At 44.4% G+C, this 71,812-nt stretch overlaps 1 protein-coding gene across 3 annotated transcripts; it reads right to left on the reverse strand.

Annotated features, from left to right (window-relative positions):
* Window positions 1-312: 312 nt before the first annotated feature.
* On the reverse strand, window positions 313-30,037 carry MAP7D1 (MAP7 domain containing 1). Of its 3 annotated transcripts, none has more exons than XM_036744489.1 (18): window positions 29,560-30,037; window positions 19,903-20,241; window positions 19,570-19,638; window positions 16,745-16,908; window positions 14,643-14,757; window positions 12,627-12,737; window positions 10,939-11,061; window positions 10,365-10,513; window positions 10,086-10,225; window positions 9,656-9,984; window positions 9,007-9,184; window positions 3,314-3,473; window positions 3,056-3,160; window positions 2,593-2,646; window positions 2,378-2,435; window positions 1,941-2,049; window positions 1,516-1,712; window positions 313-1,000 (listed from the first exon to the last, which is right to left on the reverse strand). In XM_036744489.1, exons 1-18 carry the CDS (start codon window positions 29,603-29,605, stop codon window positions 990-992), a joined length of 2,457 nt encoding a protein of 818 aa, XP_036600384.1. In that variant the 5' UTR covers window positions 29,606-30,037; the 3' UTR covers window positions 313-989. The 3 variants fall into 3 exon arrangements, with proteins under 3 accessions (XP_036600384.1, XP_036600385.1, XP_036600386.1); XM_036744490.1 differs by having other exon boundaries at window positions 10,951-11,061; window positions 29,560-29,952; XM_036744491.1 differs by lacking the exon at window positions 12,627-12,737 and having other exon boundaries at window positions 29,560-30,015.
* Between the last annotated feature and the right edge of the window lie 41,775 nt (window positions 30,038-71,812).

Consider the following 71,812-nt stretch of genomic DNA (forward strand, 5'->3'; position numbering starts at 1 on the left):
TCGTGGACCAGGGTCAGGGCAAGAGGACAGAGGGAGGAAGGCTAGCTGATATTAATGGGTGGGCCTGGAAGCTATCCAGACAATGTACTTCTCAGGGAAGGCTGAGGCAGGTGCTAGTCAGGCAGGAGGGAAAAGGAGGGGAGTTAACCTCTAGAGGACAGATGCTTGTTGAAACTGCAGAGTTCTCTGCCCCACCCCCTATCCCCATCCCAACAGTGCCATTACCCAGGCACCCTGGCCACTGAAGAGTAGTTCCAGAATCCAGGTGTCCCTTCTCCTCCCCGTCCCCACCCCTAGAAAGCTGAAGCAAGGTTGGCAGGAATCTGGCTTTATTTCCGGATAAGTTTGTTCATATGCTGTAACACTGACACCGAGGTGGGGGCGGGTGTGGGTACAGGCTCCCCTGAGTTCCCAATATCCCCATTCCACCCCTCTTGGGGCTACTCCCTCATTGTAAGAGCCTGGGGGAGGCCCTTTGGTTACCCTTAAATAGAGAAAAACCCCTGTGGAGCCCTGGACTGGCTTGGCCCCTGGGGGGTGAGGCCGTGGGCCCAGGGATGAGGGGGGGCATGCTATATACATTATTCACAGACATTGTACCCAGAAGGTCACTTCCAAGAGTAAAAGTGATATACTACAAGTGAGACCCAGTCAGCGGCAGGGGTGTGAGGATGTGTGAGAGAGGGAGGGGTGTGGGAGGCAGGGCCTGGCTCCAGCTGAGGCCAGGAACACCATCAGTCTTATAAGGTGCAGATTAAAAACAACACACAGGACACCCCTGGGAACCCGGGAGACTCATCACCCCTCACATCTTTGCTCCTTGCGCAAGCCCCAGCAGTTTTCTTGTCTTTTGTTCCCTTCTTCCTCTCCTTCCTTTTCCAGGGGGAAAGCCCTGGAGGGTCTGTGGCACTCCTGGGGTGGGGGGCACTGGGATGCCCTGGCTTGAGGACAGAGGCATAGTGCAGTGCTCTGGAACTGGGGGCAGGCTTTTAGAGGACTTCTGGGGACAGAAGAAAGAAAGAGGATGTAAGCCACAGGGACATCTGGCAACATTTGAATCATGCAGAACAAGCTTGGAAGAGCATTTTGGGATAAAGCTGAGGGTGGGGAGGTACTGGGGAATGGAATACTGAGTCTGGGCCAGTGGGGGGAGGGGGGGATCTGGAGGAGCTGGAGGAAGAAGGGAGGGGCCCTTGAGGAGGAAATTGGGGAAGGTGAGGTGGGCCAGGGATACAGAATTATTCAGAGAGGAGAGCTACAGGAAGGATATGGTGAGAAGACAGGAGGGATAGAAAGGATCTGTCAAGGAAGGGTGAGGGTTTCAGGAGGGAAGTCTAAGTAAGATTCAGGGGGAGGCCAGGAAAGATTCTGGAGAGCAGGGCTAGGGAAGGCTTTTTGGGTCAGGGAGAAGGCAAGGATGAATGAAGAGGGGCCTGTCATGGGGACAGGTAGGAATTCATTGGAGAGGGCTAAGAAGGCAATGGGATGGTAGGGGAGCAAGGATGCATCTAGTACCTGTGACCTGGGGAGGCTGCACCACAGTTTTCTTGAGGAAGGCCTCAGCCTCCGCAAAAGGCAGCAGAGACTCCCCAGTCCTACTGAGGGGACTCCCTTTTTCTCCAGGGGTCCCCTTGGGGGTGAAGCCATTCTCTTGGTGCACAGCAGCTGGTTGCAGTCCATTCACCAGTGGCCCTGCCTCTTTCCCCTGCATGCTGTAGGTGCAGAGTGGGAAGCATTCGGACTCCTGATTCCTTGGCCCTCAAGGGTGTCCCTCCAACCCTGAAGTATCCTGAATGCCTCTACCCAAACCTATAACTGACTCTCCCCAAGGTGCCAGTAACCCCAGAGCAGTGAGAAGGAGTCCTGTTCACTTTCCCTCTGCTCCCTTCCCTCTCTAGCGGATGGGAGATGGGGGAAGGGAGCTCTAATTCAAGGGTTACCTCCACTGAGGCTCCTGAGGAGGGTGTCCCTCTCTTGGCAGAATCTCCTTTTCCAGGCCCTTGGCCAGGGGCTCAGACACTTTCTCAGGCTCAGACACCTTCTCAGGCTCTGCAAGGAAGAATCCCCAAAGTGGGGAGGGGCCTCAATGGAAGGTCCCTTCAGCAAAGGAAGGGGAAAGAGTTCAGTGGAGAGGAAAGAAGTTTAATGAGAGGAGGACTCAGCTGGAAAAGGTCATTAATGGAGGGGAGGGAATTTAGTGGGGCAAGAAGAAAAAGGGTCAGATGAGGGGAAGATTCAATTGGGGAAGGACTTCAATGGAGAGGGGGAAGATTCAGTGGGGAGGGAGCCTCAGTATGGGAAGAAGTCCCTGAGCCCTCCCCCACCTCACCTGGTTCCCTGCCCAGCACTCCCCACCCATGGGGAGGGCCCCCAGTACCTGGGCTGGAGTGGTCTGCTTTGGCCTCCTTCCCATTGAGAATCTTCCTATCCACCTTCTAGTTGGGTGGTGGAAAGGGGGGTGGGTCAGAATGGTGAGGGACCCAGACAACACCCTCAGCTCCACAGGAAGCTCCCTCCCTTCAGAAAGTCAGCCCCACCCCCTCCCACAGGCCCTACGGACACCCCACCCCACCCCCATCTGGGGTTCCAGACCTTGGACTCAACAGCCTCAGATTTTCGAGTCCTCTTCATAATTTCCTCTAGCCGCTGCAGCCCCAGGAAACATGGACCAATTAATATGAATAACAGTAACAATAACAAAGAGCAGACATTTACACACCTTTTAAGATTTGAAAAGCCCTCAATACACCTTGTCACATTTGAGCCTTGCACCAACCCCGTGAGGCCAATACCACAGGGATTACTGTATTATTATCCCCATTTTACAGCTCAGAAAACTGAGACTCACAGTGGTCACTGTGACATGACAAGGTCCCACAGCTAGTGAGAGTATCAGAGGCAGGATTTGAACCCTGGGTCTGGGTCCAACACTCCAGTCACAATAAAGGAGCCCTCAGTCAGACACCCCCCCACCCCCGCCCCTGTGGAAGGAGGGGCAGCTCCCCCACCAGCTTCCAGGAACTGACCCTGCTCCTCCTCCCTAACATATCCACACCTTCTTTCTCTCCAGCCGCTCCTGCTCCTCACGTTGAAAGTGTTTCTCCCGTTCCAGACGCTGCCTCTCCGCCTCTTCCCGGGACCTCGCTTCAGCCTCCTCCTTCTGCCAAACGTAGCCCCGGTGAGGGGTGGGCGCAGGGGCTTCCACCCCTGGCCAAGACTTTATCTGCTGCCACGGTTCCAGCAGCTGTTGCCTCCCCCTCCCCTCAACCTTGACCGAGCCCCCAGCCGGACGCCAAGCACACCGCCCTCGCACCTGCTTCTGCAGCCTCTCCTGCTCCTCCAGCTCCGCCTGGGCCTTCTCCCGGGCCTCCTGCTCTTCCCGCTGTTGCCTCTCCTCCTCCCGCCGCCGGGCTGCCGCTTCCCGCTCAGCCCTGGCCTCGGCCTCTCGGGCCAGCTGCTCCTCTCTCAGTCTCCTGTGGGGGGACAGGGCATCTGGGAACTCAGTGCCCAGCTTTCCCCCTCCCGCTTTGGAAGACCTTACTTTATGAAAAGGGAGTGTGGCCCAGAGGTCGATACACCATAAAAGAATCTCAGAATCCCCCACAAATCATCTGCTAGGATCTGCTTGAAGATCTCCAATGATGGGGGTTTCCAGAAACAATCCATGACACTTCGGGACAGCTATTACTGGCTTCTCCCCTCCTCCTCTCATATTGGGCAGAACTGACCTCTCAGCCCCGCCTCCCACTCTGATATCAAGCAGAATCCCTCATTCACATGACAACCCTTCAGCCCCTTGATGACAGCTACTATGTACCCCCTCAGTCCTTTCTTTTCCAAGCTAAGTATCTCTTGTCCCTCTCCCAATAAGACTGGCTCTAAGTCTCTTCAGCATCCTGTGAGTCATTTGATAGGTGAGATTAAAGTTTGTCAATGCGGTGTTAGATATGTGATGTCAGCAGGGAAGGTCAGAGGATCATCGAACAAAGTAGGCATTTTGTTGTTGTTCAGTCATGTCCAACTCTCTGTGACCCCATTTTGGGATTTTCTTGGCAAAGATATTGGAGTGATTTGTCATTTCCTTCTCCAGTTCATTTTTACAGATGAGGAACTGAGGCAAACAGGGTTAAGTGACTTGCCAAGGGTCAGGTAAGTGTCTGAGGCTCTGATTTGAAGCCCAGTGCTCTATTCACTGCACCACCTCATGCATGCATAAAAGACATCCAGCTGGCAGACCATCTTTATGAGATTTTTCTCTATTGAGCCAAATCTTGTTTGTAATCAAATAATGAACATGATGTGATATTATATTCTTTACAATTCAATCAAATCATGTGATTGGGAAGATGTGGCCAGCTGCAGAGAATCATCTCTGAAAGGTTGTCTATTCCCTTCTCATATTTTCATCAAGGATACCTTTCCTTTATACATAGACCCATAAATATTGTTTAAGGATCAGAAAGTATACATATGGATCAAAAGTTACCAATATCTTCTAAGTTGTTTAAAAATTAAAAAAAAAAACTCAACCCTATTAGATTGGCTACAATTCCAAGAGACTATTCAAAACATGGGGATAGTTTTGACAGAGTATGGGTAGAAAAGACCCTTAGGAAGAAGATGAGCAGAAGCATGTGAAAAACAGTGAGAGATATATATATATGTATATATATATGGATAGACAGATGGATAGATAGATATGTGTGTGTATATATGTATGTGTGTGTATATATGTATGTGTGTATGTAGATATATCTCTATATCTTTCTGCATATTTATATATAGCTTTACTTCTCTATATTGATATATCTCTCCATATCACTGAGTCCATCAGAAGCTTTGAGGCAGTTGAGATCTCTCCTGCCCTCTTGCTAAATCCGTATGTTGGGTATTCTACTTTGAAAGGTTTCATTGCTCCTCAACACCTGGCTTAGGACTTGACACAGTCCTATTAACAGTGATGGCAGACCCTGGATCTCTCAGCATTCTGGTAGTTATCAGCAATGGTGACAAATATCACATCAGGACACACTACCTGTGTTCATCTGTGGAAAGTTCTTTGATACTTGCCCCTGGTCCCATAGAGCATGAGTGACTCTAATACAATCGCTTTGCCAAAGATCCCAAGGACTCAAATCCTTAGTCATTTGAAAGGCTGGGAGTTGCAAGCATGGAAGGAGGTGACCATGCTTGATGTATCTTATACTGTTTGTCATTTGAGTCTTCTGGATATCATAATATCTTCTAATTCAAACAAATTGGTATCACTGCAGTATGAGGTCATATATGAGAAATACCGGTCTAAAGAAGTGGGCGGGGGGAGTACAAGATGGTAGGGGCTGGACCTGACATGTGCTGTATTCCCCACCCATAATCCCCCACCTCTTCAGATAGGTGTGTGGGAATGGAAGTTACCTTTTCAAATCTTTTTTGAGCTGTGTTCTGTACCCACAGACCTCCACCTCTGCAGATAGGTGTGTGGAGGTAAAAGATACCTTTTCAAATCTCTTATGATTATAGGATCATAGCTTTAGAGCTGGAAGGGATTTCAGAGGCAACCTACTCCAACCCTCTCGTTGGGGTTGGATGAGAAACTGAGGCACAGAGGTTAAGACTTGCCAAAGGTCAAACAGCTAGTAAGCTTTAGGAACTGAACCTGGATCCTATTGACCGCAAAGCCAACATTCTCTCTACTGTATCATACTGCCTCCCAAACCATCAGCTTTGAGTGGATGCCAACCCTACCCTGCCATGAATCAAATGAAAGCTTTTCAAAGGAGTATGTGTGGTGGGGGGGGCGGGGGTTGAGGGTCTAGGTGCTATATAATACCATCCTAGTGTTTATGCAGTCTTTTTGAATATTCCCCTCTGAAACATCTTGAAAATCAGTCCCTGAGTACCTTCACACTTGTATCATGTTCAGTGCACTTTTCCTCCTTGGCAGCTTCTTTTCCAAACTTAAGTTTCTTGAATGTCATTGCTCCTTCCTCATATGTCACCATGGGTACTGAGTTGTTCAAGTTCAAACTTGTTATTTCTACTGTTACTGATAATTTGAATAGATCCCTCTTGAAATATCATTCTTTTTCATTATCTTCCTTTCAGTTTCTTATAAGTGCTTTCAGTTGGGCTTTATACTGAGAATTTTGCAAGTTTGTCTGATGAGAAGACAATGACTCAAAATCTTCTATCATGCTAAATGTGTGCACGATGTTCCAATACTGTCAGACATGCTTGATATGCTGGCTGGTTGGCTCGTTCTTCTTACCTGTGTTTTGCTGTTGTTATAAAGGAAGGTTCATGGAATGGGAAGAAGGGTCTATCCAGAATTGACTTTTGATGTAAACAGGAAAAAGCATCAATAAGATTCCATTTGTTAAAAGGATAAATCATCTATCCTCTGTAATGCTTTGTGTTTCTAAACAGTTCTCACTGGCTGCCATTTATCCCTACATGCTGAAGGAGGGTTTCCTGGCTGGGGTATTTTCTGGGTTCTTTTACTCTCCACTTTCTGGCAATTAATCTCCATTGGTTAAATTTCACTAAGAGATAGATGGCAATAATCAGAATCAGTATCTTTGATTTTATCCTTTTCCCATTGTTCTGGGTCAAGTGTTTATTTTGAAAAGGTCACATTGGAGGTGTTGTAATTGCAAGCAGCATCTTCTTATTCTTCTAATTCGATATTGATTTTGACATTTGCTCTTTGCATTTAATGATCTGACTTCACAAAGATTCTGAAATAATTTGGGGCAGGAGGTGGGGCAGTGGATAGAGTACTGGGCATGGAGGTGGGAAGACTGGAGTTCAAATTTAATCTCAAGACACCTACTAGCTTAGCTAATGCTAAGTAAGTCATTTAACTTGTTTGCCTCAGTTTCCCTATCTGTAAAGTGGGGATAATAAAAGCATTTATCTCTCAGGGTTGTTGTGAAGATAAATGAGATAATAATTGTAAAACGCTTAGCACAGTGTCTGACACATAATAAGCACTATATAAATGTGAGCTATTATTATTTCCACACTGATAAACAGTAACCTCCTATCTGTTAGGATATAATTAATTTACTGTTTTCTTTCCTTGTTTCTTTTTCTTTTTTCATTAATGCTGTTTGGTATGCACCATGTCCATGTCTTGAGGAAAACATGTATTATTTACAGGCATGTGGCCTCTGAATCATCTACTTCCCTCTGGTCTCTTTCATTCTTATTTAGGAACCATGCTGTTCAATGTATTATTCACTGCCTTCTCCCATTCCATCTCTGCCTTGAAATTATCAAACATTAAGGTCTTGGTTTGGAGGGTCCTGTTAAGGTCTTCCTCGAACTTCTGTATTTCATCCTTGGCAAACTACAGATGTTGACACACAAGTTATAGACATTGACATGTAAGCTTCATGGTGTTCCCTTCGCCTGCGCTCATCATGATTGCTGTAAGGTAAGGTGACCAAACGCCTCATGGGAGGATTTTCTTGTTGACCCTGGGTGCATTGCAGAAACGGTAGCAGCCACATCTCCTTTATTACCCTCTCCTCTCCAAGGAAAGATTGTGAGCTAGCCTGCCATTTAGCTGCAACTTTTGCCTCATGCCTTCATTAGCAGCAAAAATGTCAGTTCGCTTGTGGTTTAATTCTTCTAGCAGGGCATCAGCACCAACAGGTAAATTAACGTTGCGGATCCTTGCTGTCCTTGGTCACTTGTTTTCATCACCGCTGTCAGATTGTGGGAGCAGGACTGATAAGACTGATGGCCACTCTGCATTTTTGCTTCTTGAGTCCCCCATGGCCAAAGAAGTTATCCTCTAGAGGTCAGCCCTGCTGGTGTATTCAGCTGGGCTGGTCATAAGACAATAGGAAGGGATTTCAGAGGCCATCCCATCCAACTCCACCCCTATTTTATGGATGAAGAAACTGATGACCAGGGGGTTTGTGACTTGCCGAAGGTCTTATGGGGGTGATAAGTGACAAATGTCATTGGCTGGGTTTGAACCCAGGTCTTCCGTCTCCAGAACTAGCACTCTTTTCACTGGACCACGCTGTCCTGACGCCCAAACGATAAGCTAGACATAATCTATCCCTGGACCACACTCAAGGCCTCTCCAGATTCACAGGAGCTAAGAGGGCTTTCACCCTGCTGAAATAGCCACGACCACCCAAGGGACAATTCCAAGCCACAAGGATACCCCTGAGCAGCACCTCTGGTGAGTCTTTCAACGTTCTTAAAATGGAGTATTCCTACCAGGCATAGAACAACTGGATTGTCTCTTGTTTCATTGCGGACATGCTGGTGCTATTAAAGCAGCCTGAGATTGCATTAGCCTTTCTGTGTGCGACTACCAACCTATCTTAAGCTTGCAGTCCACTAAAACCCCCCTCCCCCAGTTCATTCACATGAACTAGCTTGAACAGTCCGTGCCTCACTAGTCTGAATGAACACTATTAATTTTTTAAACCCGTATGTTGGACTTTACATTTATTCCTATTAATTTCATCTTAACAGACCTGGTCCATCCTTTTAGCCTGTCACTATTTTTGGGGGGAACCATCACAAGGTATAGTAGCCATCCCTTATATGTTTGGGTTAACATGTTGATCAAATTTTCAGACATTTATACCTTTGTTAAAATCACTGATAAAGATGTTGAGCAAAATGGGGCCGGGGATAGAGCCCTGAAGTCATCACTAGAGACCCAGTTCTCAGTTCAGCCTGAGCTTCCTCTGCACCTCCCCCCACCTTCAGCATTCAGAAGGCCATGAGACCATAAAGTATGTGTGGGCAAATTTTGTCAGACCCTGATAAGGGCAAGTGCCTGTGTTTGAACAGTCTTTAAAGGACTGAGTGGCTGAGGATGAGGGAAGGAAATGTGGTGGTGCCAAAGGTATTCTGCCCTTGTCGGGGAGAGGCTATAAGGGTATCTATGTCCCATCCCAGGCAGTCCTGGGCCTTTGTGCTTCCCATTCCTTCCCCAAGGCAAGCCCTAGCATAAGCCTCTGCTTTCACACTCACTTGTCCCGTTCTGCCTGCTCCCGCCGCTCTTGCTCCTCCCGCTCTCGCTGCTCTCGGGCTTGGCGCCGTTTCTCAGCCAGCAGTCGAGTGGCCTCTTCTGGGTCTGTGGTACCAGCTGTGGGTTTGCCAGAGGCTGGAGGGGGAGTTGGGGCTGAGGGCAAAGCTGGGATGGTAGTACCTGGAGGGAACCCCAGACCCAGCCGTCAGGGGCACATGCCTTGGTACTCACCCTGGTTTCTATTTGTACCGCTCAGGCAAGTCTAGATCCTCCCACTAACTTGGAGCACTCAGGTCGTTTCCTCATCTAAGACATCTTTTCTGCCTCTGCCAACTCCCACCCATCCCCATGCCAGATCCTAAAGCCCCCCAAACCAGATGGAAATATGGTTATCCACCACCTTCCCCACATCCCATTAACATGGAGAACAAGAGACCTGGGGGTAGCATTGGACAGGAACCCAACTGCTGTCCTGTCTCCCTCTCAGACCTTGAATTCTAAGAGCAGGGCCATCAGTATCGCCTACTGGACCCGGCACTCCCTGAAAGCAGAGGTCACAAATCTCCTCCTTAGACCAGAGGCCAGTTCCCCCTAGACAGGGTCTGATCTTCCTCTTCTACCTCAGGGTACCCTGAAGAGCCCTTTGCCCACCTGAGGGTGGCTCCCCAGGAGCCCTTGCTGGCTCTGCTCCGGGCAGCTCCTTGGCTGGCTGCTGGGAGGCTGGTGATGGTGATGCTGCAGCAGCCGGCAGTTTCTCTTCCTCCCTGATTTTTTCTTTATTCTTCTCTTCTCGCCCAGCCTGGCCAGGGCTCTCTGGAGTCTCTTCCTTTCTCCGGACCAGCCCCTTGGAAGCGCCTGTGGTGCCTCGTGGGGAAGGTGGCTTGGGGGGCAGGTTAGGTCCTGGGCCTGGACTGGGGCACGGGGAGGCTGGCCGGTGCCGAGGTGTGGAAGGAGATGAGGGTCGAGTCTTCGATTTGGGGCTGTGGGAAGAAGAGTGACACCTTAGAATGGCTGGTTTTCCTACATCAAGTCCCAGGTCCTTCTTATCCCCTCTGTCCCACCCAGAGCAGGTGCCACACACCTGAGTTCTGTGGCAGGCAAGAGACGGGTTCGAGGAGCAGGCAGAGACTGGCGTTTTTTGAGGCTTCGCTCCCGTGCCAGGGCATTCTTCTCTTTCTCATTCTCTCGGTCTTTATCCTTCTTGTCCTTTTTCTTTTGTGCCTGGAAAGCCCGGGGTGAGAACCCCCATGAAAAAGTCCATCAGTCAGCAATGGCTCCACCCCTTACCCCCACCTCTGGTCACTTGATGACCCCCCAGCCTGCATCCCCTGGGCAGATCAGAAGTCAGAATGGCACTCACTGGGGAGGCTTCAGGCCGACGACGAGGGGTGGCAGGGCTGCCGCCTGCTGTCTTCCTGCGCTCAGCAGCTGCACATCGGTGGAGGCTCCGAGGGGTACTGCAGGGGGTCAGGGGGCTGGCTGAGGCAGAGCGAGGGCACATGGGGACCACTAGGGAGGAACACACTGGATTCAGGAGACAGGATACAGTGACCCTCAAAAAAACTCTGACCTTGAAGTTGAGAGACCCACATTCAAATCCTAGCTCTGATCTTTACTGGCCATGTGTCTTTGGACCAGTCATCCCCTCTCTGGGTCTCAGTTTCATCGGATACAAAATAGTAAGAATCTTACTTGAGACTCCCCCCTTGCCAGGGCTGCTGTAAGACAAGGGCTTGGATATAAAGGCCTGATTGAGAGATGCCAGAGATATATAATGCCCTGTTTGCCCCCAGGATGGGGCTTCCCTAGCACCTATGCCCGCTAACCTCATATCCCTGCCATTTGGATGGCCAGGTCTCTGGTTTGCCCCACCTTGAGTCTTTGTTGCTTCCCAGCTCTCCTCCCTCCCAGGGGGCTACAGCATGCCCCCCTACCCTGGTCCTTGCCATTGCCTGGCAGGGTCACAGCACTTCTGCTCCGAGCCAGGAAGGACAGCGTAGGCGTCATCAGTCGGTCCACTATGCTGCTCTCCCAAGGGCTCAGCTGTAGGCTCCGATCTGGGGTGGGAGGGATCAGGGAAAGAGTACAGAAACAGTTACCTCCTGGCTGGATCTCCAGATAGTTACAACCCTGGGGTAGACTGTGAGACCCAACCAGGCACACAACAACCACACATGGACATGCCCAAGGACCCACACACAGTTCTCCACAGACACACACACACACACATGGACCAGTCCCCCATCTGTTTCCTCCCTCCCCTAGCCTTGCATGCATCATTTCTTCTGCCCTGGCCTGATGGGCAACCACTCCCAAGCCTTGTCCCATTCAATATTGACCTTGGCTCTAATACTAGCCAGGGCTCACACCAATGCTGAGCCCTGGAGAAGGTGAACATAGCTCAGGAATGTCCTCTTGACCTCTCCCCTGACCCAGCCAAAAGAGGGTGTCTGGCCAAAGGAGGGGAAGCCAGGGCCAAACATCCAGGAGCACTGCCAGCTGCTGCCCTGTGCCCCTAGGAAGGGAAGGGCTCATCCTAGGCATGGACACCATCGCCCTACGGAGGTCCCACTCTGAAAAAGTTCTCTCCTTTCAGGTGAAGTGGCTTCTTGCCCTGAGCAAGTCATTGGTTCTAGAGGTGTCCCCACACCCTGCCCTGCCCTGCCCAGCTGCCCCTTCTGCCTCTCCCAGCCCCTCAGCTGTTCTATCTATTTTTACCCCTTCTCAGTCAGGTGGGGCCTAGCAGCAGCTGATTTGGTTGCCAGGCAATTGAACAATCAAATAAAGGCTGAAGGAGCTTATAAATAACTCCCCTACCACCTCCAAAAACCTCCTAAATCCACCACTTCACAGCCTGGCATGTGGGCATGGTGCTAGCTGGGAGTGAGGGCAGTGCCACCCTTCTACATTCTTGTCTCTGAAGACACATCCGGTGCTTCTTGGGGGAGGAGCGACCATGGGACCAAGGGTTGTGTCCTTGGCACCAGCCTATCCCAAATGCCCCTCCAAACCCCTTGGCACAGGAGGGGTGCTGCAAAAGACCAGCAAGAGAACAGACCATACTCCAAGTGATTGTGACTTTGCTTGGGCCCCAAGCCCCCTCTCTATCTCCTTCTTGTTCAGTTTAGACCCTGGAGCCGTGGGAGCAGCGCTTCCCTCTTATTCTTGGCTCAGGCCCTGTCTCCCTGCTGGAGAAGGGGTGTTGGCAGTCTTCCAGGCTCTGGCAGCACCAGCGTGGGTCTTCTGATCTTAGGATTGTATCCTGAAGCTGGGGGCACGGCCTTCTGCCTGTCCTACTCCTCCAGCCCTGGATTACAGCTCAGTCCTCAGTAGCTATGACCTCCCAATGGCCACAGAGCTTTAAATGTTGGGGATGGGGGTAGGCACAAAGGCTTAGGATGCTTCCCTAAATTATAGAACTACAGAACTTCAGAACTAGATAGGACCTTAGGGGTCATCTAGTCTGACCCCTGGCCTAACATGAATCTCTTCTACCACCTTCTTGACAAGTGGCTTGGGTCTCAGACAGGGCCAAGGCCTAGGCTGGGATTGGGAAGCAATCCTATTTCTGGGGTTGCCTCTGGGCAATGACAGACTGGGTTGGGGTGGGTGGGCCTCTTACTTCTACTGGGGGAGTTCCAGAGCGTGGCAGAGGATTTTGAGAGACGCTTGTTGATTATAGAGTCCACGTGTTTAGGCAGGTTTACTGCCGACATGGAGCACCTGCTTCCACCTGGAGGGGAAAAGACACGGGCATTAGAGCCGAGGGCCAGGGGGAGGGGAGGGCCAGGCCTGGGGCCAGGAAGCCAGGGGAAAGGGAGAGCCAGGCCTGGGGCCAGGAAGCCAGGGGCGCCCAATAGGGCCTTCCATGCAGGGTGCTCTTTCAAGCAGGTTCAAGAGGAGGGAGAGGGAAGGAGGACTAGGAGAAGAAGGGAGAGGGAAGGGCAGGGGATAGATTCAGCCCCAGGAGGGGAGACACAATTGCTCTGTCAGGGAAAGGGCCAGGCTAGGGAAAGGGGCACACTTTTAAGAGGGCCAGTGGCCACAGCCTGTGGTCTTCTTTCCCAGGGAGGACTAGTGAGACTGGATCTTGCTCTGGCCAGAGATGGCCTTAATTAATGTCTGACAGCCCCTTCCTCCAGGCTATGCCCACCCCTGCTGCTAAGGCCATCATGACTGCTCAAGCCCCTGACTCAGTACTTTTCAGACTCCATGGTTTCTACATTCTGAATCTTAGCTGATGCCCTCAGTCCTGCTGACCCTTCATCTAAACACCTCCACATATAAAGACACACAGAAACAGAGAGAAAAACACACACATATATAGAACCGGGATTTGGAGTGGTGAGGAACTTGGGGGTCATCTAGTCCAAGAGGTTCTTAACCCTTTTTATGCATCTTGGACTCCTTTGGTGAAGCCTAAGGACCTCTTTCTTTTCAGGATCATGTTTTTAAATAACTGAAGGAAATGCTAAATTTCAGTTAGAAGTTACTGAAAAAGATGTATCTTTTCCCTATCCAAATTCCTAAATTCCTTGAAATTAATCTATGGACCATTAAGGAGTCCATGGACCTCAGGTTAAGAACTCCCAGTTTAGTCCAATCTCCTCATTTCACGGATGAGGAAATTGAGGTCTGAGATGTAGTGTGACTTGCTGGGACCAAAAAAACCTGGGATTTTAACCCAGGTCAAACCTACAATCTTTTGTCACTACCTCCCCATTGCTTCTGATGCACAATGACACACCAGCCCCCACAAATATCCAAAGACGAACAAACACAGAAATACATAGCAACATGCAGACCTACAGCTGTATTATACTGTGATACACCGATATCTACAGACATCATACACATCAGCACATATACACACATATATCCATAGTGAGACACAAAATACACATAGCTGATGACAAATATGCACCAAGACATTCACATACACAACTACACAGATACAAACACATGTTTGCCCTGGATATGGAGGTCAGCTCAAAGCACAACGGGTTCCACTTCATGAAAACTCACATACCTCCCCGCCAAAAATCGAACTTATTTAAGAGATAAATTAGAGGGTAATTATCTTAAATAAGAACTCCTCTGAGTATATTATGGTACTTGTTTACAGATCATTAATTACTTGCAAGAAATCAGGGAAACTTTCAGTTCAAGTGTTAGGAGTCGCTGCTTACTGAATAAAAACTGAAGATGAAGACATCTCTCTGAGACGATAATGGCAAGCAAAGGGAAGGATTCAATTTACAAAATTTCAATTTTCGTACTTTTCAGAAACATATCCGTCATAGAAGATGAGGTATATATACCTTTAACCGATCCCCAGGTCCCTGCATTGCGTCTATCTTCCCCTGTCCCCGCATGCTTCCCTCTAGGCACCCACACCCCCTATTTAGCCCTGGTGCTGCTAGGTGTAGGATGGGCTGGGGAGATTGAAATGGATGAAGCGATTGGTACCAGCAGCGGCCCCCTCACCCCCTCTACATACTACAGTCCTCTCAAGACCCCAAAGCTCCCCCGCTCCCCTTCCCTCACATCGACCTACCTACTCCAGTACTCTGGGACAAGTCCAACATCCCTGCCACCATCCCCAGCCCCTCCCATACCCACCAATCTGCCCACTCACTGTTCTTATGTCCTGGAGAATTCTGCTGCAAGGCTCCTGCCCAGGACCAGCGCTGCTGCCGGATCTCTGCCCACGTCTTCTTCACTGACCTCTGGATGGCAGCTTCATAACGTTCCTGGGGGGTGGGGTGGGGTCAGGGGTTAACTTGGAAAGCCCTCTTCTCCAATGACTCTTTTTTCCTGCAGAACCAGGCTTAAAACCTGCTTCTTCTGGGAACACTACTTAGATTAGCCCTGAGCATAACTGTTACGGTGGTCGTTGTAATTTAGTTCTTTTCAGTTGTGTCCAACTCCTTATGACCTCATTTGGGCTTTCCTTGGCAAAAAATACTTAGAGTGGTTTGCCACTTCCTTCTCCAGCTCATTTTACATTTGAGGAAACTGAGGCAAACGGGGTTGAGTGACTTGCTGAAGGTCACACAGCTAGTAAGTATCTGAGGTCAGACTTGAACTCAGGTCTTCCTGACTCTGATGCTCTATCCACTGAGCTGCCCCTAGCTGATCACAATAACAGCAAACACTTATGTAGTGACTTAAGTTTGCAAAGCACTTTAGCCCTCTGATCCTCACAACAAGCCTGGCATTTCCTGAGTTCTGGCAACTCTCTACCCTCAGCTTCCAAGGTAGCTGGGGGCACAGTGGACAGAACATTAAGCCTGGAATCAGGAAGACCTGAGTTCAGATTTAGCCTCAAACGCTTACTAGCTGTGTGACCCTGGGCTAGTCATTTAACCTTTGTTTGCCTCAGTTTCATCAGCTGTAAAAAATAATGGTACCTACCTTGAAGGGTTGTTGTGAGTCTCAGATGAGATCCTATTTGTAAGGTGCCTGGCTCATAGTAAGTACCATAAAAATTCTTATTCCCTCCTGTCCCTGCCCAGCAGCAGAGACTGCAGCTGTATACCACATCACCACACCTTGCTTGTTCTTATGCTTTTAAAGATAATTTTCAGGTCATTTCTAGGGAATATGATATCTCCCTTCTGAAGAGTGTCCCCTCATTTGGACTTGGGGTTTGCTGAAGGCAGGACCTCACGCTTTTTCTTTCCAGGGCTCAGCTCAGAGCTCCATAGGGAGGGCATAGGAAAGGGCTGCTCACCTATCCCAGAGAAACCCTCCTTCCCTTTCCCCCAGACTGCCCCCACCAACCGCAACCTCCCCACCTATCCTCCCGCAAGACACACACAATCACAGAGACACACTCGTGAGCACAGACTCAGGTGCATATTAAATCAAAGACTGAACAGCAAGGAGATCATAGTTCTAGAGTAAGAAAGGACCACGGGGGCCATCTAGCTCAACCTTCCCATTTGACAGGTGAGGAAAGTGAGGAGAAGTCACTTGGACAAGGTGATCCAGACAGTTAAGTAACAAAAGTAGGATTTGAATCCTGGTCTTTGGCTTCCATGGTCAGTACAGGCTCCCACAGGCATGTGTACAGAGATAAGAACACACATATGTGCATACAAGAACACAGCCTCTAATAGAAATAGCTAACATACAGCAATTTTAAATATTTTAAAAATAATTTTTACTAACTTAAATTTAAAATGATTTCTTAAAAATTTAAAATGTTAGTAATTTTAATAGAAATATAGCTTTTTAATGGTTTGTAAACAGAAGGCTTTGCATATATTTCATCTAAGCCTTAGGACCATCCTGTGACATAAATGCCATTATCATCCTCATTTTACAGATGAGCAAACTGAGGTTCAAAGAGGAGGAGAGACTTGCTCAGGGTCACCACGTTAGTTAATGCCTGAGAGGGAACCTAGATCCTTCTTTTTTTGGGGGGGAGGGGAGAAGGCAGGGTAATTGGGGTTAAGTGACTTGCCCAAGGTCACACAGCTAGTAAGTATGTCAAGTGTCTCAGGCCAAATTTGAACTCAGGTCCTCCTGACTCCGGGGCTGGTGCTCTACTCACTGAGCCATCTAGCTGCCCCAGAACCCATATCCTTCTGATTCCTAGGTCATGGATCCACCCACTCTGCCATCTTGATTCCATCACAACCCTTTCTCTTTTCACCCCTCATTGCAGAAGGAGCTCCCACATGAACCATGTGGGCAGACCCAGAACCAGCACCCTTACGGGCTCGCACACACCTTGTTCTTCTCCAGCTTCTGTCGCTGCCTCTCCTCCAGGGCCGCTCTCCTCTGCTCTGCTTTGAGTCTCTGCTCCTCGAGCCGTCGGCGCCGCTCCTGGAGCTGCTTCTCACGCAGGACTTTGGCCTTCTCCTCTTTCTCCAGCCACATGGCTTTCTTGGCCGCTGCCAAAAAAAACCAGACACTGGGGAAGTTAACGGGGAACTTGGAGCAACCATCTAAGTACAAATTCAATTCTTCCCCAAAGGTGGCCCTGATCGATGCCACTCTTTTGTCTTCACTCTTACTCTGATCTCATCTCTTTGAAGAAAAGCAGGCCTATCTCTCACCTCCTAAACCAATCTGTCCTCCCAATTTCCCTATATTTGCCAGAGGTACTGCCATCTTCCTCATCCCAGGGGGCAGCTAGGTGGCACAGTGAGTCAGGAGGTGGAGTCAGGAGGACCTGAGTTCAAATCTAACCTCAGACACTTGACACACTACCTGTGTGACTTTGGGCAAGTCACTTAGCCCCAATTGCCCTGCCATCCCCCCTCCAAAAACAAACAAAAACAAAACAAAACAAAAAAAAACTTCCTCATTCCTCAGGCTGCCAACCTCAGAGCTGTCTTCTACTCTTCCCTCACTACCACTCCCCTGTATTGGGAATCAAGATGGGCTCTTAGCACTTATTCAACCAAGTGCCCTTGAAGAGTTTGGCCTTTGTTTCCTTGATTAAAGCAGGAGTCTTCAATGACCTCCTTGCCTCAAGGGAAAGCCTAGTTTACATGAGTTTGAGTGACATGTTTGTGACATCAGAGGCTTTTAGACCACATGGGTTTAAGTCGCATTTTTGTGATGATTTTAGGTTGCGTGGGTAAGTCGCATGTGTGACTCACCTTTGACCCTAAACAAGATATATAAAACCAGAGGTTGGCTCTCTTTTTTCGGAGCTCTGAGCTGCAGCAGTAGTGACGCATGACTCTGAGCCAGTCATCGTCGAGCTCCCGGCTGAACTCAGATGTTAGTAACTATGAATTGTATTTGGTCTGTTTATAAATGTATGTTTGGAATTTGTTTGTATTTGCTCTTAAGTTCAGGGTGCTGGCTTTTTCCCCTGAACTAAGTGAATGATATTTGTATGCCGGATTAAAGTGAGATTGTTAACCCCTTAATGTTGCTTTCCTTAGTAAAGCAGATCGAAAGAACCTGGGCTTGCAGCATTCTGTGAGCTGGTTGTTGGTTTTACATGCTCACAGCAGCTGCTAGCTGGATTCTTACAACATCCCCCCACCCCCAACTCAATCAGTGGCTAAGTCTTTATCCATTCTCCCTCAGCAACATCTCTCCCGTCTATCCCCTTCTCTTAACTCATACATTCGTCATATTAGTTCGGGCCTTTATCAGCTATCACTGATACTATTGCAATAATCTCTTAATTGGGCTCTCTGCTTCCAGTCTCTCCCCTAGGATCAGAGATTTAGAAGGGGCCTGGAAGGGGCCTTAGAGACTACGGAGTCCAACCTCTTAATTTTACAGACAAGGAAACTGAGGCCCAGAGAAGAAAATGACTTGCTTGGGGTCCCATAGTTAGCGTCTGACACAGGCTTTGGAACTCAAGTCTTGCTTACTCCAAATCTACCACTGCTCTGTCTACCTGCTAATTCTCCAATCCTTCTCCACCCAACTGCCAAAATGCTATTCTTAAAGTTCAGATCCCATCATGCCACTGTCCTGCTCAAGAAACTTCTTCAGTGACTACTGTACCTGCCGTCTCTAGGATAAAATACAAATGAGTTAACACATGTGAAGATGCTTTGCAAACCTTAAAGGCAATATAAATGCTAGTTGTCATCACCATCACCATCATCATCATCACCATCACCATCATCATTACAAACTCTTCAGTTTATTTAAAGCACCACAATCTAGCTCTAACCTATTTTAATAGACCAATTCCTCGTTATGCCTCCTTGGGCACTCTAAGGTCCAGCCAAACTGCTTCCCATACAAAACACATTTTCTCCCTCCTCCATGCCTTTGCAAAGGCTGTGTCCCCTACCCCAGCTTCTTAGAATGTTCTCTTTCTTCACTTCTGCCTCTGAGAATTAATCCCTCACTCTCTTCAAGGTTCCATTTGAATGTCATAAAAGGCTCTATAAGAGAGACTGCTCCAGATTGCTTCTGCCCTTCTGGTACATTATTCCGCATTCATTTTCTATTGACTTATCTCTGTTGGAGGTGATTATCTCCTTAGAAGATTATAAGCTCCTTGGGGGCAGGAACTTTTTCCTTTTGGTTTTGCATCAGTGCCTAAAACAAAGCCTTGTATGTAGTAGATGCTTTGTTGTTCAAATCAATTGAATAAGACCAGGAGATCAAGGGTAGAGGCACCATGATAATCACAGCTTTTAGAATTGGAAGGAGCTTTAGATACCATCAAGGTCAACTGGCTCTTTAGGAGGAAGTTGAGACTGAGAAAAGGAAGTGATTTGCCCAAGATCAGAGAAGTAATAATAATTGTTAACATTTCTGTAGCACTTTCCAAATATGATCCCCTCTTATCCTCACAACAACCCTGGGAAGGAGGTGCTATCGTTGTCCCCAGTTTGCAGATGAAGTAGATTCGATTTAAGTGGCAGACCTGGGATTTGAACTCAGGTCCTCTGACTTTAGATCCAGAGGTCTTCTGACTATACCAAGGTCTTTAGCTTGACTCATCAGAGCAGGGAGAGAAACTTAGCCCTGATCAAAGTGAGCCAACCCCTTCTGTGGGATTTCACAGTTCAGAGGGTCCTCTAAAGGATTTCTATCCTTCCTCTCTGTCTCCCCAGTGTTCTACTCACCAAGATATTTGGCCCGCTCCTCTCTCCGCTCCTTTGCCAGCTTGTGTCTTTCTCCTGCTTTCTTGGCATCTGGATACCATGTGGGGTGAGACAAGAGTTGGAATTAACTGAAAGTCACTACAAGTTTCCTCCTCCTTTTGGGACAAACCTCTATTTCCCAGATGGGAGAAAGAGGAGTCTCTACCTTAGGTCAAGAGAAGGGAATGGCAACCCAGGCCGCTGGAGTCTGGGTCATGGTAGACAAGCATTTAGGTTCATATCCCTGCTCCCAAGAAGAAGTGGGGCTGGGCCTCTGGGCATGGGAAGGGAGTGCAGCAAGGAGTAGACACCTACCTTGTCTAGCACTGGGGCTGGTGGAGCCTGGAGCAGCAGTCGGGGATGGCTGGCTGCTCCTGGCAGGAGACTTGGAGTCCTGGGGAGTCCCTCTGGGTGGTGGAGCAAGATTCCCACTTTTCTCTTCTGTCAGGAGAGGTTCCTCCTTTTGGGGTACTGTCTGCTCTAGAGAGGTTGCCAACTCCAGGGTGGGGGAGGCTGGGGGCTGAACACTCCCTAGAGGGCTCTTCGTGGCTGGTGGGGTGTCTGGAGGGGTGTCTGGAACCAGAGCAGGCGTTTGTAGGGGGAGGTCACCTGAAGGGGAAATCCTTGGGTCTGCGGAGGTCCCAGCTGCCTCAACTGGAAGACAAAAGCCAAGGACAGAAAGAGAAGTCAATTCCTCAAAACATAGATCCCAGACTCAGGTACCAAGCCTCCAAACAGTCAGTCGCCATAGCAAACAGGATGCTGCCCTGTGAGAGAAGAGACAGAGGGCAGGGAATGTACGAGCTGCAGAGGCGGGGTCTCTGAGGATTGTTTGAAGAAACTGGGGGTGTTCTAAAGGAAGAAGAGAAGACCTAGAGGAAGGGTGGGGACATGATGAATCTCTTCAAATATCTGAAGCCATCATATAGAAGAGGGATTTGATTTATTCCACTTGACCGCAGAGGGCAGAGCAAAGAATACAAAAGTCACAGGGAGACACATTTTAGTCTGATACAAGGAAAAATTGCCTAACAATTAGAACTCTAAGCTTTTTATAGCAAAGGATAGGATGGACAGCGAGAGGCCAATGCCCAGGGAACGAATGAACTGTGGCGTACAAATGCGATGGAACATGACTTCCCTTTTAAGAAATGACAAATATGAGGAATTCAGAGGATCTCAGGGAGGCTCACAAACTGATGAAGAGCTAAGTAAACAGAAGCAAACCAGCCCTTCCAAAAACAACCACAGTAAACAACGTGGAAGGACTTCTGATCATTGCACTGACCAATGGTGATGTCATCTGGTAAAGAGACACAGTGGATTCTGGGTACAAAACCTGGCCTGCATTGTCAGACGTGCTCCATGTATTATGATCATAGCAAGGTGATGCAATGGATAGAATGCTGGGCCTGGAGTCAGAAAGACCTAGGTTCAAATCCCACCTCAGACCCTAGCTAGCTGTGTGACCTGGAACAAGTTGCTTAAACCCCTTGCCTCAGTTTCTTCATCTGGAAAACGGGGATAATAACAGCATTTACCTTCCCGGGGTTCTTATGAGGCTCAAATAAGAATATTTGTAAAGTGCTTTGCAAACCTTTAAGTGCTGCAGAAATGCCACCATTATTACTGTTTGTTTAGCTGTACTTTATTACGAGGGAGGGGGTGTTATTCAGATGCTACACAGGCTGTTCCCCCATGCCTGGAACTCTCTCCCTTATCTTTACCTCCTGGCTTCCTTCAAGTCACCGCTAAATTTCCTTCTTCTGAAAGGAGTTTCCAGTACTCCTTAGCTTAGCAAGAGTAGGGACTGGAAAAGACTTCCCAGACCTCCTTAGCTTTAGTGTCTTGTCTCTGCTAACTGTCTCCATTTATCCTGCTTCCATCTTGTTTGTACACAGCTGTTTGCCTGTTGTCTCTCCCTCACTAGACTGTGAGCTCCTTGAGGGAATGGATTGTGTTTTTGCCTTTCTTTGTACCCTTAGCACTTTGAACAGTGCCTGGCACATAGTAGGTGCTTAATAAATACTAGTTGACTAACAGTTGGAATACTGTTGTTTGCCTGCCCCAAAAAAAAGCACAAATGAAATACTTTTTAAAAATTCCTGAAATCAAAGAAACAAACACTTATCGTTATAATTGTCTGCCAGTGGCACGGGCTGCCTCAGGAGGTGGTGAGGTCCCCATCACTGGGCAATGTCCGGTGGATGCTGAATGATCATTTCTAAGGGATATTGAATCCCTGCTCAGGTACAGATTGGGCTTGAAGTCCACTAAGGTCCCTCTACGAGATCTTACGATACTATGTCCATGACTCGGCTGGGAATGGGCTGAGGTAACTTTGGATTTATAAGAAGGAAGACCTGGGTTTGAATACCACCTCAGATACTTACTAGCTATGTGATCTTGGGAAAGTCACTTAACCTCTGTCTCAGGTTCCTGAGAGGACTAAACTCTAAGTCCACTTCCAGCTCTATTAGTCTATAACCTTATGTCTCAGACTAGGGTGAAGGGTAGGTTCAGAGATGGAGAATGGGAAAGGACTTTAGTGGTCACTTAACCCAATGTTCTTCTATTTGCTGAAATGGAACTCCCCTGAGGGTATAAGAGGTTTGTTCAGTGTCACACAGCTGGGAATTAACACATGCAAGACTCAAACCCAGGATCTCTGAAAGATGGGGTGTCCTTTCCACGATATTAGGTTATGAAGTACACATTGGGGCAGGTTGTCAGGGGCTCAGACCCCTATTTCTCATCCTCCAAGTGACAACCCCGCACAGCACATTGCCTGCTGTTCTTTCACCTCTACTCCTCTAGGAAGTAGGAGTCCTTTCTTCTGAGGGACAACCTTAAGAGAAAGGGGAGAAATCTCTCGCCACGCTCCCCTGCTTCTGTGAGGAAGGACATGGGTGCCTCGGATAGCCTGGCTCTGAGCTCAGGGGATGGGAATGCAGGGCAGGCAGAGTCTCCTGCCTAGGCTGGCCACTCTGACATGGCAGGAAGTGAGGCACCTGGCGGGAAGGGGAGGGGATGACAGACCCAGAGGTAAGGACAGCCCCACCCCAGAGGAAGGCAGAGGAATAGGGATGAGCCCAGGCAGGGACCACAGCCCAGAGGAGGCTGAGGCAGCCCACCCTTTCACTCTATAATTAGTGCAGAGGGTTTTCAGCATCTGTAATTCATGGACATTTTCTGGTCTCCCAAAGGCAGCCACAGGAGCTTGAGCTGAGGGAAGGAGGAGAAGAGCAAATGGCCACCCTTCTCAGCCACTCCCTCCCCCAACCTCATACACACATAGAGCAAGAAAGGGAGACACAAAGAGAGATCCTTATCTCGTCATATTGTGCATTAGAGCTATCTGTATTTGTGTCTTATCTTCCACTAGACAGTAAGCTCCATGCAGGCAGGGTTCATATCTTATTAAAGCTCTGTTTCTCTTCTAGCACCTAGCAAAGAACTCAACACACAGTAAATGTGGGACTTGGGAGTCAGGGAGAGCTGGGTTACAATCTTGCCCCTGGTGCTTATTATCTGTATAACCCTGGGCAAGTCACTTACCTCTCTAGTTCTCAGTTTCCTCATCCATAAAGTGAGGGTGATACTAGCACCGACCCAACAGAGTGGTTGTTGTGAGGATTGAATGTGATAAAGTTTGTAGATAATTTCAAAAACCTTAAAGGACCACAATAAATGCTAGCTATCACCATCATCGCCATCACCACCACCATCATCATCATCAGGGACCTTAGAGCTCAACTGGTCCATGCCCCTCGGTTTACAGATGAACAAACTGTGTTTACACACAAACAAAAATGGAGATTCTATATAAAAATCTATATAAATATATGTGTATGGGTGTGTATTTTTGTCTGTTTCTATATTTTATACACGATATACACATACATACACATATGTGTGCACATATACATATATGCATATATACACAGGTGCATATATGTGTGTATAGTAGATAGTGATTCCCATGATAGGCAGCATGGCACTGGAATAGTGAGGCAGTGTAGATAGAGAACTAGCCTAGGAGCCAGGAAGGCCTGGATTCAAATCCTGCCTCTGACACATACTGGTTGTATGACCTTGGGGAATTCACGTAACCTCTTAGGGTTCTAGACTGTAAAGTTGCAGGGAAGGTGCCAACCTGCATTAGTGAAGGAAGTTTTCTCATCTGGGAGTTCCTCATATCAACAAGATCACAGAACTAGACCTTGTTCCTACCCAGAGATTCCCATAAAGACAGATAAGCAGATAGAAGGACACAGACATATGTCCCAGAGCACATGGACCTCATGCTCAGCCCTGCGTGCACCAAGTACTGCCCTTTGCCCTATCCAAGTGATGGACTTGTTCTCTACTCCCATATCTGGAGCCAGTGACAACCCCCTTTGCCCAATCCTGCCCTCAAAGATACTCAAGCTTAGAACCTCCCCCACTGGGCTATGTGGAACCAAAGGCAAAATTTCAGAAGGACCTGGGGAGCCAGGGTCTCTTCAAAGGGAGTCAGTTATGCCAAAGGCTGGGGGGTGCCATCTCCACTGGGTAGTTCAAGGCCACTCAATAATAATATTGACATGGAGTCAGAGGCACTTTTGAAGTCTGGGTCTCCCAGCATGCTGAGATCAGGAAGGCTTACTACAGAAACTTGTAAAAAATTTAAATGTTTTTCTCGTTTAAACAAATACCTTATTTGCTGTTCTTTTTTCATCTCTTTGTCACTTACCAATGATTACTCCCTCCCCTAATGCTGTACTTTGCTGTTGATACACTTAAGCAAAGCAAATCAAACCATTATCTATGTCTGACAATGTAGGTCTCATCCCACACCTAGAGTTCACCACCTCTTTGCCAAGAGAGGCAGCTCAGCTACTCCAGGTCAGGACTGAAATGACTTAGCTCTTAGGGGGTAGAATGTTGCTTATATGGGAGAGAGTGTAATGACTGATTTGAAGTCTGAAGCTCTGGATTCAAATCCTGACTCTATGATTTAATACCTGTGTGATCTTGGGCAAGTCATGTAAGGTCTACAGGCCTCAGTTTCCCCCTTTGTAAAATTAGGAAGGTTAGATTAAGTGCCCTTCCCACTCTAAATCTATGATCTTTGAATGTTCCCTCACCTAGTTTGACGCATAGCACCATAGACTTGGAGCTGAAAAGGACCTTAGAGGTCAGGTCCAGCCTGTTCATTTTACAGATGAGTGTTATGAGCCTATCATCCCTAAGGTCCCTGGAAGAAAAAGCCGGGCATTCTGTGATGAGGTGCCGGGCTCCTTGATTCCATGTCACTTAGCTCCAAGGTGGGGGGTGGAAGGAGAGGGACCAGGGGGAAAGGAACCTTCCTCTTCCACTGGCCGGGCCCCAGCCCGCCATTGTTCATGGCCTCCAATCAGGAGCACCCACTTCCTGTTATTTCAGGGGCAGGAAATGATGACATCCCGCCTGGGCCCCACCAGACCCTGCAGACCCATCAGCCAGCCCCTTCTAGCTCCCAAACCTTTGGCTTAAACTCCAGCTCTCAGGCTGTTCCTCTGCTCCCTGGTACCCAGCTCTGCTGAGGGAAGTGGAGGGATTTGGAATCAAGAGATGATCTCCCCTGAGAGGAGAAGGCAGTTTTGGGTAATGAGGGCAGAGGTAGGGTTCCAAACACCCTGGCCTCAGCTAATCAGACTCATCCAAGAATCCCAGCTGGCTCAGCTTCAGGGATACTCTGAGACCTGGCCAGTTCAGTCCAGACCCCAGGAGTCTGTGAGTTTTTGAATGGCAAGCAGTTTGGGCCTACCCCGGGAAAGTGAGGGTGGGGGCAGGAGACATAGGCCTAGGGTAAAAGCAGAGGGTCTGGGGACCTGCTAGATACCCTGCTCCTCATAACTCACCATTTCAGAGTCTCCATATGCATCACAGAAGGAAATGAGGTGCTGGCCATTATCCAGATCATTTAATCCATATTGCAAATCTAGGGCTCCTCCAAAATCACAGAATGTCAGAATCGGGGAAGGGGTCTTAGAACACTGAACATAAAATCTTAGCACTGATAGGGGCCAAGGAGACCTTAGTACAACCTCTCTCGTTTTACAGAAAAGGAAACTGAGGGTCAGGAGGGTTAAGTGACCTTGTCCAAGGTCAGATAGCAAATCTGCCTAACAGTCATATTTCTACTTCCTTTGGCACTCAGAAGGCCAAATCTTGATGTCCAAAGGATTGGTAAGGTCCCCTAGAGTGGAGAGGGAATGGGAAGGCGTATGGTGGGGGATTGTGATGATTAGGGCTTGGGGCATCATCCCTCATTTCTACCCCCACCCCACTCCTCTCAGGCAGCCCCAATGATTGGGGGTGGATGAACAGGACCTGCAGCTGACACAGTAACACTGAAGATCGTGCCCAGGGGTGCCAGGCAGGGCTGCCACCCTCAAAACAAAGCTACATTATCTGGGGCTCACCCGGCTGGCTCCCTTTACCCAGAGGCCCAGCTGGTGCCAGTAGGCATGGCTGCCTGGCCCCCTGAGGCCTTAGGCCAGACCAGATCAGAGGTCTCCTTTCCTAAAAGGCTCTCCAACCTTTTAGCTGGCCCCCAGTACGCCTTAGTTGGTGCCCATGGGGGCTTTCTCCCAGAGAAGGAGACAATAAGCAGAACTACTCCAGCCAGGAATTGGGGAAGTGAGCCAAGCTACCCTACCTTTCTAGGCCTGGAGCTAGCACTGAGCAGGAGGGAACTCTCAGTCCCTTTCTCTTCATTTGCATATGCATGACAGCACATTAGGGGCTCATTAATAGCCTCATTACTGGGACCCATCCGGCCCACATGGCAAGGTTGGGAGAGGAGAAGGGAAAGGAGGAGGGGGAGTGGGAGAGGAAGAATGGAGAAGCCCTGCGCCACCAGGAGACTAAGCCTCAGGGCCTCTCCGTCCCTAAGATTCTACCCAGGGCTCTACCTCATTGTAATCATCGACATTTGCACAACTTTCCTAGCTTAAAACTTCACAAAGGCTTTTAGGTGACCCAGGGTAAAAGTGAGGGCTTGCAAGTGCTTTGCTTAAGTCTGGCAACAACCCCGGGAAGAAGATGCTCTAGGTACTGTTTACCTTTTACCAAGAAGGAAACAGACTTTGAAAGGCTTAGTGACTTAGGGGACCCTCTAGTAAGAGTAAGAGACAGAATTTTAACCCAAGTTTTCCCGAGTACATTGTAAGCTCCTTGAGGGCAAGGACCCTCTTCTGCCTCTTTTTGTATCCCCACTGCTTAGCACAGTGCCCAGCACATAGTAGGTGCTTAATAAATGTTTGTTGATTGACTGACTACAAGCCCAACACTCTATATTCTGGACCATGAATAAGCAGGATTTCTGGGTAGAGATCATTCATTCCATCTGGGGTTCTTCTCTGTGTATCCAAACCAGTTACCTCATCTAGGGCATCCCAGCCTATAGACAGATCTGTCTACCCATCCAAGTCCATTCTGTATAGAGACTAGTCTCCTGACCTGGGTATGCACAACAATCGTTCCATCGAAGGTCCCAAATACACATGACCCCATCCAGAATTCTCCTCTACTCTCTGTAATCAGACAAGTTGTCCCATTCCTCATCAGGGGTTTCCTCTGTCTACAGACGAGGGTCTCCCCTCCATGCAAACTCCATCCAAATCACCGTCTCAAGTCAGTATACAGCTTCAGTAACTTCAGTATACAGACCACTTCCCTCTCCAGTTCCTGTTTCCCATCTGCCAATCTGCCAGGGACCTGTGGTGACTCTTGGGTGCAGGGGGGTTGGGAAAAGGGGGATATCAATGACCCTAGAGAGCCTGCCAAGACCCTGAAGCTCTCTCAAGCTTCATCAGAGCAAAGATCAAAATCCAGTCATCTCAACTGTTACACTTGGGTTCTAAGTCCCAACTACATTACCCCATAGCCACAGACCCTACCCTCCCAATATCCCACACTCTTCCACACCCTAGAACAGAACTAAGCACCCATACTTGAACCATTGGCTGTGGTTGGGAGGTTACAGTGAACACCCACTGGGCATCACAGCAACCCCACCTATCCTGGGATCCCCCACACCCACAGACACTGTTTCATCTTGAGCTTGGGGCCCTGAGGGGGCACAGAGGTGACTGGGATTAGATTCTGACTCCTGGAAGCAAAGTGGGGAAGGTGTGGGAAGCGAGCAAGGCTTAGGCCCACATCTCTACCTCAGTCAGTAAGACAGGGACTCAGGCATCCTGAGCTCCCAGTTCTATAGGTTCTGCCCCCCACCCTTAGAGACATGGGGGTTATATCCTAGAAAAGATTGCTTTTCCTTCCCTCCCCTCAACCAAACCTGTCCCCACTTCCTAGTCACATCCCTCCTTGCTGTAGCCTCAGAACTGGTTATTTGTGGGAGGAGTGGGGTTGGAGGATAGGGGATAATGCTTCTTTTTACCCCAAATCCCAAGAACTTCCTTTCTTGGAGATGGACAGAACCCAGAGGACGTAAACTGAAGCCTTTGCCCCATTCTATAGAGTAGAGAAACCGAGGCCTAAGAGAACTCAGCTTAATGATGCCAGGAAATTTAGGGAAACCAGGCCTGGAAGTAAAAGGGAGAAGTCTTTTGGAGTCAGAAGGGGAAGGAGTTTAAGGTTCTGTTCTGGTCCCATACCCTTCCCCGACCTCAAATTCTGAAATGAGCTTGGAGGCTGAGGAATCAGGCCTCCCCAATACCCTGCAAGAGGCCCAGGGGCCCAGGGCCTAGCCTGGCTCTAAGGGAAGTCAGGGCCCCCTCCCAGCCTCCCGCCCTCGCCCCTAACAATGCCGCCTCCCCCTTCACTCCCCTCCCCTCCCCCAACCCTCGCTTTTATTCTGCCAGTTACTTGGCAGCCACAGTGCAGTCAGGGCCTCCCCCCTCCCCCTCGGCCTCTGCTGCCCCAGCCACCCGCACACTTCGTGGCAGCTGGAGCGATGGGGGAATGGAGGAGGGTAGCAATCTGAATGGGAGGTGGGGTATGTGTGGAGTAAGGACCTAGATCTAGATGGGGGCAGGGGTACTCTCCAGGCTTCCCAGAGGGAGCTTGATGGGGAAGGCTGGTTTCTGATCTGCTAAGTCCCAAGGCCTGACAACTAGGGATCGGGGTGTGGGGGGACAGGGGGGGAGGGAAGGACCTTTCTGGCCAGGATAGGTAGACAGGATAATTCCTTCCTCCACACTATTCCCTGATGTACGGGAACTCATCCCTCCCGAAGAAGAGATTGCGGAGAAGGGGCTTTGCGTCTCCTTCCCAGGAGGCAGCGCCACAAGTTGGAAGAGAAGCAACTCGCCCCCACTTCCACTCTCACCCCCGCCGCTCCATACACAAACCCTGGAGAAGGGGAAGCGGAGGCTGGGCTGAGGAGGCATGTGACGGGGCAGGATTGAGAAGGGGGGGGGGGTGGTCAGGGGAGCACAGAAGCCAGAATAGAGTTCGAGCCGGGCAGGCGCGGCGTGGGGGATGAGGAGTGGTCCTCGGGTGCAGAGAGGTGGGGGTGGGGGATACCCAGCAAAGTCCAGGATCCATTTCCAGGGAGGCGAGCTGAGAATATTTGCGGGTAGCCGGGACGGCGGGTCGGGGGAGAGGCTCTGGGAAAACCAGGCCCTAAATCGGGGGAGAGGCCGGTTCCTGGGCGGGCACATCCCGAAGGCTGCAGCGGCCGAGGCTAGAGGAAGGGAAAGCGACGGCTGCGGCGGCGGCCGGGGGAGGGGGGAGAGGGGGCAGCTGTCAGAAGATGCCAGTGTCCTGGAGCCGCGGCCGCAGCTTTTATTTTTAAAACTCCCCACTCCCCAGCAGTCTCTGGCCGAGATGGGGGCGGGAGGAGGGGGGACGGCTCCACGCCCAGGGCGGGCGCCCCCCACCCCCTTCCCAGGCCTCCGAGCTGCGCAGCCCACCCAGGGCCTCCCTCCCTGCCTCAGCTCACTGCTGGAGCCCCAGCCTCTCGGCAAATCCGGCGGGTACCTTGTGGGGAGCTGGGGTCCGGCTCCTGGTGCTGGCCCTGGTCCATGGCTCCTGTGCGGCGGGGTGGGGTCTGCTCCTCTGCGGAACGCCTTGAGATCTCAGCCGCGGAGGCGGCGCCGGTCGGTGCTCGGTGCTTCCCCCACCCCAGTGGCTTCTGGGGGGATCGGACGGCTCATCCCGCCTTGGCTGCTTTCTTCCTCCTCCTCCTCCTTTTCCTTCTCCTCCTTTTCCTCTTCTAGAGCTCAAGGGGATGGGGTTCACCCACACCTCCAAATGCAAGCGATCACGACCCGGGGGCACCGTGCAGCTGGCGAGGCAGAGATCCGCGGGCGCCGGGCTCGCGGGGCGGGGCGGTGGGGGTGGGGGCGGCGACGGCCTCGACAGCTGCCCAGTCCCAGCCCGGCCCCGGCCACGGCCCCAGAGCTATTGTACAGATTCCCGGCTCCGGCCCTGGTCTCTCAGCTGGCCTGTACCAAGTGTGCCACCAAGGGGAGGGCCAGCCCCCCCCCTTGCGACTCTGCGCAGGTGGGTAGAAGGTGCCAACCTCTACTCCTCCGCCTCTAGCAGGGGAGAAAATACTAAAAGCGCGGGGATCCCTCTTTGCTAGAGAAAAAGAGATCCGCAAGAAGGCTTGGGGAGGGGCCTTTTAGGCCGTCTCTCCCCCGCGAACGTAATTTGGTATCGGCCAGCAGAGCGTGGAGACTATGTAGGGAGAGTTGAGGGAGAAGCTGGTGACTCACCACCCCCGGGAAGGGGGGGGGAGGACGTGTGGGCCCCCAATCCTCCAGCAGACGTGTGAGGTTTGCGGGCCTGGGGTTATAGGACACTACTCCCAGCTCTGAGAAAAAATAAAATCCCAATCGAATATGCCCCCCACCCTTGGACCTAAGCCCAATTGGCTATTGGGGGAAGGGGATACTAGGAGCTCTCCTTCCCCGAGGAGCTGCTTCTCTGCCTGTTGCAGGCTCAGAGCGAGGCTCGAGCAGGGCCCAGAGGCTCAGCTTCCTTAGCCTGAAACCATTTGCACACATCGTTCCCCCAACCCTAAATTACTTAAGTAGTTCAAGGGGTGCCGAGTAAACTCAGGCAGATGCCCTGACCCTCTCCCTTCCCCCCTCCTCCTTCAGTAATTATAACTCTGAAACTTGTAGGCCTATTCAGGGCCACATCTGTCTCTACTCCCAATGGTTTTCCCCCTCCCCCTTCTGACCCTACGGTCTCTGCCTTCCCTCTCCATCAGTATCCCCACCCCCTTCTCCCCAGGCCCACTGAGGAAGCTGGGGCCAGGGACAGGAGCCAAGTCCATCGTCCCAGACATCGGACAGAGTGCAGGAGCTTGCTCAGAAAGGTGGATCGATGGGGTTGCAGGGGACTGGTGAGAGATGGAAGCAAGGGAGGGAGGGAATAAGGGAGGGTAGGGCTTGAGTGGAACGGGGGAATGACCGGATCCTGCCCACTCCTGGCTTTGCCCTTTGTCCCGACCCCAGGAGTTTCAAGTTGCTGGCTCTGTCATTGTCCAGGGATTAGCCCGTGGTCCAGATGTGAAGGCCTCTCTGGGGATCAAGTATTCCCCAATTGTTGTTCCCAGAACTCTGAGCATCTTCTCTGAAGGTCAGTTTCTGGAGGGAGTAGGGGAGCTGGGCCACCCCCACACATCAAGACAATGAGGTCCTGCCTTTGGTAACTTGGAAGGAGGATACCCTCTCTTTTGGGTTCTTTGGAGGTGAGGAAGGGAGCAAAGAGGGAGCATCAGTGACCTAGAGGATGGGCTAAGGGAAAGTAGCCCCTAGTTGAGCTGGGATAGTAAATTCATGGGATGAGGGGAGTGTCAGGAACCTAGATTGAAGATCAAGGCTAGGACCAATCCAACATTAAGACAACAGCAATGACACAGACATTCTTCAAATCAGGATGTCAGAGCTGGAAGGGACCTTAGAAACTATAACACTCCATTTATAGATGAGGACACTGATACACAGAAAGGCGAAGTGTTTTGCCCAAGGTGATAGAGCAAGTCCGTGAGAGAATCAGGACTGGAACTCAGTTCTTCTGACTCTCAGTCAAGTCCAGGACTCTGTTCCTTGTTTCACAGAGTATCCCCTTAGTATAATTATGCCAAGAGTTGAGGAAACAAAAATCTGCATAAGACCCGTCCTGGAATTCATGGACAATCTAGCAGAAAGGGAATCAAACATATGGAGAAAAATATAACTACCTCCCCCTCCCCCTTCTGGAGGTTTTGTCTTGTCTGTTCATCCACAGCCTTCATTGATAGTACCATTGGCCAGAGTGGTCAGGGCAGGCTTCCCAAAGGAGATAGCATCTGAGCTAGGCCTTATAGGACTACAATAAAAATGGATTACATTTCCTTAGACCTTTATAGTTTACAAAGTGAGTGCCTTACAGCAACCCTGTGAGATTTGGAGGAAAAGTATTATTACCCCATTTTACAGAGGAGGAAACTATTAAACATCAAATCAACAAGCATTTATTCATCACTTACCAAGAAGTGACTGGCATTGTGCTAGATGCTAGGGCTAGAAGAATGAAACAGCTCTTGCCTTCAAGGAACTTACATTCTATTGAATATGAAAAAGTAGATTATAAACAACAACAACAAAATAAATACAGAGTAATTTCAGGGGAGGCACTAGCAGTTAAGGGGAAGCAGGTAACACTTCATGTATATGAGATGTTACTTTCATTCATATACTATGTTTCTGCTAAACTGACCTAGTGGCTTCTCCCTAACATAGCGCTTTACACATTGTAAGCATTTAATAAATTCTTTTTTCATTCACTCATTCATTCATGGACTCAAGATATTATCTCAAAATGTCTTTGCAGGGGCAGCTAGGTGGTTCAGTGGATAGAGCACTGGCCATAGAGTCAGGAAGACCTGAGTTCAAATCTGGCCTCATGCACTTACTAGCTATGTGACCCTGGGCAAATCACTTAATCCAGATTGCCTAGAAAGAAAGAATGCTATCTTTGAACAGACTGTTCATCATGCCTGGAATACACACTTTATACATGTTCAACTCTAAATCAGTCCCTCATTTCCATCAAGGCTCAGCTCATGGCACATGAACTTCCTGGTCCCCCAGTTCTTACTTTTCTTTCCCTCCTGAAATTACTTTATATTTACTACCTGCCTTCATGTTGCATCATATATCACCCCCACTCCATTTAACAGAAGCTCCACAAGAGCAAAAACTGATTCCTTTTTTGTGTTTTTAGTCCTAGCACCTGGCTCAGTGCCTAGAACACAGTAGGCACTTAATGAATGATTGTCGAATTTAATTACTATTAATATGAGTAGGGGCCCTTTCCCACAATATCACATTATTTACAACAACACTATTTAGGTAACATTCCTACAGTTAGAGATTGGGGAAAGGAATATTTTTTGGCAGAAAGAGAGCATCCCAGTCAGAACATTAACAAAGTTCCAGAAATGGGAAAGGCCAGGATGGGAGGAGGGGACTATTTGGTGAATTTCAGTAATCCCATAGGAATTAGCATAAGAAATAGTGGACGATGAGGTTGGAAAGGTGTGGTGGGGTCAGAATTTGAAGGGCTTTGAATGCCAGGCTAAACATCCTCGGGACTTGGGACTAAACATCCTTTGTCCTATAGGTAGTGGGAGCCATTGAATGCTTTGGAACATCTAGTGATGGATGTGGCATGATCAACACACTGTTTTGTTTAAAAGGGACTCAAAAGCCTTTTAATCAGGTGTTTAATTGTGCTGTGCCAGACCTGGTCTCCACCCTTGGAGGAGTCACAGTCTGAAGCAGCTATCCATGTACAGGATCTCTAAGGAGAAGAAAAGATACATTAAACCAAGACCAAGAGAAGCAGTGTAAAGAGCCCTGGCCTATGAGTCAGGAGACCCCAGTTATAATGCAACCTCTACTACTAACTTACTCTGTGACCATGGGCAAGTTCCTTCCCCTCTCTGGGTCCCTGGTTTTCTTTTCTTTTTTGGAGGCAGTTGGGGTGAAGTGACTTACCCAGGTCACACAGCTAGTAAGTGTCTGAGGCTGGATTTGAACCTAGGTCCTCCTGACTTCAGGGTTGGTGCTCTGTCCACTGTGCCACCTAGCTGCTCCAGTTTCTTTTTTTTCCCTCTACATATCTTTAAATGTTAATCTTTGCACTTTTATATTAATATTTTAATAGGAATCAATTTGTTCATGAATCAGATAACAAAAGTAGAAATCCAGGAGAGACAACTTACAAGTTGAACCAGCACCATCATTAATAGTACTGAAACTCACTTTAACAGATAGTGCTGCCTTTGGCAGTCCGCTGTTCCTCACAGTTTGTTGGTTGGGGTGGAATAGATGATCTCTGAAAGTTCCTTCGTAGTTCTGATGTTCAAGGGCTCTATCGATGACAGGAAGGATCGACATTTTTGTATTCTTTACAGTATATTTTAAGGGATGGCATGGGGATGAGGGAATTACTGAGGATGCTCTATCAGAGAGAAGGGCCAGGTACTTCCATGTCAAGACAAATCAACAAAAAACTGCTAACTCTCCAGGGCTTTACACATAGTAGACTATTGGAGCTAAGCAAAGGTTTTGGAGGAATGGAATCAAAATGATCCATCTGGGAAGTCTTCCAGGAGTAGGTGGTGAGATTTAGGAGCCTTGTGAGTGATGGGCCAGTTTGTTGAGATGGTGAAGAAAGAAAGGCTGGGCATAAGTGTTAAGGTAACATCTAGGAAGACAAGTGAAGGAGGCCTTTGAGTTAGTCTCCTTTCCATTCAAATCCCTGTTGCCTACAAAATTTTGTTTAAATTGAGTCTGATTTCTGATTCTGCCAAGAAAGGAAAAAGAACTGTTGTCTCAGGATCTGGGAGAGTGTCTTTGGGGGATATCTCTCTTGTGCCAAGGAGCTGTATCTGATCTGGTAGGGAAGCTGAGTCACAGAGTGAAGGGATGGGCAATAGAACCTCAAATCCAAGAGTGCTCGCTCTGAGCTCATAGGAGTCCCTTCCCTTTAGGATTCTAGCCAGGGGAAGGGAGTGGAAGGCAAATCTGCTGCCCGACTCCCAACCCTAAGGGAAGCAGGGATGAGTGAACCATGATTTCCTCTACCATGTGATTTCCTGGGTGAGAAGGGGAGTGGGTAAAACATGACACAAGATATAATCCTTCTCCTAATCTCCCCTATGCCAGATCCCTTTGCATCCTCTCTAAAGCAGGGGCATGAGTATCAAAAATCCATAGATTGTTAAATAAAGTACATAGACAGGTAGAATGAGATGGGCAGAGGCTTCTGGGGGAGCAGAGAAGTAAAAGGGCATAGGTTTTAGGGAGTAAGGACCACCCTGAGAGAAAGAACAAGATAGAAACACAAAGAACAGAAGCCCAGTCATCTGGCATACAAAGAGAAGGGGAGTCAGGAAATGGGAAAGGGAGAAGGCCATGGCAGGATTGTAGGATTTTAAGCAGGAAAAGGGGCCCCAAATTCTTAAATTTAGAGGGGCAAACTGAGACCAGAAAGGTTAAATGATTTAGCCAAGGTCACACAGATTGGTTATTGTCCTTTGTTCATGAAGAGGACCAAAATGACATCACCATGCTAGAGTTAAGTTTCAGTGTGTCCAACTGTGGCTGATCAGACCAATATGAGGTCGGAATGCTCTACCACAGGTCAGGCACAAATAGACCATGTGAACATTTGGGATGGATTCTCTAAATTTGCACATCTTGCGTTTCTTTTAAGATAGTAAGTGGCTGAACTGGGAGTTGAATCCAGTGTTTTTCTCTACCTTGATGCCATGCTAACCAATGTGGCCAACGTATGTCAATGTTTGAGTTAGGATTGCTGCTCCAGACTCTTCAGGTGATACTGAAAAGCTAATCTGGTACTTAGAGCGCAGTGGGGACTTGAGGAGATCCAGATTCCTCAACACTAGTAAGGGCATGGTTTTTCTCCTCAACCCCACCTCAAAGTCCCTTTAGACCATAAACTTATTGAGAGCAAGGGCTCAGTGGCATCTCCCTGTATGGTATCCCCAGGGGTACACAGTAGGCCCGTGATCAATGTTTGTTATTAAATAAAGGAGAATAGCTAACATTTATAGAGCTGTTTATGTTTCTTGTTTACAAAGTTTACATGAATGATGTCATTCGACTTTCCCAACAACCCTGTAAGATGGGTAGCGTAATTCTTACTAGCCTGATTTTGTAGATAATGAAACTAACACAGAGATTAAGTGACTTGCCCAAGTACTGAGCAATCAATCAATCAACAGGCCAGATTCATTCTTTGATTCCAAATGACCTTTGAGGTTCCTTCCACCTCTATCCAAGACTCTGCCCTTCCCCCCCTTTATTTGAAAAAAATTTTAATTAATTTTTATTTTCAATGTATTTATTTTTACTTAAAAGGTTTTTGGTGCCTTTCTGTTGTTTTTAGCATCGTTAATATTTCCTATTGACTCTACTCACTCCCCCCAACCTTTGTAAAAAAGAAAAAAGTCAAACAAAACAAATCTAACTGGCTGCATCTGAAAATGTATGCCTCTTTCTGAACCTACACTCTACCACCTCAGAGGAAAGACCAAAAAATGCTTTCTTCCAGCCTTCTGTTCCCTGCTAGGGCTGGTGGTGTTGGATGAGGAAGGGGAGGTACGTCCTCATCTGGCACCTCAGATGATTAAAGTGTATCTCCTGCTGAGGGAAGGGTGGCTGGATGAGTACAGAACAGGTCATTACCGTTCGGGGAAACCCCGGGATGCGGAACTACAGTAAGGTGGAGGGGAAAATGGGGGGAGGGGGAAGGGTGCAGCAAGGAGGGCAGGGGCAGTGAAAGAGGAAAGGGATTCCTTCTAATAAGGCTCTTCCCTTTCTCTTTATCCGCCCCCCTCAGCCACCATATACACCCAGCTCAGGTCGGGACTCTTGGGTAGCTGGGAAAAGCAGCGGTGAGGCAGGTGTCTCTCTCTAGGGGGGCCGCTCCCCACCAATCACCGTCCCTCCCAGTGACGTCGACATCCACCCAGAGGGAGGGGGGTGCTTTGTGTCAGCGCGCTGGCATCTCCCGGCACACCCAGCCCCAAAGAGTTGGCCCATGTGAGCCTAGGGATCCGGGATCGGGATTGAGCAGCAGTTTTGGGACAAAGAGGAAATGCGCAGTAGGCACCCCCAGAGTCCTAGTTCTACGTGGAGGAGGAGGAGAAGGACGAGTGAGGAGGAGTGAAGTGGGCGAAGTGTGAAGTTTCTGGTTGACCCGAGGTCTCTGAGAACAAGCTTCCCTCTGCTCTTTTCCCAAATCTGAACCTGAGAAAATGAGCAGACTTGGGGGTGGGAGTGGGAGAGTCAGGGAGAAGGAGGGCAGGATAGAGATTCATGGGAAGCCTTAAAGCCCCATATAAAGATGAGTTACTAGCATCATCAGTTTTTATTAATAATAATATGAATAATATGCAGACAGAATCACAGAGAATCAGAGAAAGATTAAGACTGCAAGGCAGAGACTGAGGAGGACCCTAGATGCCGAGAACACACATATGTGTACAGAAATACACGGCTCTCTCCCCCAAGATCCCTCGTCTCTCCCCTCCCCCGCCTTCCTCCCAAGTGCCAGATCCTGGGACCAACGGGCGGGGCTGAGGTCGCTAGGGGTGGGAGCCTGGACAGCGGCTGTGACTCAAGTTTCTGTGGGGAAGAGTGGAGCAGCCGGCAGGGAGGAGCTGAGACTGACAGACACCCAGTCAGACGCATGGATACTTTCACCTCAGCTGTCCCCTCTCCTTTCCACCCCACCCCTGTCCCTCCTAGGGCCTGTGGGAGGGAAGATCTCTTCCTTAGATGGACTTTCCAAGACCTCCACACCTAGAACCCAAGACACAGAAAAGGCTTTGAGGCTGAGGGTTCAGGTACTTGGGGCTCAAGGAGAAAGGACTCAAGGACTTTGGGACTCAGAATTACCCTAGGGACCAAGGGTTGAGGATACAAAGTGGTACCCAAAGTCAGTTTCAGGAAATCAAGAATTCATTGGCTCAGGGCTGGGGACTTAGGAGTACCCAAGGGCTCACGGCTCAGAGGCTCAAAGTTCTTAATGATTTCTGGGCTTAGAGGGTCAATCAATCCAACAAGCATTTATTAAATGCCTACTATGTGCTAGGTGTTGGGGTTACAAATACAAAAATAAAAGGTTCCCTGCCCTTAGAGATCTTCCTTCCTTCCTTCCTTCCTTCCTTCCTTCCTTCCTTCCTTCCTTCCCCCCCCCTTTCTTTCTTCCTTCCTTTCACTTTTGATAGTGCAAGGTAATCAGAGGAATGGGCAAGAATAATTTCTTTCCTTCTTCCTTTCCTCCTTTCTTCACTTTTTAAAGTTTACTTTCTATAGATATGAAAATGGGTGCAAGGTAATTAGAGGAATGGGCAGCAGTAACTTCTCAAGGCAAACAAGCTTAGGTGCTTGTTCAGGGTTCAGAGGTAAGGGCTCAAGAGTACTGGAGAGCCAGGATTTTAAGGACTTAAGGGGCTCACTAGTGCTTAGGGAACTCAAGAAATCAGGGCACCCTGGGGTGCTTGAGGCTAAGAGGTTCAGGGGCCCAGAGGCTCAGGACATCCAACGACTCTGGGCCGTGATGCTTCACCTACTCCCTGAAAAAGTCCATGGAGCATTTCTCCCTCTCTGTGCATTTCCTCCCCAGAGTCCTCTGCAGTCTAGAAACAGCTTAAATGTTGTGATGAAAAGAGCCCTTAATCCTAGCTCTCTCACTTATTGTGGGATCTTTAGCAAATCACTTCCCTTCTCTGTGCCTTAGTTTCCCTATAACTCTTCAAGGAGTTAATCTGGACATCATCTTAGAAGGTCCCTTCCAACGTTGAGATTGGGTGATCCTGAAAGTTGTCTCTTTCCACAGCTGTAGATACAGAAAAGAGAGGAATTATTGGCCCCCTGAGGCACCTAGGTGGGGCTTTAATTAGACTCAGAAGACTAAGATGTTAGCTGTGTCAGTGGAGAGGAGATATTGGGGAGGTGGAAAGAGAAAAATTGGCAACTGATTGTATAGGTAGAATGAAGAGTTAAAGATAACACCGAGGTTGGGAAGTTGAGGGAATAGAAGGCTAGCAGCCCCCTTTGACAGGAAGCAGGGGTAAGTTTGGACAGAAAAGATGAGTTCAGTTTTGGACACATTGAATTTGAGATGCATATTGGACATTCATTTTGAAATATCCAGTAGGCAGTTAGTTGATCTGAGTTCAAATCCTACCTCAAGATATTACTATTTGTATGACCATGGGCATGACACTTCACCTCTCTTGGTCTGTTTCCTCATCTGAAAAATGGATATAGTAGTAGTACCTACCTTGTGTTGATTAAATGCGATAAGATGTTAAATGCTTTGCAAACCTTCAATATTATTATTACAGGCGACCTATAACATTCCCTCAATAGTGGTAAGCACGATCCCCTATATACCTTTCCCTGATGCCCAGATCCTTCCTTTTGCTTGTAACTCTTGTCTTTGGAGTCAAGGCTTGAGTCCCCCAAGTCGAGGAAAGGGGGGAATGATAGGCAATGGCTGACACCCTAACCCCTGCCATTCCTGCCCTTCTTAGGCACCATGGATCCTGCAGAGCCTAGGGAAATACTGACGGACAAAGAGAGAGCCTGTCTCTGGCCTGTCCTGGCTTCCTGGCTTGGCTGATTCCCAGAACGGCTCTGTCTCTTTCACTGGCCTGGTTCTCTGGTTCTGACCTTTGCTTCTTGTCCCTCTCCCAGCTTGGATCCCTGTCTGGGTCTTAGTCTTGTCCTGGTCCCTGTCCTGGCCCTGGCTTTGTCCTGGTTCTCTGGATCTACCCCTTTCCCTGGTCTGGTGCTCTGGCCTTAGACTTGTCCTGGCTCTTTTTCCCTGGCCTGTCCTGGCTACTCTGTCAGGTTGTTATGGTGATGGCCCAGGGCTGGAATGCAGCTGGCCAGGCTTCCAGGGCTGTGAGACTGAGGGAGGAGCAGAGAGACAGGGTGGAACAGGGACCAGAAACACTCTGCTCCCAGGATAGCCTGGAAAAGAAGTCCTTTCTTCTCTTCCTCCCTCCCTCCCTCCCTCCCTTCTTCTATCCTTTCTTTCTCCCTTCCTTTTCCTTCCTTCCTGCCTGCCTGCCTTCCTGCCTTCCTGTCTTCCACCTTCCTTTTCCTTTCTCTCCTTCCTTCTTTTCTTCTTTCTTTCCCTTCTGAGAGAAGTTCCAGGGTTAGAGATGACAGGTTACAAAGCTCAGCTCCATCTGGGCCTGGAAAAGAGACAGAAGGGGTTGTGACCAGTAACAGCTGGACTTCCCCTTCAGAGAGGAGTTGTGGGGGTTCCTAAGAGGTGGGGCTGGCCTCTGTTTGTTCTGCCCCCTGGTGGACTCTTAAAAGAAGGCAGCTTTTGACTGAGCTTTGACCTTCCATGGGGAGGCATTCAGCCCCTGCTCAGCTTTGATCTTGTAAAGGGTCTCAGATGGGGAAGCAGGGGTTTGGAGTGGAGATTAGACAATAAACTTGAAATTGTCACTGGTGAATTGGGTACCCCTACAGTCTTGGAGAAAGAATGGGAAGGGAAGGAAGTGACAAAGAGTTTCTCTGGGATTCTGGGTCCTAAAGGAAGAGATGAGTCTTCTTGTGATCTGACCTCAGTCTCCTTCCTGTCCTTCAAATTTACACAACTGTCTTCAGAGACCTCCTATGCTCATCCTTCTTGATCTCTTTGCAGCACTTGACACTGATGACCACTATCTCCTGGATTCTTTGTCTCTCTGTCTCCATTTGTCTCTGTCTCTCTTCCTAACACTCTCCTCTCCTGGGTCTCCCCTACCCAGTTTCTCTATCACTTTTCAGTCTCTTGAACAGTTTCATCATCTATATCATACCCCCTAACCACAGGGGTACCCAAAGATCTTCCCTGAGCCTTCTTCTGTCATCCCTTTATAACATCTCACTTGGTGAGAAGCTCCCACAAGTTTAATGATCATATCTATGCAGATTATTTCCAAATCTATATAGCTAGCCCTAGTCTGTCATCTGAGTTCTAGTGGTGAAACCAACTAACTTCCTATTAGACATTTTAAACTGAATGTCCTATGTGCATCTCAAACTTAATATGTCTAAAACTGAACTCATCCTTTCTACCCAAAACGAGCCCCCTTCCAAACTTAAGGGGCCACCATCCTTCTATTTCCTCAATTTGCCAACCTTGGTGTCGTCCTTGACTCTTCACTCTATGTATGCAATCAGTTGCCAAATTTTTTTGTTTCTACCTCCCCAATATCCCTGGCGCATGTTTCCCCTGCACTCACATAGCTACTACCATAGTTCAGATCCTCATTACCTTTTACCTGGCCTCTTGCAATGTCTTCCTAATTGGTCTTCCCACCTCAATGCGTTCTATTGATGCCCTATTGCTTCTAGGATGTAATAGAAGTTCCTCTAATTACCTTTCAAAAGCTGTCACAATGTGGCCTATTCCCACCTTTCCAACGTTATTAAGTATTACTTCCATCCCTGAGCTCTAATGTCCAGCCAAACTGGCTTTTTCACTGTTCTTCATAAACAGTACTACATCTCTGTGCCTTTCACTGACTCGCCCCATTCCCATAGTGCTCTTTGTCCTCCATTCCAACCTCTTTTAATCCCTGGCTTCTTTCAGGGCTCATCTCAAGTGCCTCTTTCTTCTTCTTTTAAAAAATGTAGAATTTATTTATTTTTAACATTTTTTTTTATTTTGAGTTCTGAATTGTCTCCCTCCCATCCATTGTGAAGGCAAGAAATGTGGTATTAATTATGCATGTGAACTCATGCAAAACGTATTTTCACATTGGCCATGTTGCGAAAAAAAAAGCTACAAAAATAAAGTGAAAAAATTATCCTTCAATATCCATTCAGACTCCATTAGTTCTTTCTCTGGAGGTAGATAGCATTTTTCATGATAAGTCCTTCAGAATTGTCTCAGATCATTGTATTGCTGAGAATAGGTAGGTCATCCACAGTTGATCATCTTACAATATTGCTGTTGCTGTGTACACTGTTCTAGTTCTGTTCATTTTCTTTTGCTTTAGTTCATGTAAGTCTTTACAGGTTTTTCTGAAAGCATCCTGCTTGTCATTTCTTATAGCACAATAGTATTCCATCACAATCATATACCACAACTTGTCCAGCCATTCTCCAATTGATGAGCATGCCCTTAATTTCCAATTCTTTATCACCGCAAAAAGAGCTGTTATAAATATTTTTGTATATATAGGTCTTTTTTCTTTTTCTTTGATCAGGATACAGGATAAGGATACAGACCTGAGTCAAAGGGTATGCACAGTTTTATAACTCTTTGGGAATAGTTCCAGATTGCTCTCCAGGATGGTTGGATCAATTCACAACTTTACCTATAATTCATTAGTGTGCCTATTTTTCCAAATCCACTCCAATATTTGTCAATTTTTGTTTCTATTATATTAGCCAATCTGATAGGTGTGAGGTGGTACTTCAGAATTGTTTTAATTAGCATTTCTCCAATCAATAGTGATTTAGAGCATTTTTCCATATGTTTAGAGATAACTTGGATTTCTTCTTCGGAAAATTGCTTGTCTATATCCTTTGACCATTTATCAATTGAGGAATAACTTGTATTCATATAAATTTGACTCAGTTCCCTACATATTTGAGAATTAAAGCCTTTATCAGAGAAACTTGCTGTAAATTTTTTTCCCAGTTTCCTGCTTTCCTTCTAATCTTGGCTGCATTAGTTTTGTTTGTGCAAAACCTTTTTAATTTAATGTGACCAAAATTAGACATTTTGCATCCTGTGACCCTCTCTAGCTCTTGTTTGGCCATAAATTCTTCTCTACTCCATAGAGCAGACAGGTAAAATTTTCCATGCTCCCCTAATTTGCTTATGATATCACCTTTTATATCTAAGTAATGTACCCGTTCTTGTACCAATAATGTGCCCACCTTATCTTGGTATATGGTGTGAGATGTTGGCCTGTAACTAGTTTCTGCCAAACTGCTTTCTGGTTTTCCTAGCAATTTTTATCAAATAGTGAGTTTTTGTCTGAAAAACTTGGAGCTGTGAGTTTATCAAACACTAGATTACTATGGTCATTTACTACTGTGTCTTATGTACTAATCTATTCCATTGACCCACCACTCTGTTTCTTAGCTGTTACCAGATTGTTTTGATGATTACTGCTTTGTAATAGAGTTTGAGATCTGGTACTGCTAGGCCACCTTCCTTCACATTTTTTTATTGGTTCCCTGATATTCTTGACCTTTTGTTCTTCCAGATGAATTTTGTAATTATTTTTTATCTCTATAAAATATTTTGGCAGTTTGATTGGTGTGGCACTGAATAAGTAAATTAATTTAGGTAGAGTAGTCATTTTATTGTATTTATTATATTTTTCCAATTGTTTAAATCTGTCTTTGTGTGAAAAGTGTTTTATAATTGTGCTCATATAGTCCCTGAGTTTGTCTTGGCAGGTAGATCCCCAAGTATTTTATATTGTCTGCAATTATTAGAAATGGAAATTCTCTTTCTATCTCTTTCTGTTGGACTTTATTGGTAATATGTAGAAATGCTGATTATTTATGTGGGTTCATCTTACAAACTGCAATTTTATTAAAGTTATTAATTGTTTCAACTAGTTTTTTAGTTGATTCTGTAAGTATACCATCATACAATCTGCTTAGAGTGATAGTTTTGTTCCCTCATTACCTATTCTGATTCCTTCAAATTTCTTTTTCTTCTCTTATTGCTATAACTAGCATTTCTAGTATAACAGTGGTGATAATTGGCATCCTTGCTTCACCTCTGATCTTATTGGGAAGGCTTCAAGCTAATCCCTATTAAAGATAATGCTTGTTGATGCTTTTAGATAGATACTAATCACTTTAAGGAAAGCCCACTTATTCCTATGCCTTCTAACCTTTTTTAAATAGAAATGATTGCTGTATTTCGTAAAAACAAAAAACAACCTTTACTGTATCTATTGAAATAATCATATGATTTTTGTTGTTTTCATTATTGATATAGTCAATTATGCTGATAGCTTTCCTAATACTGAACTAGTCCTGCCTTCCTGATATAAATCCTACCTGGTCATAATGTATGATCCTTGTGATATTTTTCTGTAATCTCCTTGCATTTTATTTAAAATTTTGCTTTAATATTCATTAGGGAAATTGATCCAAATTTTCTCCCTTCCTCTTTCCCCTCCCCCTTCATTGAGAAGGCAAAGCAATTTGATATAGCTGATACATTCCAGTCATGCAAAACCTACTTCCATATTGGTCATGTTGTGAAAGAGAACGACAGACCAAAACAAGACCCAAGAAAAATAAAGTGAAAAAAAAAATGCTTCAATCTGCATTCACATTCCATCATTTTTTCCTCTAGAGGTCGATAGTATTTTTCATTATAAGTCCTTTGGAATTGTCTTAGATCATTGTGTTGTTGAGAATAGCTAAGTCATTCACAGCTGGTCACTGTACAATTTTGTTGTTACTATGTACACTGTTGTGGTTCTTCTCATTTCACTCCGCATCAGTTCATTTAAGTCTTTCCCGATTTTTCTGAAATTATCCTGCTTGTCTTTTCCCATAGCATAATAGTATTCCATTACAACCGTATACCACAACTTGTTCAGCCATTACCCAATTGATGGGCATGCCTTCAATTTCCAATTCTTTGCCACCACAAGAAGAGCCACTTTAAATACTTTTATACATATAGGTCCCTTTCTTTTTTTAAAATTTCTTTGAGATACTGACCTAGTAGTGGTATTACTGAGTCAAAGGATATGCATTCATTTTATAATCCTTTGGGCATAGTTCCAAATTGTTCTCCAGAATGTTTAGATCAATTCACAACTCCACCAACAGTGCTTTAGTGTCCCAATTTTCCTATACCCCATCCAACTTGTGTTACTTTTCTTTTCTGTTATATTGGCCTATCTGATAGATGTAAGATGATACCTCAGAGTTGTTCCAATTTGAATTTATTTCATGAATCATTATTTAGAGCATTTTTTCATATGACTATAAGTAGCTTTGATTTCTTCTTCTGAAAACCTCCTGTTCAAATCCTTTGACCATGTATCATTTGGGGAATGACTTGTATTCTTATAGATTTGACTCAGTTCTCTATATATTTGAGAAATGAGGCCTTTATTAAAGAAACTTGCTGTAAAATTTTTTCACAGTTATGATTATTGTGTATTTCCCTCCATCTTATTTTCCCTGTTTATTCTTCTCTTTCTTTCTTTTCACCCTGTTCTTTCTCAAAAGTGCTTTGCTTCTGACCCACTGCCTCCTCCAATCCACCCTCCATTCCACCAAACTCTGCCCTTGTAGGCTCAGATAGATTTCTATATCCAACTGTGTGTGTGTATTATTCCCTCTTTGAGCCAATTCTGATAGAAGTAAGGTTCAAGTATTGCCTGTCCCCCCTACATCTTCCCTTCCACTGTAAAAGCTTACTTTGCCCCTCTTTCATATGAGAAAATTTACCCTGTTCTATCTCTCCTGCCTTTTCCCAGTGTATTCTTCTTTTCTTACCCCCTTAATTACATATATATATATATTTGGATATCATTGCATCATAGTCAATTCATACCCATGCCCTCTGTCTATATATACTCCTTCTAACTACCCTAGTAATGATAACATTCTTAGAAGTTATGAGTGTCATCTTCCTATGTAGGAATGTATGATTTCTGTTGCTTGATTGCCTTTTTAGGCTTCTCTTAAGTCTTGTGTTTGAAAGCCAAATTTCCTATTCAGCTCTGGCCTTGTTTATTTTTTAAATCAGGAATGCTTGAAATCCTCTATTTCATTAAATATCTTTTTTTTGCCCTGAAAGATTATATTATGTTTTATCAAGTAGGTGATCCTTGGTTGTAATCTTAGCTCCTTTGCCCTCTGAAATATCATATTCCAAGCCTTCCACTCTTTTAACGTAGAAACTGCTAAATCTTGTGTTATCCTGACTGTGGCTCCACGATATTTGAATTGTTTCTTTCTGGCTGCTTACAATATTTTCTCTTGGTCCCAGGAGTTCTGGAATTTGGCTAGAATAGTCCTGGGAGTTTTCATTTTGGGATCTCTTTTAGGAGGTGATCAGTGGATTCTTTCAATTTCTATTTTACCTTCTAGCTCTAGGATATCAGGGCAGTTTTCCCTGATAATTTCTTCCAATATGATGCCAAGGTTCTTTTTTTGATCATGTTTTTCAGGTAGTTCAATAATTCTTAAATTATCTCTCCTGGATCTATTTTCTAAGTCAGTTGTTTTTCCAATGAGATATTTCATATTTTCTTCTATTTTTTCATTCTTTTGATTTTTTAAAATTGATTCTTGATGTCTCATGGGGTCATTAACTTCCACTTGCCCAATTCTAAGTTTTAAGGAATTATTTTCTTCAGTGAGCTTTTGTACCTCTTTTTTCATCTGGCCAATTCTGCTTTTTAAGGAGTTCTTTTCTTCAGTGGGTTTTTGTACTTCTTTTTCCATTTGGCCATCTGGTTTTTAATGAGTTCTCTTCAGTGGATTCTTGTGCCTCTTTTACCATTTGACCATTTCTGTTCTTTAAGGTGTTATTTTCTTCAGTATTTTTTGCACCTCTTTTACAAGGTACCAATTCTCTTTTCATAATGTTCTTGCATCACTCTCATTTCTTTTCCCAATTTTTCCTCTACTTCTCTTACTTGATTTTTAAAATCCTTTTTGAGCTCTTCTAGGAATTCTTTTGGGGTCTGTAACCACTTCACATATCTTTCTTTGAGGCTTTACATGTAGCTATTTTGACTTTGCTGTCTTATTTTGAGTTTGTGGCTTGATCTTCCCTGTCATTATAGTAATTTTCTATAATGAGGTTTGTTTTCTGTTGTTTGCTCATTTTTCTAGCCTATTTCTTGACTTTTAACTTTATTTTAAAGTTGGGTTCTGCTCCTGGATTGGAGGAGGCACTGTCCCAAGCTTCAGGCTTTTCATACTACTGTGTTCAGAGCTAGTTCTGAGGGTCTATAAGTTTCCATTATTCCAAGGTGGTACCATAGTCTCCTGGCTTGTGCTCTGGTCTGTAAGTGACCACAAGCATGCATTTCTACCATGAAACTGTGACTAGGGTCCCCGTTCCCCTGCAAGTGTTAGTGTGCTAGTGCCCCTCCTCACCTTGGGACTGCATATGAGCAATGTAACAGAATTTTTCACCCAGTGTAATCCTCCTGTGATCTCCTTCTGACCAGTTGTCTGACCCCCTTACCATTTGTGGGCAGAGTTCCAGAAGCAGCCACCACCAATGCAGCTGCTCCCAAGACCTACTACTGGCTGCACTGCACTCTACTCTCCCTCTGGTGGGACAGACCTTTCTTACCAAACTCCTAAGTTGTCTTGAGCTGGAAAATTGTTTCACTCTGACCATTTGTTGGTCCTGTCACTCCAGAATTCATTTTGAGGCATTATTTTAAAGTTGTTTGGAGGGGAATCTGGTGAATCCCTGCCTTTATTCCACCATCTTGGCTCTGCCCCCTAAAGTGACCATAATTTTTGAAAAAAACAATATATTTTTAGTTTTCAACATTCACTTTCATAAGATTTTGAGTTCTGAATTTTCTCCCCTTCCTTCACCTCCTTCCATGCCAAGACATCAGGTAAACTGATATAGACTCTACATGTACATTCATATTAAACGTATTTTCACGTTGGTCATGTTGTAGAGAAGAATTAGAACCAAGGGGAGGAAACATGAGAAAGAAGAAACAAAAAAGAGAGAGAGAGTAAATAGTATGCTTCAATCTGCATTCAGACTCCATAGTTCTTTTTTCTGGATGTGGATAGCATTTTCCACCATGAATCTTTTGGAGTTGCTTGCATTGCTAAGAAGAGCTTGGTCTATCAAAGTTTTAGTTATTGCACAATTTAGTTATTGCTGTTGCTGTGTAAGGTGTTCTCCTAGTTCTGCTCATTTCACTCAGCATCAGTTCATGTAAGTCTTTACTGGTTTTTCTGAAGTCATCCTCCTCATCATTTCTTATGTAATATAGTATTCCATTACATTCATATGCCACAACTTGTTCAGCATTGATGGGCATCTCCTCAATTTCCAATTTTTTGCCACCACAAAAAAGAGCTGCTATAAATATTTTTGTACATGTGGTAACCATAACTTTTAAAAAAACTACAGGTGTACTTTTTCATTTTTACTACACAATCTTTCCCCCAGAAAGTACCTTTTTGTAACAAAGGTATGCTGTTTTTGTTATTTGTTGTTATTGTTGTTCAGTTGTTTCAATCATGTCTGACTGTTTGTGACCCCGTTTGGGGTTTTCTTCACAAAGATACTGTGGAGTGGTTGGCCATTTTACAGATGAAGAACCAAGGCAAACAAGGTTAAGTGACTTGCCCAGGGTCACACAGCTAGTAAGTATCCCGGATTTGAATTCAGGTCCTCTTGACTCCAGGCCTGGTTCTCTATTCACTAGGCCACCTGGCTGCCCTAACAAAGATATACACCCCTACAGTAAATACTTTCTTGTAACAAAGAAAAAGAGTGAAGTAAAACCAACATAAATAGTGAATATATTTGGGATCATATGCAGCATTCTATACCTTTAGTTCTCCATTTTTCTATTGACAGCAGAGAAGTGTGTTTCATCATTTATTCTCTAGAACTAAGATCAATCAATGTATTGAATCTCAGTTCACCTACCTTTCATGTTGTTTTCAGTTATTTTAATTATTACATATATTGTTCTTTCTGTATACTAAGTTCATATAAATTTTCTCAATTTTCTCTGAAAGTTTTGCATTATCATTTCTTGTAGCATAATAATTACATTATGCGCATATACCACAATATGTTCTGTTACTCCCCATTTGATGTAATCTATTTTGTTTCTACTTTTTGCTGACACAAAAAGTACTGTTATGAATATTTTGGCATAAATGAGACTTTTCTCTCTATTTTTTACCTTTCTCTCATACATGATCAGTAGTGAGGTCTCTGATATGAACAGTTTAATGACTGTTCTTGCATAAATTCATATTGTTTTTCAGAATAGTTAGACTAGTTCACAGTTCTTCCATCAGCATCTATGCCACCACCAGGGTTTGTGTCTATCTTTCCTATCTTTCCCTATCAATATCAACTATTTCAATATTTTTAATAGTAAATTTTTATAGACATCTTTTGTTTTTATATCATTTAGATTTTCCAATGTATGTCCCCCATCCTGGAGAACCATCCTTTATAAAAAGGGGGAAAAAGAGTTCAATAAGACTAGGCAATACTTTGAAAAAGTCTGATTTATCCATAACATTTCATATTCATAAACCCCCACCTCTTCAAAGAAAGAAGAAAGGCACTTTATCTTATCTCTTCTTTAGAACCAGGTTTGGTCATTATAATTTCACAGAATTTCGTTTCAGTTATTTTGCTATTATCCTTATTTCTATGTATGTTGTTATGGCCATTGTGCATATTGCTTTCCTGGCTCTGCTTACTTCACTTTACATCAGTTCATCAATCTTTGAATGATTCTCTATATTCATCATTTTTATCTTTTCTTACAACACAAAAATATTCTGTTATATTTATCTACCATAGTTTGTTTAGTTATTTGATCAACTGATGTATATTTACTTTGTTTTTAGTTTTTGCTAACACATATAGCCTGACTTTCAATGAAGCAATATTACATGCTGCCTGTAGAAAGTGATTGCTATGCTTTCAGAAAAACTTGGAAAGACTTGCATGAACTGATGCAAAGTACAATGTACTGTGTACAAACTAATAGCAATATTGTAAGATCAGTTGTGAGTGACTTAGCTATACTTGCAAATACAATAATCCAATATGACTCAGAAGGATTTATGATGAAAAATGCTGTCCATTCCCAGAGAAAGAACTGATGGTGTCTGAATACAGATTGAAGCATACTTTTTTTTTACTTTATTTTTCTTGAGGGGTTTTTTTTTGGTCTATGTTTTCTTTCACAACATGACTACTATGGATATGTTTTTCATGACGACACATGTATAGCCTATATAGAATTACTTGCCTCCTCAAGGGGTGGGGGGAGGGAGGAAGGGAAAGAATTTGGAACTCGAAGTTTTTAAAATGAATGTTTTTACATGTAACGGGGAAAATTTTTTAAAATAAAAATATCTTAAATAAATTTTAAAAAAGAAAGTGATTCTTAATTGGTGAGGAGAATGAAGACGTCACCTTGTACGACTGTGTGAGAGGTGGAGCTTTGGGGAGCAGAGATATTCTTTATTCTCACTTTATGAGAGGGCATGGATGATTCTAGACTCTCATTTTGGACTGACTCCAGGAAGGAAAGAGAAGAAAGACTTGGGAGTGTCAAGCATGCAAAGGAAATCAAATCCTCAACAGGTCCCTAATTTTCTCTTTGCCATCATAGAGTCTTTAGGGAATTTCCTCTTGGGTGAGACCAGGAGAATTTTCACAGGCTGTCTCTCTTAGTTTGAGTTGAGATATCTCAACTCTCTGTGGGAAAACTCATTCAATCTCCCTGTTTTTTTTACATAGTCTAATACATATAACTACTCTCATTTATGTTTTTTATTTGATTTTTTTTGAGAGGAGAAGGCAGGGCAATTGGGGTTAAGTGACTTGCCCAAGGTCACACAGCTAGTAAGTGTGTCCCAGTGTCTGAAGTCGGATTTGAACTCAGGTCCTCCTGGCTCCAGGGCTGGTAGAAACTCACTGTGCCACCTAGCTGCCCCTTCTATTTGATTTTTACACTCCATCTCTTAGCTCTGAGCATTTTCTCTGGCTGTCCCCCATGCCTGGAATGTTCTCCCTCCTCTACTCTACTACCAATCTCCCTTGCTTCCTTTAAGTCCCAACTAAAATCCTATCTTTTACTGAAATTCTCCAACCCTCTTAATTCTAGTACCTTCTCTCTGTTAATTATTTACTGTTTATCCTGTATATAGCTTGCTTTGTATATATTTGTTTGTCTCCCCTATTAGATTGTAAGCTCCTTGAGAGCAGGGACTGTTTTTTGCCTCTTTTTGTATCCCTAGCACTTAGCACAGTGCTTGGCACTTAATAGGCACTTAATAAATGTTTATTTGTTGATTGAGTGATTGATTAGACAAATGGGTTTGTACACTTTTCACTATTTGTGATGGTCTTTTGTGTATCTAGCATTTGGTAGGAAGGGGCTGAGGTAGTATATTTCAGCTAAGGGCTCCACTCTCCCTTTTAAGAAAGTGGCCAGGGAAGTTATCTATTTTTTTGCTTTTGAACCTAAAAAATCAGGACCAACAATATTTAGTAGGGGTAAATAGATATAATTCTAGTTAGAGTGCCCAGCTTGAAGTCAGGAAGAGTCATCTTCATGAGTTCAAATCTGGCCTCAGACACTTACTAGCTGTGTGACCCTGGGCAAGTCACTTAACCTTGCTTGCCCAAGTTCCTCATATGTAAAATGAGCTGGAGAAGAAAATGGCGAATCACTCCAGCATCTTTATCACGAAAACCCCAAACAGGATTACGAAGAGCCAGACATAACTGAACAACAACCCTCTCAGAGGAGAATACAGTGGTTAGTGTTGTGGCCATTTTTCCTGCTCCTTTCCAGGCAGGAATCAAAATCTAATTTGGAGAGGAACAGGCAAGAGATATCTATCAATATCTCCCTTATAGCTGCTTGTCTGTATGTTTATAAATCCCATGTGGATATACACATCTTACATGGGCAACACATGATTTACATTCAAACAGTGCTACTATGAATATTTTGACATATAAATGACCTTTCTATATCTTACTTCCTTGAGGTATATGCCTGATTATGGAATCCTTGAATTAAAAGCTATGAACAATTTAATTACTTTTCTTATATCAATGCAAATTATTTTCCAGAATGGTTATACTAATTCACAGCTCTGCCATTAGTGTATCAGCATAACTATCTTCCAAAATTACCAATCTTGATTCTTTCAGTCTTTTATTGACTTTGCAAATTTGATGGGTATGAGGTCAAATCTGACAGTTATGTTAATTTGTGTTATTTTTATTGTTAATGTTTCGTGCATTTTTTCATACAGTTGTTGATAGTTCAGATTTCTTATTGAGAACTAAATTTTCGTGTCTTTTGACTACTTATTCTGTTGAAGCAATATCCTAACCTCCTATCCACCCACTTCTGGGGTCCCACCCCATGCAAGTTAGGCCAACTTCTCCTTAAAAGCTATTGAAACTTTCCTTGAATCATGTTTAGCTCAGGGGACTAAAGGGTCAGATTTTTTATGTTATTTCCTCATCACTAGTATATAAAGCAACCATGAGAACCTCTAAGGTGCTCAGAGGCTTGCTTGGTGAATCATAATGGATAGCACCAAGAAGGGAGCTCCAGGTATTCTCAATTTCTATTCTTGGTGAATATTCTTCTCATGTTATGGCTAAGTAAATCTCTTTTTGTTAACTGTTGAATGATGTATGAGTGTTTCACTTACTTCTGATATCAAACCTAAACCAAGGGACTGGCCTTAGTCAGGCTCAACTCAGAACAACTTATCCATTTTAGAATATCTTAATCATATATATATGCTGATGTTCCAGATAGCTTTGTGGTTGTTATTGCTGTTGTTTACTCATGTATGACTATTTGTGACCCCACTTAGAGTTTTCTTGGCAAAGATACTGGAGTGGTTTGCCATTTCCTTTTCTAGCTCATTTTGCAGATGAGGAAAGTGAGGCAAACAGGGTTAAGTGATTTGCCCAGGGTCACACAGTTATTAAGTGTCTGAGGCCAGATTTGATTTCATGATGATGAGTCTTTCTGACTCCAGGCCTGGCACTCTATGCATTGTGATTCCTAGCTGTCCCCTATGTAGATGGAGATATATCTATATATCTTAGATATCCTTTATCAGAAGTATAAGGTACAAAGATTTTCTCCCTACCTTCAAATCCTAGCTGCATTTATTTTGCTCATACAAAAGCTTTTAAATTTGTATATAACTCAAGGTGGGGGTGTGTACAGAGAATGACTATGAATAAACCCCATGTTCCCAAAATGCTTGAGGCTGAGAGAGCCTCAATCTTTAGAGAAAGAACTCTTTGAACTACTTCTCCCTGAAGTCTATATGAGGATTACTTAGCATGATGACATCACTCCATGAGACTTATAATTGAGGAGTTGAGTAGACATACTTCTAAAATGGGAGACTGCAATCTCCTGGGGTGATCTGTCAGGGTTACATAGGGAAAGGTCTAGGGTAGGCAAGATAGAGACAAAGAAATAGCAGTCACCTATAGACCATGCTGAGGCCACAGATGTCGATTTTAGATAACATGAGTGAAGCACTGGAATCAAAGGAGAAACAGACAAATACGGTGAACACCTTTCTCTCAAGTTCTCAAGAGAAGGTTATAGTGTTCCCAGGACTACTAGTGCATCTAGATGGAAAAGAAAGTAACACTATAGAGTTTGCTTTGCAGGCTAGTCTAAACCCTTTCTGTGAATGAACTGGTGTATGGCTTTCTTCCTGTATTAGAGAGACAGAAAAATTATTTGGGATCTGACTAGTGTTCCTGGAAAACAATTAGGGGTATTAGCCAATTAAGTATGGTTGTTGAGTATGCTTGTTACTTAACTCAATTCCCTTAGTGTTTACTATGCATTTGGTTTTAATTAAATGCCTTTGCATTGAATTAATTAGTCATCTGATTTGGTCTGATGTGAAGATGCATCAATTAGGGCTTAGAACCATGAAGTCAACAAATCAACCAACATTTATTAAGCACTTACTGTGTACCAGATGCCTGGTACATTCCCTGCCCTCAAGGAGTTTATTTTATAATTTAACGGGAGAAATATGTAAATAATTGTGTACATATGAGAGATACACAGGACAACTTGGAGATTATCTCAGAGAGAAGGCAATAGCATGAAGAGGACTGGGAAGAGCTTTTGTAGAAGGTGGGGCTTTAGCTGGGACTTGAAGGAAGACAGGAGATGGAGATGAGGATGAGGAGAAGAGAGAATGGGCAGAGGTACAAAGACTGGATAGCTTAGCCAAAGGCATGCAGTCAGGAGATGGAGTATCTTGTGGGAGGAATAGCAAGGAGGCTAGTGTCACAATCAAAGAGTTTATGGAGAGGAAGAGGGCATAAGAAGATCAGAGATATAGGAAGGGGACAGATGGTGAAGGTTAATTAAAAGTCAAAGAGGATTTTATATTTGATCCTGGACATAACAGGTGAACCACTGTAGCTTATTGAATGGGAGAGTGACACAGTCAGATCTACACTTTAGGAAGATCACTTTGGCAGACAAGTGGAGGATGGACTGGAGTGAGGAGATATCTGAAGCAGAGAGACCCGCCAGAAAACTACTGCAGTAGTCCAGGGGTGAGGTGATAAAGGTCTGCATTAGAATGGCAGTAGAGTCAGAGAAGAGAAGGAGGTATATAGGTATGTTGGTGTAACAACTATGCTACTTGCAGCTACTGTGTAGCTGTGTAAGAACAATAACACCAGCACACAGGAGGGCTGCTAGCACAAATTCTTTGATCTGCTTTTCTAAGGAAAGCAACTTTGAGGGGTTTACAATCTCACTTTAATTAAACATATATATATATCATTCACTTAATTCAGGGGAAAAAGTCAGCACCCTGAACTTCAGAAAAAACAGAAACAGAAATTACAAGCAGAAATTATATAAACAGAGCAATATAACACAAATCAGCAGACAGGCTTCTAGCTGTCTGTCCAAGACATTACATACATAGTTACCAGAGAGAGAAGCATCAACATCTGGGTTTTTCAAAGCCAGGGGCCTCTTTAACAGCTGGTCAAATCACATGGCACTCTTCCAGTGAGTGAGCCCCAAAAAACATGCTAACCTCAGAGTATGTATATACTTCTTCAGGTTCAGATGGCATCACAACCATGTGACTCAAAACTATGTGACCTAAACCTTCCCATGACTTAAACAGATCATCAAAGACTCCTGATTCAATCAAAGTCTCTTGATTGAAACAAAGGCAAGACTCAAAGGCACTTGATTGCCTTAGTGCTGAGAAGCTCTCCAAAACAAAAGAGAACAAAAAAGTCCCACTTTGCTTGCCATTACAGTTGGGAAGGTAGAATCAATAAGACTTGGCAACAGATTAGATATTGGGGGGTGAGAGTGAGAAGTAGAGGATTACACCTAGGTTGACATCCTGGGTGACTAGGGAAATTAGGAGTATGGGAGGGTTTGGGGAAAATACATAATTTGTTCAGTTTGGAATGTGCTGAGTTCAGGATATCTATGGAACATCCACTTGGGGATCTCCAAAAAGCAGTCGGAGATGTAAGACTGGAGGTCAGGAGAGAAATTAGGATGGGATAAATAGATCTGAGAATCATATGCATAAAAATGATAATTGAATCTGTGGGACCTGATGAGATCATTGAGTGAAACAATATAGAGAGAAAAGGGAAGACCCAGGAGAGAGCCCTGGGATTTCCACCTGGTTACCAGGTCTGACACATATGAAAATCCAGCAAAAGAGAATGAGGAACAGTCAGACAGGTAGGAGGAGAACCAAGAGAGAGTGCCATAAATTTGGGCATAGCTGTGCAGAAGAGACTCATCAAGGGGATTCAAGGCTATATTTATGTGGGCTCATCTAGGATGTAAGAGTACTTAGTAAGAGTATTGGGGTCAAGTTTAAACTGCCTTCCTCTTACACTGAAAACATTTTCCTTTTGTCGAACTCTTATTGTACAGTAGTTCAGTGGAGGGCAAAGCCAAGATGATAGAGTGAGAGTCAGCACTTTTGCCTTAGCTTCCAAGCATACCTCCTCCCCCAACAACCTAGAAAATGTTCCAGACAGAATTCTGAATGGGAAAGCCAAGACAAAGTTGCAGTGAGTCATTTTTCTAGCCCATGGCAACTAAGGAAGCTAGACAGGGCTGTGGACACTGGGGGAGGGGCTGGCCAGGAGGATGTGGCAGCAGTGGTGGCAATGGCAGGGAGCGTTCCAGCACCCAGGGTGCAGTAAGGGAGCTGAGACTAAACAACAGGGCAGGAAGCACAGGGGCAGAAAGAGAAACCAGGAGGCCTTGAACTGGGAGCAGGTTTGGGTGCCATTTGGCAGATTTGTCACCTGTTATGCAGTTCTGGGTCATAGATCCAGAGCAGAGAGGGGATCAGCTGAGTATTGAGCACAGAAAAAATTTCAGAAACTTTAGCTGTGTTGCTCTAATCCTAGGAGCAGAGCAGCAACTCAGTTTTTTTAAAAATTAGTTTATTTATTTTTGGTTTTCAATATTCACCTTCACAAGATTTTGAGTTTTAATTTCCTCCCCCTCATTCTTCCCCCTCCACAAGAAAGCACGCAATCTAGTATAGGCTCTCCATATACATTCATTTTAAACATATTTTCACATTAGTCATGTTGTAAAGAAGAATTAGAACCAATGGGAGGAACCACAAGAAAGAAGAAACAAAACAAAACAACAAAAAAAGAGAGCAAATAGTCTGCTTCCATCTGCATTCAGTCTCTGTGTGGATAGCATTATCTATCATGAGTTTTTTGGGGTTGTCTTAGATCCTTGCATTGCTGAGAAGAGCTAAGTCAATCAAAGTTAGTCATTGCACAATGTAGCTGTTACTATGTACAAAGTTCTCTTGGTTCTGCTCCCCTCACTAAGCATCGGTTCATCTAAGTCTTTCCAGGTTTTTCTGAAGTCTACTTGCTCATCATTTCTTATAGCACGATAGTATTCCATTACATTCATATACCATAACTTGTTCAGCCATTTCCCAATTGATGGGCATCCCCTCAATTTTCAATTCTTTACCACCACAAAAAGAGCAGTCATAAACACTTTTGTATATATGGGTCCTTTAAAGAATTTTTTTTGGAGGGGGGAAGGCAGGGCAATTGGGGTTAAGTGACTTGCCCAAGGTCACACAGCTAGTAGATGTGTCAAATGTCTGAGGCCAGATTTGAACTCAGGTCCTCCTGACTCCAGGGCCAATGCCCTACTCACTGCATCACCTAGCTGCCCCTATATGTGGGTCCTTTAGCAACTCAGTTTTAACTTTTAGGCCAGCACATAATACTTCAATGTAATAACCAAGGCAACCAATATTAGAGAAAGCAGCTCAGTTGCTCTGAACCTGCAAAACCTCCCATTAGGCTAAGAGTGACTGAGTCCAAAAACTCAACTATACACAAGCCAACAGACCTGACTTGCAGAGTTTAGACCAGGAAGACAGTAAACAAACCTTTCTTCAGATCACACCCCTTTGAAAGCACTGAAAACAATGCAGGCCCCAGATTGAGCTGTGAAAGCAACAGAAGGGAAGGCAATATAGCCAAAGGGCTATAAAACTGTGCATAACCTTTGACCAAGCAACATCCTAAAGAGATCAAATAAAAAGGAAAACAGCCCTTATGAACAAAAATATTTATAGCAGCTCTTTTTGTGGTAGCAAAGAATTGGAAATTGAGGGGATGCTCATCAATAGGGGAACAAGTTATAGTATATGAATGTGATGAAATAGTATTGTGCTGTAAGAAATTATGAAGGGGATGGTTTGAGAAAAACCAGAAAAAAACCTATATGAACTGATACAAAGTGAAGTGAGCACTTTAGGAGAACAATGTACACAGTAACAGCAATATCGTAAGGAAAATCAACTGTGAGAAACTTAGTAACTCCGATCAACACAATGATCCACAATGATCCACCAAAGGACTCATAATAAAAAATGCTATCTGCCTTCAGACTGAATACTGATGGACTCAGAGCACAGATTGAAGCATATTTTTCTTGTTTTTTTTTGGGGAGGAGGGGCTGTTCTTGTTTTTGAACATGGCTAATGTGGAAATACATTTTGCATGAATGTATATGTATATTGGGTTTCATATTTCTTGCCTTCTCAAGGGGTAGGAGAGGGGGTGGAGGAAAAGAATGTGGAACTAAAAATAAAAATTAAGTTAAAATAGAAAAAAGTAAAAAGTTAGATACGCCCTAGGAAATAAGTTTATAGAAATAGCTCTTAGGATCATTTCTATCAGGGTTCAACAGCAGTAGCAGCAGCAGCAGCAGCAGCAGCAACAGCAGCAGCAGCAGCAGCAGCAGCAGCAGCAGCAGAAGAAGAAGAAGAAGAAGAAGAAGAAGAAGAAGAAGAAGAAGAAGAAGAAGAAGAAGAAGGGACAGAAGCCCAGGTCAGACATCCTTTCTCCCCAGAAGTGAACAGAGCCCAACACTAACATGTAATCTAAAGTCAAGAAGTAGGCTGTAAGAATAGCAAAACAACAACAACAAAGAGCCTCATCATAATGAGCTATTATGGTGGCAAGAAACCTCAAGACTCAAAAACAAGAAGACAATGACTTGAAAATATCTACAAGCAAAGTCTCAAAGAAAAATGTAGATTGTACAAAGGTCTACAAGAATTCCTAGAAGAGTTAAAGGAGTTAAAAATTATTTTAAAAAACAAACTGGAAATATGGAAGAAAGATAGAAAATGAGAGTTAACAGCCTAGTAAAAGAAGTATGAAATCTTACTGAAGACAATAACTCTTGGAAATCAGAAAAAACAGGCTAATGACACCGCAAAACTTCAAAAAAAACCCAATAATAATTAAAAGTCAAAAGACTGAAAAAATAGAAGAAAATGTAAATTATAGAAAAAACAACTGACCCAGAAAGTAGATCAAGGAGAAATAGATTAAGAATCAAATAATTCAGTGTGAGGCTAAGCAGTTACCGTGGCTATATAATTATTGGAGAGCTGGTGTGTAGTTGCAGGATCATGAGGCTAAATCCAAGGGCTGGAAAGGTGACCAACCTCTTTCACCAAAATGCTTTCTAAATGGATATTTATGTGGGGAATGTTACCTATGTGCCACTAAAAGGTGAAAGCAGTACCCAACACATACTTAGCATATATTTCAATAGCATTTGATGAGGGAAATATTGTAGCTAGCTAGAGCTCAGATGGCTGGTGAATACAAGAATAAAGAAAATTTCCAAAATCCTCTCAGATGCATCCAGCTCAAAGCATGTTCCTCTAAGCCTATAGAATTCCTGTTTCTAGAGACTGGGGTGGGGAGTTGGGGGAGTAGGCTAGCATTCCTGCTAGCTCCTTGGTGGCCAAGCAGATAGGTGAACCCCTGACATCCATGTGGGACACCATGTGGCATGGCACCAGCCATCTTAGCCAGCCTGAGAGTGTGTTGTAGTACCACAAGTTTCTAGTCACTCAGCCCATCACACTTCCCCCATACTGTATTGTCATTCTGCTCTAGATACAGCTTTCCCCAGAGAGGAGGAGTACTTGGTCTTCTGTCTGCAAGGTGAGTAATAACAGCTACCTTCATTAAGTCTTTCTAGCATTATTTGTTAAATTTCCTCGTTGGATGAATGCACTTACTGCCTTTTTCTTTCAGACACTAGCCTCATGACAACCATGGGCAGTCTGTTCCATGTATGAGAAGCAAAGGTACACAGCATTTTACCCTGGAAAATACCTCTTTCCCTGTATCCTTCTACTCTGAAGTACCCTCTGCCCTCTATCCCCCTCCTTCAATTGGTGAGTTCCTTTTGAAACCTCCATTTTGAGGAAGCTCTCAGACCATGCTTATCCTTTTATTCCTCTTTTGGTTCTGCTCCTCACTCTCCAGACTTCTCCTCCATACCTCAGCAGCCTTATTACTCTGGAAGATCCCTCTGCCCTATAGCCCTCTCCACTAATTGGTTAATTCCTTCCAGAACCTCCATTTGGAGGAAATTCCCAGACCAGATATATCCACTCCTTCGTTCTTCTCTTGACTCTGTTCCTGAATCTCTGGACTTAGCTTCTCCTCCACCAACCCACTCTCTGCTTTTGAGCTCCCTTTTATGTTTGTCTTCCCCATCAGAATGTGAGCTTCTTGAGAGCCAGGACTGTTTCTATTTGCTTGTATTAATATTCTCAGTGCTAATCACAGTACCTACCACACAGTAAATGATTAATAAATGATTGTTGTCTTTTTTTTTAAACAAGCATTTATTAAGTGCCTAATATGTGCCAGGCACTGTGCTAAACACTTTACAATATTAACTCATTTGATCTTCACAACAACCCTGGGAGGTAGGTGCTGTTATCACCCCCATTTTTACAGATGAGGAAATCGAGTGAGGCAAATAGAGGTTAAGTGACTTGCCCGGGGTCACACAGCTAGTAAGTATCTGAGGCCAGATTTGAATTCCGGTCTTCTTGACTCTGAGTCCAGAGCTCTATACACTGAGCCACCTACCTGCCTCTAACTTGTTAAGTATCTGTGTTTTTTTCAGGGTGTTTTTTTGAATGCATTAATTTGTCTTTTGGGCAACTAAATCCAAGCACATGTTCAAGACTTTCAGTGGTCTCAGAGGCAGCTGGCCTCTATTTGGAAGAAATCTGTGATGGGCAAGTTCTGATAACTGACCTAAAGATGATTCACAGCCAGTGAACTTGGGTGATAGCAATTATCTCAGACAGTCTGCTCAATGCAAAATCTACTTTTATTTCAAAGTGTATGTGTGGGTATGTGTGTGTGAAAGAGGAGGGATCCATTGAAAAAATTCACAAAGAAAAAAAACCCTGTCCAAATTCAACATGCAAACTGAGGTTATATAAGGCTGTACTTCAAAGAAAACTAGAAACTATTCAAGGGCAAGCAAAAAGGGTTGCAATAAACTAGATTTAACACAGATGTGTCCTTTTTTTAAAAGGAAATAGTCTTCTAAAATGGTGGGGAGCAGCTAGGTGGTGCAGTGGATAGAGCACTGGACTTATAAACAGGAAGACTCATCTTGAGTTCAAATCTAGCTTCAGATACTAACAGCAAGTCACTTCACCCTGTTTGCCTCAGCTTCCTCATCTGTTAAATGAGATGGAAAAGGAAATGGCAAACCACTCCAGCATCTTTGCCAAGAAAATCCCACATGGAGTCAAGAAGAGCTGAACACTACTGAAATGACTGAAAACAAAAATAATAACTTCTAAAATGGGAGATTTCACTTGTGGTTTCCGTATATGATAAGTAATAATAAAATAATGGTTTGGTCCATCATTTAGTCTCACTTTTTAAAATTTAGTATATTTTTCCCCAATTACATGGAAAAACATTTTTAAACATTCATTTTTTTAAATTTTGAGTTCCAAATTCTCTTCCTCCCTCCCCTCTCCCCTCATTGAGAAGGCAAGCAATTTGCTATAGGTTATACATGTTTGCTTGTGCAAAAAATATTTCCGTATTAGTCATGTTGTGAAAGAAAACACAGACCAAAACAACAACAATGCCCCCAAAAAAGAAAGTTTTTTTTTTAAAAAGGATGCTTCAATCTGCATTGAGATTCCATCATTTCTTTCTCTGGGGATGGATAGCATTTTTCATCATAAGTCTTTTAGAATTGTCTTGGATCATTGTATTGCTGAGAATAGCCAAGTCATTTACAATTGATCGTTGCTGTTACTGTATACAATGGTCTCCTGGGACTACTTATTTCACTTTGCATCAGCTCGTGTAAGTCTTTCCAGGTTTTTCTGAGAGCATCCTGTTTGTCATGTCTTACAGCCATCACCATCACATACTACAACTTGTTCAGCTATTCCACAGTTGATAGACTTCCCTTCAACTTCCAATTCTTTGCCACCACGAGCAGATCCACTATATTTTTGCACATATAGGTCTTTTTCCTTTTTTAAAAAAATCTCTTTTGGATATAGTTGGTTTCCCTTTTACAACTAGAAATTTATGTATCTGTAGCACTTCAAACCATGAGGTCAGACACAGCTATCAAAATGAATTATTGCCTAGTGAAAAGGCCACCCAAGACAAGAACCTCAGTTTCTTCATCTTTAAAATGAGAATAACAAAACCACCTGACTCATAGGGTTGTTGTGAGTATCAAGTGAGATTAGGTGTGTCAAGTGTTTTGCAATGCTTAAAGCAATGCAGAAATGGAAGCTAATAAGTTTGTTATCAAGAACTATAAACTTCAGGGGATATATATTGATTGTGATGATAACAATGACATTATAAGGACAGTGAACAACTTGGAGAGGGAGATGTATAGTATTGTGGAAATGTATTTTGTAAACTGCCTAAAATAGTGTGACATTCCACTATCACCAGAGGTAATTTTTTTTCAAATTCAATTTAATTTTATTTTCAGATCCACATTCTCCCCTTTCACTTCCCCTTTTCCCTCCCCCCCCTTGAGAAAGTAAGAAAAACAGAACATATTATAAACTTGTAAAATCGAACAAAACAAATCCCTGCATTGATTGGCTCTCTGTCTCTGTCTCTTCTCTCTCTCTGTCTCTCTCTCTCTGTCCCTCTCTGTGTCTTTCTCTCTATATATGTGTATATATATATATATATGCATACAGAGAGAGAGAGAGAAACACATGCATGTCTCAATCTGCATTCTGAGTCCATCGGTTCTTTATCTGGAGATGGGTAGCATGTTTCACCATGAGTCTTCTGGAATTGTGGTTAGTCATTCTGTTAACAGGGTTCAATGTTGCTCAGATTTACAGTACTGTTGTTATTATGTAAATTGTCTTCCTGGTTCTGCTCACTTTGTACTGCACCAGTTCATACAAGGTTTCTCTTCAACTACTCCCTTCATCGTTTCTTACTGAACAATAGTATTTCATTACCCTCGTATACCATAACTTGTTCAGTCATTCTTCGATTGATGGGCGCTGCCTACTTTCCAATTCTTTGCCACTACAGAAAGAGTTGCTATAAATGTTTTAGTACGCATAAGTCCTTTTCTTCTCTATTTGATCTCAAAAAGACAATTATTAGTGGTGGGGTTTGGTAGCTAACTATTAACCTCCTTACTATTAACCAGGATATGTTAAGAAAATCTAAACCTCTCCTGGTGAAAAGAAAATTGACTGAAAACAAAACAGGAGGTCTGTTGGGGCTGGCAACACAATTCTCAACAGTTCCTGACCCAATAGCATCACCATCTTCTATAGTGACCTTTCTCAACAGACAGTGACTCTGTAACAGTATATAGTCACAGTGGGCAGACTGCCAACCTACCAGCACTTCTACAAGGGATCTAAAATGCAAAACCTCAGTCATTTTTGGGGGATGTTCACACTCATTTGGAGAAGAACCCTTGAAGTCCCAGCTGGGCCATGTTGCCGAAATAACATGAGAATGACAAATAACTGATGTGGAGAAATATATTGGTCATTTTTTTCCAGTCATGCCCAACTCTTCCAAACCCCCATTTGAGGTTTTCTTGGCAAAGATACTGAAGTTGGTTGCCATTTCATTCTCTAGCTTATTTTATAGACAAGGAACTGAGGCAGACAGGGCTAAGTGACTTGAACAGGGTGTATTAGCAAGGCAATAATAACAATATAGATGATAATTGTCAAAATGCCTATGTGGTTCTGTATTGCAAAATATAAGAGACTCTCCATATATTGCTAGTACACAAGGTCACCTAATTAGTAAGCATCTGAGACTGGATTTGAACTCATGAAGATGAGTCTTCCTGACTCCAGGCCCAGCACTCTAGGAGAAACCTAGGACTCAGGAGAAATGTAGAGGGCTTATTGAGGACATCAAGGTACCTGCTTTTGTCCCTCCCTGATTAAGGGCTAACAGCACAGACAGACAGTTTGGTAGTGTGAACAATTCAGTGGATATTTATGCCCAATTCCTTGCTACCCTTCAGAATTAAGGAGGGAAGACTTCCAATCTTCTATTACATTAGAAAAAGCTGGCAGTAGTCAAAGAAAAGAGCACTGCATGAGGAACAGATGGGTGATGGCAGACAGACTTAAGTGACCAGGGGATTAGTATGTGATAAAAGCATAGAGCGGTGCCTTACAGTGGAAGCAACATCTACTATGGTCCCTGCCATGTAGGCTGACCTAGTTTCCCCCTCAAAGCAGGAAGGCTGTCCCTAAGCCTTGATTGGTCCAGAAGACTAGGGCTCCAACCTGAATCAGCTTCCCCATCACCTAGAGCATAAAAGGGCCAGGCCAAGATGAAGCAGTTCTCTTCAGACCTGACAGATTTCCCATTCCCAACACATCCTTCTGGTCCAAGATGCACTTTTGATGGGAAATGTTTCCACATGAAAACAAGGAGGAGGGAGGGCTCTTCTTACTGAAAGCATTGTACCAGTGCTATATGTGTACCGAGTATCCTTTCCTTGCTATTATGTTTTAAAGTATTTTATCTTATTTATTAGCAGCACAAAAATCTTTCTACTCTCACCAAAACTGTTACTATTAATAATATTTTGTACTGAGAATATGATTGAATATGCTACATTTTTTTTAAATCTTGGTTTAATACCTTGTAATACGGTGATCCCTAAGTCTGGGTCTGTTTTGTTTATCCTTATATGTGTCTTTAATAGTTGTCGTAGCAAAGATATCTCCCAGTGCTATGCAGATCCACATATTTCCACGCTATTGTCAAATAAACCTCTTTTTGTTAAGCATTGGTTGGTTTCATTTGATTCCAATAGTGAACCTTAACTAAGGGACCAGTTTGAGTTAGGCCTGGCCCAGAATATATCTATCTGTGGTATGGAACAGCAAGGACAGCTTTTTGATTACTTAAAATTGATGAGACTGGTCAAGAAATTAAAAGTATAGCCAATGGACAGAAAGAGAAAAGCTAGAATTCAGTTCAACAAGCATTTAATAAGCATGTACTGTATCCAAGGCACAAAGACCAAAATAACATAGGCTCTGCCCACAAGGAGTTTACATTCTACTGAGGGGGTTTAACCTGTACACAGAAACTTTAAAATGGAAAGTAATTTCTGGAAGAAGAACATTAATGACAGGACTCATCAGGAAAGGCCTCTTGTGGGAAATGACATGAGCTGAGCCTTAATGGGAGCCTGGGATCCCAAGAGGCAGAAGGAAGAAGAGTTCCAAAAATGGAGGATAACCCATAGAGAGGCCGTGAAGGTGAAGATGGAATAGCAAGCTCAAGCAACAGTAGGCTAGCCAGTTTGGCTGGAACTTGGGGTACCTGGTGGGGAGCAAGTGGAATGAATCTGGAAAGAGAGGCTGGAGATGATTTTTTTTCTTTTTTCTTTTTTTAATGATTATTTATTTATTTATTTATTTAATATTTTTAGTTTTCAGCATTAATTTAAACAAGAGTTTGAATTACAAAATTTCTCCCCATTTCTACCTTCCCCCCCACTTCAAAATGGCATATATTCTGATTGCCCCATTCCCCAGTCAGCCCTCCCTTCTGTCACCCCACTCCCCCCCATCCCCTTTTCCCTTACTTTCTTGTAGGGCAAGATAGATTTTTATGCCCCATTGCATATATATCTTATTTCCTAGTTGCATGCAAAGACATTTTTTTGAACATATGCTTTTAAAACTTTGAGTTCCAAATTCTTTCCCCTCTTCCCTCCCCACCCACCCTCCCTAAGAAGGCAAGCAATTCAACATAGGTCACATGTGTATCATTATGCAAAACCCTTCCACAATACTCATGTTGTGAAAGACTAATTATATTTTGCTCCTTCCTATCCTATTCCCCTTTATCCAATTTTCTCCCTTGACCCTTTCCCTTTTCAAAAGTGTTTGCTTTTGATTACCTCCTCCCCCATCTGCCCTCCCTTCTATTGTCCCCCCTTTTTTATCCACTTCCTCCTTCTTTCCTGTGGGGTAAGATACCTAATTGAGTGTGTATGTTATTCCCTCCTCAGGTCAAATCTGATGAGAGCAAGATTCACTCATTCCCCCTCACGTGCCCCCCTCTTCCCTCCCAACAGAACTGCTTTTTCTTGCCACTTTTATGAGAGATAATTTACCCCATTCTATCTCTTCCTTTCTCCCTCTCTCAATATATCCCTCTCTCATCCCTTAATTTGATTTTATTTTTTTAGATATCATCACTTCATATTCAACTCACCCTGTGCCCTCTGTCTGTGTCTGTGTCTCTGTCTCTGTGTATCTGTATCTCCCCTCGCTCCTCTCTCTGTCTCTCTCTCTCTCTCTCTCTCTGTCTCTCTCTCTCTCTGTATATATATATGTATGTATGTATATTTCCTTCAGCTACCCTAATACTGAGGTCTCATGAATTATACACATCATCTTTCCATGTAGGAATGTAAACAAAACAGTTCAACTTTAGTAAGTCCCTTATGATTTCTCTTTCTTGTTTACCTTTTCATGCTTCTCTTGATTCTCGTGTTTGAAAGTCAAATTTTCTATTCAGCTCTGGTCTTTTCATTGAGAAAGCTTGAAAGTCCTCCATTTTATTGAAAGTCCATATTTTGCCTTGGAGCATGATACTCAGTTTTGCTGGGTAGGTGATTCTTGGTTTTTTAATCCTAGCTCCATTGACCTCCAGAATATCATATTCCAAGCCCTTCAAACCCTTAATGTAGAAGCTGCTAGATTTTGTATTATTCTGATTGTGTTTCCACAATCCTCAAATTGTTTCTTTCTGGCTGCTTGCAGTATTTTCTCCTTGATCTGGGAGCTCTGGAATTTGGCAACAATGTTCCTGGGAGTTTTCTTTTTGGGATCTTTTTCAGGAGGTGATTGGTGGGTACTTTCAATTTCTATTTTACCCTCTGGCTCTAGAATATCAGGCTAGTTCTCCTTGATAATTTCTTGAAAGATTATATCTGGGCTCTTTTTGTGATCATGGCTTTCAGGTAGTCCAATAATTTTTAAATTATCTTTCCCAGATCTATTTTCCAGATCAGTGGTTTTTCCAATGAGATATTTCACATTGTCTTCCATTTTTTTATTCCTTTGGTTTTGTTTTATAATATCTTGATTTCTCATAAAGTCACTAGCTTCCACTTGCTCCAATCTACTTTTTAAGGTAGTATTTTCTTCAGTGGTCTTTTGGACCTCTTTTTCCATTTGGCTAATTCTGCCTTTCAAGGCATTCTTCTCCTCATTGGCTTTTTGGAGCTCTTTTGCCATTTGAGTTAGTCTATTTTTTAAGGTGTTATTTTCTTCAGTATTTTTTTGGTTCTCCTTTAGCAAGTATTGACTTGTTTTTCATGGTTTTCTCGTATCACTCTCATTTCTCTTCCCAATTTTTCCTCTACTTCTCTAACTTTCTTTTCCAAATCCTTTTTGAGCTCTTCCATGGCCTGAGACCATGTTTTTCTTGGAGGCTTTTGTTGTAGGCTCTTTGACTTTGTTGACTTCTTCTGGCTGTATGTTTTGGTCTTGTTTGTCACCAAAGAAAGATTCCAAAGTCTGATTCTGAATCTGAGACCGTTTTTGCTGCCTGGCCATGTTCCCAGCCAACTACTTGACCCTTGAGTTTTTGTCAGGATATGACTGCTTGTAGAGTAGGGAGTACTTTGTCCCAAGCTTGAGGGGCTGCGCTGTTGTTTTCAGAGCTATTTTTACACAGCAAGCTCTGCCACACTGGCGCTCCTCCTCCCCCAAGAACCACCAACCAGGACCTCCTGACTCAGATCTTAAGCAGGCTCTGCACTCCAGCTCTGATCCGCCACTTAATTCCTCCCACCAGGTGGGCCTGGGGCCAGAAGCAACTGTACCTGTAGTTCTGTCCTCAGAGATGCACCACCTCCACCATCTTCCAGGGTGGTGGCCTAACCACAAACTCCTTTCACTCTGTCCCCGCAGCTTTTCCCACTAACCTTTTCTGTTGTCTTTGGTGTTTGTGGGTTGAGAAGTCTGGTAACTGCCACAGCTCACTGATTCAGGGTGCTAGGGCCTGTTCTGCCTGGCTCCTGGTCTGGTTGGTCTGGGTGCCTCGGCTCACGCCAGGCTCTGCTCTGCTCCACTCCCTGCTCTGTGCCATAGACCTTACCCAGCTACCATCCACGCTGTCCTGGGCTGGAACCCTGCTTCCCTCTGCTATTTCATGGATTCTGCAGTTCTAGAATTTGTTCAGAGCCATTTTTTATTGGTGTTTGAAGGGTCCTGGGGGAGAGCCCTAGGCAAGTCCCTGCTTTCCAGCCACCATCTTGGCTGAGGCTGGAGAAGTTTAAAGGGCCTTGAATGCCAAACCAAGAAATTTGCATTTTATCCTAAAGGCAATAAGGAGTTCATGGAGCCTCTTGAGCAGTGGAGAACATCATTAGATCTGTGGCTTAGGAATACCAATATGGCAGCTCTTTGGAAGATGATTTAGAGAGGGGAGAGGATGGAAACAGGGAAGGCAATTAGGATGCAATTGTAATAGTCTAGAGGAGATGTGATAAGGTCTTGAACTAGGGCAGTGCCTATGTGAGAGGAGAGAAGAGGACAGACATCAGAGATGTTATGGAGGTAGTAGTGACAAGATTTAGCAACTGATAGATTTGGGCAGGGATAGGAATGTGGGGATACATGGTAAAGACTTGAGAATGACTCTGGGGGCAGCTAGGTGGTACAGTGGATAGAGCACTGGCCCAGAAAGACCAGGAGGACCTGAGTTCGATGTGACCTCAGACACTTACTAGCTATGTGACCCCAGGCTTAACCCCAATTGCCCCTTCCAGCCTTCCCCTGCCCCAAAAAAGAAAATGACTCTGAAGTTTTGAACCCAGGTAACTATAAGGATGGTAATAGAAATAAGGCAGTCAGGAGAAAGTATAGGTTCAGGGGGAAAGATAATGAGCTCCCCATTGGACAGTTTGAATGGGAGATGCCTATGGGACAACCAGCAGATATCCAGCAAGCTTTGAAAACTGGCACTTTGGAGAGAAAGAAAAGCTAGATAAGTAGGTTTGGGAGTCATCTGTATAACAATGATAATTGAGCCCTTGGGGGCTATTTAGGTCACTTAGAGTATCACTTAACCCCCAGGGCCAGCTACTGTCCAGTCATGAATCCTTTTTAGGGATGAGGGCTCAGACTCCACAAATCTATTTCCACCCAAGCAGTTATGCACTTTACCCAACACTCAAGGGCACTGGGGGGTGGGGGTGGGGAGAGACATCAAGCCCTCTGTGGTTCTCAGAGAGTTGAATCTTCTTGTCATCTGTTCCCACGAGGGTCTGACAAACACCAGCCATCTGTCATTCTACTCATAGCCTCCCAAAGAGTAAAAGCAAGTCATTTAGGGAACTTGTAGCACCTGATACTTTTCTTTTCCCCTTGTGTTCTGATACTGGCAGAAACCTCTGATCCTGCCCTCTGACTGCTACTCAGTGTGGTTAGGTTATTGGCCGGGTTGCTTGGGACATCAATCAGTCCTTGCTGCCTGTTTATGAATAGCAGAGGAGTGGAGTTAAATTGAGAGCCGACCCAGGCCTGGAGAGAGACTCCTGAGCCTGCCATTGTCTCCTTCCCTTTTGAGTCACCAGTCTGTGAATATCTTTTTATTGCATCCTACAATTTTTCTACCCCCTTCCTCTTTGGTTCTTTTTGTAACAGCCAAAGCTGGGTTGGTATGTTTACATTTAGAAGATTTATGAGTGGGACTGCCCATTATATCTGTGTCCAGGCACAGCTATAATCCTCTATATGGCTTCCCCTCAAAGAAACACTCACATTCCCTGCAAATCATATGGAGCACACCAGAACATCTGTGAATATATATCATAATCATCATGGTTTAACATATAATACTCATAGGCAGTCATTCTAACTACATAATACAATGCTTACGCTCTCACGTAAATATAGCATTCACAATAGAAGTGTGGGCAGCTAACATTGGTAATATTGGTATGTAGTTAACATAATATATAATACAACTTCAATAATACATATTATAACATTAAATATATGAAACTAAAGAAATGAATCTCATGCCAGACCTGGATGCAACATATTATTTGATATACTATATCAAATATATATACATAAAAATTTATACACATAAACACAGCAACATAGTATTTGATACACTCAAAGACACCTACTCTTAGGGTATTTGATAAAAACTTTTGGCATTACCAGAAAGCAGTCTTAGAAAAATTAAATATATGCCAACATTTCATACCATATACCATAATAAGCTCCAAATGAACATGTGACATAAATATAAAAGTTCACTTTTTTGAGATTGCTTTTTAAATTTTTTATTTTATTTATTTTTTATTTAATATTTTTAGCTTTCAACATTGATTTCAAAAGCTCACCTTTTTTTAAAAGGGAAAGAAGGATAAGTGATACCTTTTAGAACTATGACCAGGGAGAGAATTATTAACGTGACAGAAGCGGTGCTAGGAGACAAAATAAATAATTTTGATTATATAAAATGAAAAGCCAGCTGGATAGGGGAGGGGAGACTCAAGAGCTAACCAATGCACATTGTATAGAGGAAGGCATGCATTTTACCCATAGAAAATGAAGAAAATCTAAAGAGCTAATAGGAGCCCATAAATAGATACAGAAAACACCTAATACACTACAGCTCTTCTCTGCAGGGAACTGGACTTGGATGTGCCAGAGTGGTAACACATATTCTAAATTCCTAACCTATAATGTTCTACACAGTCCCTCTGAGATATATAGTACCACTCTGTGATTTGGACTCCTTCCAGAAAGCAAATGTGCTTGGAGCTGCTGGACAACTCCCTTCCCATCATTGCACCTGAATTGGCCAAATAACTCACGGTTATAGGAGGGGGAGGGCAAAGGTCTTCCGTTCCCTCATCTCATGGCTCTGTCTTTTATTTCTCCTTCTCCCGAGAGAGGTTAAGGTGCAATCTTCTTCTTCCAAAAGGCACAATGCTCAGGAATTCCCAGGAGGGACCGTAGCACATTAGGTGGAGAAGTGGATAGATTGCCAACCCTAGAGTCAGGAGGACAAGTTCAAATCTGGCCTCAGACATTTACTAGCTGTGTGACCCTAGGCAAGTCACTTAACCCTGTTTGCTTCAGTTCCTTGTCTGTAAAATGAGCTAGAGAAGGAAATGGCAAACCACTCCATTATCCTTGTCAAGAAAACCCCAAAGGGGGTCACAGAGAGTTGGACACAACTGAATCAACTCAACAACAAAGGTGGGAAAAAACCTGATGAATTTGGATTCAGAAGACCCAAGTATTAATTCTGCTTTACCACTTTTACCTTTGTGACCTTGGCCAAGTCATCTCTGGGCTTGTTTCCTTTTCTCTTTAAAATTAAATTAAAATTTCAAATTTCTGAACTTAAACGCCACCCACAAAATGAGCATTCCATATACACATCAGAACACAAAAAGAGAATTGCATATGCAACCAGGACTCTCCATTTCATATTGCCTGCTTTAATGTGTGTGTGTGTGTGTGTGTGTGTGTGTGTGTGTATGTGTGTGTGGGCGCGCACCCTCGTGTGAGTGTATATTTTTCAAGGTTGTTTTTCCTTACAATGTTGTTTTTGCGTAAATTATTCTCCTAGTCCTATTCACTTCATTCTTCACCAGTTCATACTACCCAGAATTCTCTGAAATCACATCTTTCATAATGTCTCATGGCACAATAATATCCCGTTATGTCATATACCGCTACTTGCAGTCTCCAGTAGATCCCAGTGCTTTTCTCTCACCCCCCACCTTTAATCCCTTGTAAAACAGAACATTTGTTTTGCTCTTGACTATTCCCTTCCATGTGTAATCCTCCCTCTTAACAGCCTCCTTACCGAATTCCCACTTGTTTTTCTGTGAAGTTTGATATATTTCTGTAGCAAATTACTTTAAAAGTATAGGTACTATGTGCGTTTTCAACCCTCCTTCATTCATTTCACATAAGAGTGAGGTTCATCTGATGTCTGCTCTTCTCATTCAACCTAATTGGGAGTTCCACCCCTTCTTCCTTTCTACATTAGTGTATTTCTTTCACCTTTTCTCTTTCTCCTCTTAAAATTCTCAGAAGAGAACCAATCAACTACTCCAAACCTCTATTTTTCTTTTGTTTAAATGTATTTTATTTTCAATTTATGGAACAAAATAAGCATTTCTATAACATGGATTTTTTTCCATAAAAAAGATGATTGCACACAAAACTGAAAATCTGCTATGTACAATTTGCTATTCCCTCCAAATATACAACAAAGTTATCATGTAAATTTTTTTCCTTATTTAATTCCCTCAACACTCTGAATAAAGGTGCTTCCCCTCCTCTTATTAAATGTAGCAATACTTTGAGTTTTCCCTGGACTCTTGTGTTTGTATTTCAAAGTTCTTACTCTGATTTTTTTCCATCAGAAATGCTTGGAAGAAATCTATTTCATTCACTAAAAATGCATTTTTTCCCCTAGGCTTTGCAGCCTACTTATTCTGGGCTATAAACCAATATTGTTTGCCTTTTGGAATACTGTATTC

The sequence above is a fragment of the Trichosurus vulpecula genome, chromosome 2, assembly GCF_011100635.1.
Source record: "Trichosurus vulpecula isolate mTriVul1 chromosome 2, mTriVul1.pri, whole genome shotgun sequence".
In the NCBI taxonomy this organism is placed as follows: Eukaryota; Metazoa; Chordata; class Mammalia; order Diprotodontia; family Phalangeridae; genus Trichosurus; species Trichosurus vulpecula.

Bases quoted from the DNA above. Each gene is read 5' to 3' on its own strand.
- MAP7D1 (XM_036744489.1), bottom strand. From the start codon at position 29,605: ATGGACCAGGGCCAGCACCAGGAGCCGGACCCCAGCTCCCCACAAG. The intron at 10,226-10,364 runs GTGAGTGCCATT...CGGGCTTTCCAG, and splicing joins GTCGGCCTGAAGCCTCCCCA to GCACAAAAGAAAAAGGACAA. The intron at 9,185-9,655 runs GTGGGCAAAGGG...GGTTCCCTCCAG, and splicing joins TCCTGGGGAGCCACCCTCAG to GTACTACCATCCCAGCTTTG.